The 72,089-nt window shown below is 37.6% G+C and overlaps 3 protein-coding genes and 1 long non-coding RNA gene across 5 annotated transcripts; 1 reads left to right on the plus strand and 3 right to left on the minus strand.

Moving 5' to 3' along the window:
- The first annotated feature begins 6,385 nt into the window (after positions 1–6,385).
- Positions 6,386–10,127, plus strand: LOC149829821 (uncharacterized). The gene is made up of 2 exons (XM_090016104.1): positions 6,386–7,348; positions 8,524–10,127. The coding sequence occupies exons 1-2, from the start codon at positions 6,608–6,610 to the stop codon at positions 9,883–9,885; spliced, it is 2,103 nt and encodes a 700-aa protein (XP_089872230.1). The 5' UTR covers positions 6,386–6,607; the 3' UTR covers positions 9,886–10,127.
- A 5,130-nt stretch (positions 10,128–15,257) lies between these two features.
- Positions 15,258–25,949, minus strand: LOC149829822 (uncharacterized). Its single transcript, XR_016433751.1, has 4 exons — positions 25,451–25,949; positions 17,645–17,917; positions 17,434–17,497; positions 15,258–15,395 (listed from the first exon to the last, which is right to left on the minus strand). It is a non-coding gene; the product is annotated as an uncharacterized LOC149829822 (long non-coding RNA).
- Positions 25,950–27,581: 1,632 nt separating this feature from the next.
- Positions 27,582–33,974, minus strand: LOC149829823 (cyclin-dependent kinase G-2-like). Of its 2 annotated transcripts, XR_016433750.1 has the most exons (8): positions 32,164–33,974; positions 31,925–32,053; positions 29,121–29,256; positions 28,901–28,989; positions 28,749–28,765; positions 28,540–28,660; positions 28,329–28,435; positions 27,582–28,172 (listed from the first exon to the last, which is right to left on the minus strand). XR_016433750.1 is itself a non-coding variant. In XM_090016103.1 (7 exons), the coding sequence occupies exons 1-7, from the start codon at positions 33,567–33,569 to the stop codon at positions 28,070–28,072; spliced, it is 2,091 nt and encodes a 696-aa protein (XP_089872229.1). In that variant the 5' UTR covers positions 33,570–33,974; the 3' UTR covers positions 27,582–28,069. The 2 variants fall into 2 exon arrangements, 1 of the variants encoding a protein (XP_089872229.1); XM_090016103.1 differs by lacking the exon at positions 28,749–28,765.
- Positions 33,975–65,414: 31,440 nt separating this feature from the next.
- On the minus strand, positions 65,415–68,346 carry LOC149829824 (lysine histidine transporter 1-like). The gene is made up of 7 exons (XM_090015641.1): positions 68,275–68,346; positions 67,219–67,601; positions 66,539–66,932; positions 66,310–66,415; positions 66,133–66,224; positions 65,985–66,053; positions 65,415–65,860 (listed from the first exon to the last, which is right to left on the minus strand). The coding sequence occupies exons 1-7, from the start codon at positions 68,329–68,331 to the stop codon at positions 65,750–65,752; spliced, it is 1,212 nt and encodes a 403-aa protein (XP_089871767.1). The 5' UTR covers positions 68,332–68,346; the 3' UTR covers positions 65,415–65,749.
- Positions 68,347–72,089: the final 3,743 nt, after the last annotated feature.

The following is a 72,089-nucleotide window of genomic DNA, read 5'->3' on the forward strand; positions in this document are numbered from 1 at the left end:
CCTCGCAGGCTTGACTGTCAGATCTGATACGGGCCCCATGCCAGATCCGATCTCACCTGTCGAGACTTAGGGCATTCAAACAAGCCCATATCTCATGCCATTATTTGTTCCGGGTTCAACCCATAGATGCTCTTAGCTTGTTAGGGAATGGCTTGTGCATATGTTTAGTTGAGCTTTCGGTAAGATTAGGGGTGTCAACGGATTGGGTTTATCCAGACCCGACCCAGACTAAACCCTATAGGGTCCGAGTATGGTGACAAATAATACAAGACCCGATTAAAACCTGGGTCTAGACCCGGAGGTCTGATTAATACATGGACCCGGGTATAGTTTTGTGAAATTTTATACCAGACCCGGGCCCAACCCGAGTTCCAATTAAGACCCACAAATTTTCAATGTAAAAATGATAAAAAATATTATTTTGCCGGGTATAGTCCGGGTCTGGTTCATGTAGTTTTTATCGGGTTCAGGTATGGTTTCTCTTATAGTAGACCTGGGTCTGGATCTGATACCATACCCAAAAATCTGGTCCAAGTCTCGTTTCACCTGGGTCCGAACCAAACCCAACCTTGTTGACACCCCTAGTTAAGAGTCATTTTTTATAGTGCCAAAGGTGATCCAGCAGGATTGTCAATTTGGTTTTGGGTGAGATCCAAATATATAATGATCTAAATCCAATTAGAATAACGGCCCCCATTTTTTAACCAAGCTAGTATGTGATAGTTTAGGTTATGCCAATCCGGAACTGATCCATTTATTGCTCTTTGTAAGTTGCCCCATTCCATTATTGGAAACTTTCACTATTTCTATATTATCCTTTTCACCAATAACTTTTTTTCCATCTTTTTAGCTTTTGAATATCATTTTTCAATCTATAAGGAAAAAGTTGTTCTAAAGTTTGGTCTTTTTTTTTTTTTACTTCTTTGCAACATGTCTCTTTCATATATTATTTCTCCCTTCATGATTATCCGTTCTATTCCAGGAATTTCCTACTTAAATTAATTTACTTTGGATCTGGGTATGAGGATTAGATCCAATCTTTTTCAATTTAGCCTTATTTCCAAACTTCAGTTGAAACCTTTGTTTCCAATCTTTTTCAGTGGATCCGATAATGCCACAAAAATCAGATCCATACTGGATTTAGCCTTGTCAGCATAGAATGGATCTAGATTCAACTTCCCAGTCCCATAGTGGACCTCCATGTTCCAGTGTTATCTAAGAAATTGCTGCTTGATCTGGATGAACTAAAATCCAGCACGCGTCTGGACCAAAAATCAGTTGCACCTACGGCTGTCAATGGTTCAGGTATGATCCGATCCTGACCCGTGCTAGGTCTGATATGACCTGGGTTTGGTAAAAGAGGTCTGGTTAAGAATTCAGGTCAGACATATAAGGTGTGATTAATATATGGACCGGGTGTGGTTTATGAAATTTCATAGAGGAGATCTGGATCCAGCATGAGTTCGGATTAAGATCTGCAGTTTTTCAATATAAAAAGATAAATATTGTTTTTACCAGGTATGGGCAGGGTCTGGTTTATCTAATCCTAATCGGACTCCTGGCATGGTTTTACCTATGGTAGGTCCAGTAGGGTGTGTGTCAATATCTAATACCAATACCTCTTAGTCAGGTCTGGGTCCTGATCCAACCCATTTCCCCTCGGGGTCAGAACCGTTGCCCCTACTTGCACCCCTAGCTAGCATGACCATGACTTAAGAGTTGGTTCATTTTTTAGCTCGGTGGTCCAAGGGTGGGGATGTCAAAATATTGAATTTAGATCCGATATCTGACCACATCCAAATCCAATTAGTCAGATTTGGTAAAGAAAATGGAATCTGATTAATAGCATTCGGATTTGGTATGCAGATTTGCGGAAAATCTGAATCCAAGTCCGAGTTTGACAGAATCTCCAACTCAATTACACATAAAATATATCCAAATAGCTAATTAGATTCATATTTGCTATCGCCTTTTTCTCATCGGACTCCAAACCTAAATCTGAATCCAATTAGGTTAGATCCGATAAGTCCAGATTCAGTAATGCCCAGATCCTACCCGTTTACATCCCAATCCAAAGCAAGCCTATACAGTTTACTTATTGAATGTTCCAACTGTTGCATTTAATCAAATTAGTAAATTAAATAAATTTAAGTCAACTAACTTGGGCACATGATCCCTGACAGAGTGGCACTCAACTATCAATTTATTATTTAATTGTAGTAGTTGATAATTAAGATTAATTAATACGCAATATACATATATCTAATGTTTAACCATGTATTATCATTCACGAATGAGGCATTGCTGGATTTTTATTAATTTAGTGATGGTACATATGAAGTAAATGGGTCGGATATGGGCCAGATCATGGTATATATATCTGAATTTTAGACACCTGGTCCGAATCAAAATCCAGAACCAAAATAGATCTGACCATGTAGAAGAGTTTAATCCAATTCCATATTTTATCTAGTAGCACCGGATCCGTGAAAAAAAAAAGTTGAAAACAAGAGTTTTTTTACATGTAAAAGTGTAAAATGGGTAGAATTTGATTTGAATCGGATTCGTGTATAGATCTTATGGAAAACATCGATCAAATTATACACAAACGACTGATCATATAAGTTTGTATCCCACTTGGATATTGTTTTAAGAGTCATATCGTAATGTGTCAGTGTTGGATCGGATATCCACAAAAAATGATTCATATGCACCCCTGATCACGTATTATGAATATAACAAATCTCATTGGCGTTTATACCAAAGTACCAAAAAAGACAAATCTATAATCTTATATAAGATAAGATAAGGTTAAAATCAAAACCCATGTGAGGATGGAGGCGGGGATGGACTTCTGCTTTGCCCCGCCCCATCCCCGCCCCGCTCCATCCTTAATCCTTCTTTAGAACTGGCAATGGACCGAGGGAAAATGGGGTCCTGCTCTACCTCATCCCGTTTGGACCGGGGATGGAGGGCATGAAACAGGAATGAAGGCGGGGATGGAGGTTAAAATCAAAACCCATGTGGGGATGGAGGGCAGGATTTTGAGACCGGGCGGGGGTGGAGACCTTGTCCACTACCGCCCCCGCCCCCGCCCCCGCCCCGGTCCACTGCCATCCCTAGGAATCAAATCCAATAAGAACCTGTGCATATCAGAACAATTGGATCCCAGACATCAGGTGTGATAATTGGACTTTGGTCTAGGAAACTCATGGAAACACAGCATGTCAAAAACTATATCCAATTTGGTCTGATATGGATCATACCCCTAGATCTGATCACAGACCCAGTTCTCTTATGAATTTCTTGACATATAGTGGCATACATCAATGTCACAAATCCCAATATCAGGATTTTCTACCTACGAAAATTTTTGCAACAGATTTAGAAAATTTGTTTGGGGAAAAGCCCTAGAAAATCTTATCACAGATATGTTAAAAATTCAAACAATGTAAAATTAAAAACATGATAACATAAGAAGAGCTTTAAAAACAATTTTATATCACAATAAGTTTGTAATATTTTTAAACACAGCAGCATGCTGAAATACTATGATTTCATTTTTTTCAAATATATCACAGTTATGTCACGAAAAATATCATTGATATTTGTGGTATAACTTAAATCAGGTCAGAAATTTATGGGACACTTAAACTTGGATCCAGATAGATTTTTTTTAGTTTATTTTTATCGTTGGTTCTGACTTTGATCCAGATTTATTTAATACACGGATCTGAGATCCAAGGTATTCAATTGTACAATATACCATTGCACCCAACAATGTCCCTCAAATTAGTTGAGCCATAACAAAGAAAAATGATTAGGTTGGTCACATAACTGTTACTTAAAGCATATAAAAAAAGTTGATGAAATCGTATGGTATTTTAGTTCCTAGAGCTAAATGAATTAACAGCAAACGTACTAATGAAGGCTAATCAAATGTAACCAGCAACCACTCGTCAAACATGGCTTAATCAAATTGTATTTTACACTAACAAAAAATTCATGACATAATTGGATGTGGATCTGGACCCAAAATCATATAGATAGAGCCCTTCTATGATTCGGATCCAATAGGTATTTACACATAAGATACAGGTTTATCCACAATTTGAGTTTGGATTTCTTTGAAGCGGATATGAAAGTGAAAACCAAAACGATATGGATCCTATCAGATATGTAGGTAGTGATCACCGATATAAAAAAAACGTATAAATAATCACACATAAAGAGAAGTTAAACATTGAAATTCAATGATTAAGTAATAAAATTAAAGCGTGTGGTAGTTTAAAACCCAGTTGTGACGTAAATGGGTCAAGGTTTCTCTTAAGCCCGTTGGTGTCTAATGGACGTTGGGTTGATAGTAGCAGACGTTCCTTGCTAAATCTGCTAAATGGGTTTTTCTGCTCTTTTGGTGTTTTTTTCATAGTTTTGACCCCATAAATGTGTCAGGTATGGTCGATTTACGAGAAATTTACACCTGGATCATGTGTTTTCGATAAAAAAATGATATTTAAAGCCTCAAAATTTTACAAAGATTTTAGACCATTGATCATAAAAACCCACCCATGTTTCAGAATTGAACTCTTTTAAGAGTTGATCCCAATAAAATGAAGTACATAGAGTTTACAAATAAAAATAAAAGAAACTGAAAAACCTATTTAACATGCTTATTTAGCACCTAACTTGTGAGCAGCTCTCTCTCTCTCTCTCTCTCTCTCTCTCTCTCTCTCTCTCTCTCTCTATATATATATATATATATATATATATATATATATAATGGGTCCGGGGTAAACTCTATTAGTGTTAAATTACATGCTAAATGGGTTTTTCAACTTCATTTTTGCTTTTTATGTGGTTTCCATAGTGACAAATATCACAAGATTTATGAAAATCTTGCAATAATATTGCGAGAAATTGCCTGAGAGTTTAAAACAGCAATTTCTTGTGAGATTTTCAAAATATCATGAGATTTATGACAAAAACATAAATGCTATGGTTTAAATGTGATATTTATGTTTCAAACGACTATTTATGGCAAAAAAATCATGTATTTTTATTTTTAATAATTTTTATTAATATTTTCTTATAAAAATTAATTTTTGTATTTTTTAATTTATTTTTTTATTGCCAAGATTTTGTCGGAAAAATGCAAGATTTATGGAATTTTTTTTCAATTTCAATTTCTTACAAGTTTTTGAAAAACAAAAAATTGTAGATAAAAACGTTTGTCACTATGGCCGTTTAGGCCTTATAAATGTGTTGGCATGATCTATTTACTAAGAATCTACATCTGGATCATTACTTTTGGATTAAAAAAATGATGTTTAGAGTCTCAAAAATCAAGTACATGAATCACATCCGTATGGTCAGAATTTTAAAATAAAATGAAAAAAGCCAGAAAAACTTATTTAGCATGTGGTTTAACACCAAATGAGTTTAGCACCGACCCATTACTCTCTCTCTCTCTATATATATATAGCTGATAATTTAGGTTTTTTCTTTTTTTTAAATATCACGATATTTATCAGCACAATATCGACTTTTCTATGAGAAGGACGTCCCACCCAATGTTGTCAGTATCGGTGCTTATTGGCCTGTATCGGCCAATACGCATCGTATTGTCAGAAAATAAAAAAGGGGATATGATACTGAAACCGGTTATTTTTTTAATAAATGTAAAAGTAGCTTAAAATTAAATTTTTAATATTATTTTAATAATTTTAACATGTGTTACGTTCTAATTGACATGTAATATTTTTTAATAATTTTTTTGGCCCCAGAATGATACACTTGAGTATCCGATACACCTGAATCGTTAGCCAAAATGCAGATCCGATTCCGATACTGACAACATTGGTTCCACCGGACCGGATCTCAACTGGAAGTCGGGAAGATCTTTTTACCCCGACCGTTCATTCAACAGAACAAAATATCACGAACCCCTTCTGACCTTGAAAAATATCACCAGCACCCCTCGTAAGGCCATCCAGATTCTCATGCGCGCGCTATCACACATCTGCCTTATTCGCACTTACTTCCCTCCTTTTTTCACATGTCAAGTTACCATTACTTTATTACCTTATATATGAGTTTCATCTCTCTCTCTCTCTCGTCCCATTCAAATTTTCTGGAACTAAGAAAAGAAATAAACAAAGAGACAATCCTTGTCTCGAAATCTGCTATAGAACATGGATCACGTAGAATCCAGAGTTACCCAAATAAAAATCTCCACATTTACCATCTTCTCTTGTGCATTTGAGTCTGTGTGAAAGTGTCCTTTTCCTTTCTGTTGTCTGTTTGGCCTCTCTCTCTGTCTCAGAGTGACAGGGAGAAAGAGAGAGAAAGAAAGGGTGGGTGGTGTGGTGGTACCCTCTAAAAAAGTGAGTCGTGGGTGGAGTGGAAGCCCTCTGAAAGAAAAAGGGTTCATCTTGCCTCTTTCATTTTCTGATAATAAGACCCTTTTTGCAGAGGGGAGGAGGATGGATGCCTTTAAAGAGAGGCTCCTCTTCCTCTCTCGTGAGAGAGAGAGAGGTACCCTTTAGAACAGAGACTCCTTCCTCCGTCATTTGTTATTTGTTCTGTAGCAACAGAAAGAGAGCGAGAGATGGGTACAGAAGCAGCAGCAGACTCAGCGGCACCACCGGAACCACCACCACCACCGTTGTACTTCCCCCTCCGGTGGGAGAGCACCGGAGACCAGTGGTGGTACGCAACCCCGGTGGACCTGGCGGCTGCCAACGGCCACTACGAGCTGGTTCGAGCCCTCCTGGTCGCTGACGGCAACCTCCTCATCAAGCTCACCTCCCTCCGCCGGATCCGGCGCCTGGAGACCCTCTGGGACGACCACCCCGACTTCCTCCACGCTCCCCGCGGCCGAGCCGCCGTTGCCCGGGGCCTCCTCCACGACTGCGAGGCCCGCAACGGCAACTCCCTCATCCGCGCCGGCTACGGCGGGTGGCTCCTCTACACGGCGGCGGCCGCCGGCGACGTCGAATTCATCCGGGAGCTCCTCAGGAGGGAGCCGTTGCTGGTGTTCGGAGAGGGGGAGTATGGTGTCACCGACATTCTCTATGCAGCGGCGAGGAGCAGGAGCTCTGAGGTGTTCAGGATGCTGCTTGATGCTGCATTGGTGGTGCCCGTGAGGAATGTTGGTGGTCATGGGCCTGGGGAAATTGAGGGTGTGTTCAGTGTGGAAGTGATGAGCAGGGCTCTACACGCAGCGGCTAGGGGAGGGAACTGGGGTTTTCTCAGGGAGCTGCTGCTTCAGGGTGGAGATGTGTTGGGGTATAAGGACATACAGGGCTGCACTGTTCTGCATGCTGCAGCAGCGAGGGGGCAGGTTGAGGTATGTGTTTTTCATTTTTCTTCCTTTGGGCAAGTGTAGTCTCTTTTTTTTTCTTTTTCTTTTTTCTTGATGGTGTTATGGCCTTCTCTCTCTTTCTGAAATTTGTAAGTTTCATGGCGGATTTCAGTGTGATTTTGTGATTTATGATGTGTTTGTTGGTTTTGGATTTGTGCTTAGTTTGATGCAGGTTTCTTGTAGATCTGGCTTCAAAATACCCTTCTCTCTCTCTCTCTCTCTCTCTCTCTCTCTCTCTCTCTCTCTCTCAATGGGCGAATTCGGTGTAGTGTTATCTTCTTTTTTTTCTTCTTTCAATGCTCCATCACTTTTCTTCTTCTTCTTTTACTGCGCTTTGGCTGTAACATTTGCTCCCTGGCAATTCTTCTGCAGTTTTATTTTTATCCGTCTGTTTTCAGTTCGTCCTTTTTACTTCTATCTTGTTAAGTATTGTAATAGATGTAGATGCCACATATTAGTGACTTTACCCCTCTGTGTTTTTCTGAAATACTTGGAACGTATTGTTTATTTTCCTGCTACAGACAATATAACTCCAAGAATGAGCTAACCTTCGGTGTTGCTATACTTCTCTTGGCTACTCCTCTTTTCTCTAGTCAGCAATTTTATTCTAAAAACTGCCTTTTTTTGTTGTTGTTCACAAGATAATGTCCAAAACCACATAATGTGTCGGTAGACCTCTATTAAGCATGCAGGAGATATAGGAGGCGTTAGGAAAATTCTAACCTTTACACAGGCGCGTGCAGAACAGTTTTTTTTTCAAGTATAAGAAGCTGGTTGCCCAACATTTGCCATCCTATTGATTCCAAAACAGGCATTCCTACTGCAGCTCATATTGCAAAACACACTGAACCTTATGTGTTGCCCTTGAGCATATAACAAAGACCAATGCTGCAATTGTCTTCTACTGACCGACTTTGTTTGCAAATGTGTGATCTAGCTTGAAAACCATTAACCTCTTATACAGCATCCAATCTATACACAAGTCTGATGTTTTATCTGTCGATTAAGAATGAGGATGTTTGTTTCCTTTGTATGGCTGCACGACCTTGTACATGTTCCATGTTTCTAACACCACACTGGTTATTTGTTAACATGATTTCTTGGTAGCATATTTGCTTGGGCTCATTGTATTAAACCAAGCCATTAATTTAATGATGCAGGTGGTAAAGAATCTAGTTGAATCTTTTGAAATTATCAATTCCAGAGATAACTATGGGAACACAGCATTGCATTTAGCAGCTTATCGTGGTCACTTGGAAATAGTCAAGGTGCTAGTGCTTGCATCTCCCTCCTCATCATCTGCAAGAAATAATGCAGGTGATACTTTTCTCCACATGACTGTTGGTGGTTTCCGGACCCCTGGTTTCCGAAGATTGGACCGACAAATGGAGCTGATGAAGGAGTTGGTTTGTGGGAAAGTGGTTAACTTGCTGGATATAATCAATTTCAAGAATAATGAGGGGAGAACAGCTCTTCATCTGGCAGTGATTGGAAACATCCACTGTGATTTGATTGAACTCCTGATGACCATCCCTTCGATTGATTTAAATGTTCGTGATGTTGATGGCATGACTCCCTTGGATCTATTTAATCTACGCCCGCGTTCTGCAACTTCCGAAATTTTGAAAAAGCAGTTGACTTCAGCTGGTGGTACTTCGAATTCACGGAACTTCTCAACTAGAGGCAAATTTATTTCACATTTGAAGATGCAGGGCATTGGGAGCTGCAGCCCAGGAACTTGCTTCAGGATATCAGACTCGGAGATATTTCTGTACACTGGAATAGAGAAAACAGATGAGGCGGCAGACAAGGTCTGCAGTGTGAGGTCAAGTTCATGCTCAAATAACAGCAAAAGTGACCTTGGAAATTTGGAGATGATGGACATGAATTATGGCCCTTCCGTGGTTCATAAATCCAGCAACTCAATCAACTCTGCAGCAAAGAGATTGAGGAGTCTCCTTGGATGGTCCCACAGGAAAGGGAGTTCTAGGAAGCCAGAAACAGAAACACAAACTGCCAATGAGTGGAGACACGGTGACGAAGAATCAGTGGACAAGAAACAGAACAATTTATTTGACCGTGAGGATACACCAACGCCACTGAGGCAACGATTCTCCAAGACATCGCTCCCGAACAGCAAGCGAGTACTTGCTGTTAGGAGCAATGTACCTAGCCCGTCAGCAAAGAAAAAATTTGCTGCAGGGCTGATGCATGGAGTCGTTCAAGGAATGCCACACTTGGTCTTGCCTTTTGAATCACCTTCCAAGCACAACTCAAGGGCATCAATGTCATCACCTTCATCATCAGATAAGCTGAAGGGAGTTCTATCTGATCATGAGATTAGACCTTCTTGTTCCAAAACATCCATCAATGCTGGAACATGTGATAAATTGTGCTCAAGTAACAAGCTGAGGAATCAGTACTTCTGTTTTGGTGCACATCATGGTCCGTTGACAGCGGACCAGATGACTAATCAGCAAGGAAATTGTTTCTACAGGCGTTCAGTTCTTTCAGAAGCATGAATCAGCTATGAAAGAGAAGTTTGTTCAACACTCGATGACATTGTTGGTAGGCTCTTGCATCAATTTCTTCCATTGTGTGTTAGTATGGTCTGTACAAGATGGCTTGTAAAATGTTTGTTGATTCCAAGTATGACACCCAGTTGGAACTAATCAGCAAACTTTTGTATTTCTTTCCGAGTGTTTGTTGTAATCTATCAACTGTTTGTGATTTTCCTGTTATTAGAGTCTCTTTCACATCCCAAGAATTGCAGGTGTTCATTGATGACTAGCTCTCTGCATGTCCTACAGATTATTTGTTCTACTTAGAGTTGATAGTATCTGTTTTCATGAAGTTGAGGGAACCAGCTGGTGCAGCAGGGTTTGTTAGGAAAAAATGTTACAGACAATACCCTTTCGGGTTCAACAAAGATGAACAGTTTCATGCGGGCAGAAGCAACTTACTCAGATAGCTCTGAAGTAGCACAATTAAGTAAATGCACACTAAAAAACATGAATATCTAGATAAGTACAACCAATGAACCATCTAGTTCAGTTCAATGTCATAAAGGCATTATTAAGTCTATCACTCTTTTAGGGCTTGCTTCAATCCAACAGGTGTTTTTTTTAAGCCTATATGCTTCACTATTTTCATTGATATGCTTTCTTCTTTCTTCTTTTAAATACGTAGATCTGCAAGTGATCTTAAAAACCAATCCCACTATGGGAAAGGATTATCCTATTCAGGTGCACTAATAGCATTATATCTATCTGATATTTCCTCTATGTAGCATCTTCCCATTTGAAGTGATTAAAAACTACCAATTAAGTCTAGTTACAAAACTTTATGTACACTGATGACATGTAGCGTTTAGTTAATAATTTAGTTCAAAGCCCTTAGCTTCTGACCGTTCAATGGGTCCATCAGACATCCATCACTCTAGCTTACTGCTCTTATTACGTATTAGCAATCTTTCTTACTACTTTTATGTATGGATGCATCATCAGGTGTCTATTTCCCTTCTTTTAGTGCCAGAATGGGCAATCATGACCAGCTTTTCTACAATTCTTCAAACCCTAATTCTCAGCAGCATCAAAGTGCTTAACAGTGTGTACTTTATTCATGACTAACAGTCATATGCTTTGAAGATATTCTTTCCTCAACTTTGGAATGTAAGCAGAAGGTAAAACCGACATTTATCCACTATGCACATTTTTCAAGTTTTTTTTAATGAAGTATTGAAACACACTAGATTGGAATTAATTTGTCCCCAAATTTGTACCACACCAGGGTACAACTCAAGTGGTAAAAAAGCAGGTCGAATTGGCTGAGGTTTACCAATTCAACCCTGTTTAAACAAATAGCTGGTCCAATATTTAAGCAAAAGCAGCAAAAAAAAACTTGTATTGTTTTTTACAGATTTTTTAATTTACCAGTATAAAAACTTAAAAAAGGAAAATAACCGGTTTTAACACCCTGGCATCTTAAGAATCCTAAAAGAAATCTACTAAGAGTATGAAAAAGGAAAGTAGTAGCATTTAAAAGACTATCAAAATGTAATACCACCCTTTTAACACTAGAAAATTCTAAACTTAAAATTGAAAATTTCTAAATGAAGTTTGCTCCAGTTCTAAGCGAAGCAATGATATGTAGAAAACTCAATACCTTCTTCAACCTTTAACATTGTCCAAACAGCTTCATGTGTATGTTCTAATCAATGTTGTCAGAATTGGTTTATGAACTGAATCATTTTTCAAAAAGATTCAGGAAATTGGCTTGCCGAACCAAACTGGTTCGAATCAATCTATTTAAACGTTTGATTTAAAAAATTTAAAATTTTATCTACAAGGAAAATCCAGAAATGAAGTACATGATGACTTGTAGGGTCCAATCAAAATCTAATATATGCATTTGATGCCAATATTGTGAACAAATATCATATTTTATCACAAAAAATAGCAAAAAAAAAAACCCTCTCTCAAGAGGAGCATTTGCTTCATGGCACAGGACAAGTTGTACCAGCACTTGACCATCATCTAGATGCTGGTGTTAGCGTGCTACTACTACAGTTGTCGGGCTCACTTGGCCTGGCTGACAAGGCAAGCATTAGCACAGTTGGTGCTCACCGAGCTCTGCCGCCGGGACAGTGTTTTGAGGCCTTGGTGCATGGAATCTGGGCCGGGCAGAAGAGGGTCAGCACCCAAAAGATGCTTGCTAATAGAATTTGGAACCTAAACATACTAAACCAAATTCAAACTTGACTCGTTTACAAGATAAACAATTGTTCCGAACTTGTATGCAATAGGATTTGAACTCTAAACTTATTACTTGCAAGACAAACACTTTACCACATAAAATATATGTAAATTATATTTAGCATTTTTTTTATGAAGCGGGTCATCTGCAGGTGGGGTCACCCATATCCAAGTCCTTACGGAGCCCAGACTATATGAGCCAAGTCGAACATTGGTTATTAGCCTATCACAAGTTCAAATAAGCTCTTTACGAGCCAAACATGAACCGAGCCACAAGCGGCTCATATTCTTTCCCAGCCCTAATTACATGTTGGATAAGTCCCAAATCTAAGCATACTCAAATTCAATCTAGAGTTGAATCCAACTATGAATCAAACCTTGCACATTTGGGTTTGATATTAAACTAATAAATATGCTTCCATCAATTCGATTGAATCGAGCTGCACCTTTTCATGAGCCCTATGATATGTTTCAAATTTAATCAAACTGCATAAATAAAAAGAGAAAACAATTTCTTCCAACTCTTTCCACATTCAATAAATGTTGGTTGTTCATATATTCCATTATTCTACACTCCAAATCATTCTCTTGAAGCTCAATACTTTTTGTATTAATGAAACACAGACCGTACATTCAACAAACTTCGAAGAAAAACCAAAACAAGAGAAGGTTTTGTTTATTAATAATTTTCTTCATCAAGAATTCTCAATCAGCATGTGCATTCTCCAAGAAAATTTATCCAAACCCACTCTAAAGGTAACATGCATTCAGTGAAGTCTTTGAGTATAACCATCTATGGAAAGAATGTTGTCTTAATATAACCAGTGAAAGTTTTTAGAGCCAAAAAGAGACCACAATGGCTGCAGTATCCGAAAAGCTGTTTCCCTTCTCACATCCAAATCAAAATCAAGGGCATTCCCAGAAACTAATGGACAGGGTAAACCTTACCAACTTTACATGTGAAAAAAGTAGCTATAGACCCCACAGCAATAGAACGCAGGCCCCACTCAGAATGCTGTCATGTGATTGGTAAGTGATCCCTGTATCATTCTCGTGGAACACCTTTCCAGAGCATTGAAACTAGGGGTATCAACAGGACGGGTTTGGTTCGGACCCAGGCAGAACCAGACTTGAAAATCCACAATGAAAAACAAGCTCGGTTCAGGAGCACCACGCATGGATTCAGTGAACTCTCACTTCATGAAGTTTGGTATGAAGATTCACCTCTTGCGTGACTGAACAAGTCACTGGAAAGTAGCGTTCACTAAGCAGATAAATGCCAACTACCACCTTCCTGGCCACCGAGGTGGTACCCCATGTGGTAAGCAGGGTCCTGTGCCAAGCTGAAGGCCCAGGTTCGAATCCCTCTGCCACATGGGGCTTAATAGGTATCTGGTAGGGATGTATCTAACCCCAGCTTGCCTTTCCAAAAAAAAAAACTATCACCTTCCTTGGAGTGGAAGTTGGTCTGAGAAACTGGCGTCAGCAACTGCTTCCCCTAGTGGGTTCCCCTTTTGCTCATGTTCTCCCACCTCCAAAACAAGGAAGCAAGCCTGCGAGATTGGTCTGGGAGAGTGGCACGTTTGCGTACTCAGGTAGCATTGCAAACGGGACGAAAATGGGTCCTACATCCGATTTTACAATAATAATGAACTCAGTTCGAAGCTCGAGTCCAATTAAGAGCTCACAGAGAGTTCTGAATTCAAGACTGGAACCAGCTTTCACGATACCATATCCATGGTCCCAAAACAAAATCACCACCATTTAGGAAAAAATATCTGGCAGTGACAATTTTTGTAATAAGCCCAGCTCAAAAGTCTGACTCCTTTACGCGAATCATGGAAGGTAGCATTTGCTTTGTGATAGGTCCTATCCAGATCCGATAGGACCCGTAACTTTAAATTTCCAGGTCCAATGGACTTTCAAAACAGAACAAATTCTTTCGTCCGCAACTGCTGCTTTCATCATATCGGTCAAGACCCAACCCATTTGCAACCCTACTCCCTGATACCCCAAAGAGAGCTTAAATGCTTCGCGCTTCTGGCACTTTATTCCCTGCAGATGCTCCACATGACTTCGACGGCTATAATAACAAAATGCTTCAACAATTTTTTCCTTCTCTTTACGTGACAAGGACAAACGAGCTAAAGATAACAAAGGTTCTTAAAAGAGATGAGGGTGGAAAGAATATTACTCACTAGATTTAAAAAAAAAACAGAGGACAGCCATTCACCCAAGTGCGCTGACCTTCATCCATACCGAATTTGTACTCTAGTAGGACCTCCATCTTTTCCTCGTTAGCAAATGAAAGGATGATGACAATCATACTGATGCAAAACATTTAGTCACGCATGGTCCGTTTGAAAGGGCTCAGTTATGGTGTTTAACCCCCATACCCATGAACCGTGCTTATGCGGAGCATGACCTTATTATCTGTGGCACTGGTCCTGGTTTTTGCCTCGGCACGATCCAGACAGGGCCTAGGCTCGAGTATCATGAAGCCCTGATATGGAAGGGCTCCACACACCTGGCTAGGTGGTTCGGCATAAGGAGATCAAGTTAAAAAACATCATGAGCTTAATATCTAGAGTGCGTGTCCTCTGCCGCAAGGATGAAGCCAACAGGAAACTATCCCTGGTCGGAGGAGGTAGAGAACAGTAAGGGAGGGAGTAATCATGGAGTTTATACTGATGCAAAACAGGGTCATGGTTAACATGACACCTCTCGGCCCAGCCTGTAAGTGACATCCAAGCAGGAACAGTGAGTGTACTCTTCGGTGGGTAGGGGAACCTCGAGGGTTTTACCAACCAAAGGCCAGCCAATGTGCGGTTAGTGATGGAAGGGGTTTCCCTTGGGTTATAAAAAAAAAAGGGGTTTTCAGGCATGGAATGAAGTCAGTACTCAGTAGACGCAGGATACAAATCCCATAAAGATGAGTCGTTCGCTGTTGGGAAGAAAAACAGACTGCCAACATCGCCACATTCATGTTAGCAAATCCTTGATCAACAGTTCAACACACAAAAAGCATGACAGTCGCCGGCACCTAAGTTCACAAGATTTTCAGAGCCCAAATACAAGCAAAATTTTCAAGACATTTTAACGCAGGCAAAACCTAACAAGAGAAACCTACGTAAGCATTGAAAAGGCAAGCAGGCAGACTCATGCCTTGTGGTTTGACGGCCAAATACATGCACCTCCAATGATATCGAGTGCAATCGCCAGCAACTTCGATCATGAGTCATGGTGGCACCGACAAGTCACAAGTGAATCGGCCCACCCTGGGGAGGATAATATCAAGATTCATTAAACACAAAACAAAGGCATGAACGCTTTTAATTAAAGAACATTTTTGGCACAGATCAATGCAACCACTATAAATGCAATCCACCTAAATGAACCTGTGAACCTGAACGAAGCATTCAGAAAAAATGATATACCCTAGTTCAAAAATATTAATCCAGACCTAGGGTACATGGCAATTGATGATAGCAGAGAACATTTCATGATCTTCGCATTATACACCAAGCAATGAAAATCATCTATATGAAGACTATCCAATCCATATCTACTATTTTCGCAAAAAAATCCATGAATAACACAATCATGCTTGCTCCTCTGTCCACTGTTCTCTAGCACCAGTCTGCCTTCAAGTTCGCCAAAAGCTGCTTGCAATTCTTGTGGATGGATGATCTTCCAAAGAATCTAAACTTTAAAATTGGAGAAATAAGCCAGAACTGGAACAACGCTCATTGAACATGGACATGAAATATTATCAGATGTAAGGGACAATTGATAGCATGTACCACAAGCATAGGACCACTAATAACCAAACCATGGTCGAAAACAAAACCAGCATAGAAACTATCGGATTTGAATAAGAGAGCAACCCTAGAAACCCTCCACGCTACTACTTGAATTGCAGACTCAAAGTCTTCAATGCAACCAAATTTTCATGGCTCAAAGTCGGATCCAGAATTTAGTAGCGGCAGAGAATTTATTATAGGTTGCAATGATTTGCTCCTGCCACTTTACCAAGAGCACCTTCAAAATCAGTTGAAGACAGCAGGCAGTAGAGTAGAGTTGGGACCGAAAGAAAGCCCAATTTTGAGAAAAATGGACATGAAAGCAGCAAGTCTGACTTGCACTAAAGAATACCAATTGCAGTTCTCATAAAGAATAAATCAGAACATGAGATCAAGGTGCCCAGAAAATCATACACTTATTAGAGAAGAGTAAAACAGATATGACAAAAAAGGGTTGAAGTGGTAAGCCTCAGCTTAAGCTGTATGATCTCCCACTATACATAACCTCCAAAGCATCTGTTCTGCACCCAATGTTCCAGCAATGACGCATTGCATAGATTCACCAGAATCATGTTCAAGAATAAACAATTCCAACACCATGCCAAGAACAAAAGTTTGTCCTGGACACAAATTAAGGAGATAGACAGGCATACATGGAGACAGAACACTAATGCGTAGATCAACCTGGTACCATCCACACAACTCAACCAAAATTCCAGTCATCCGTCAATAGGAAAGATTCACAAGATAAGCAGAAAGACCTGGAGCGTGTAGAAGATGGAATGATCCGATGACATTTCAAGAGAAAATTCTGACCAATCATTTTGCCACTAGAGGTACTTTTACAAATCATGAAAGGATACTACCTCAACCGCAGCTTATGATTAGGAGATAATGGCAGATCAATGAGAAATAAGCTGTCACAAGGCTAGAGATACCTTTTCCAAATCATGAAAGGATGTTGCCTTGATGCCAGCTTATAATTAGGGACGCAAGAAGAAGAAAAGAAATCTAGGTTTAGATAATGGTGATCAATGAGAAACAAGCTATGTCACATGGATGCTGGTATAGGCATGTATCGTACAAGTGCTTCCAGAAGAAAGGTTGCAGGGGTGAGTTTAGGGCTGCACATGGTACTTCCTACATAAAACTTCACCCATTGGTTTCAGGGAATGATAATTCTAACTTTAAATCTAAAATGGTGTTCTCAAGATTCAATGCAACAAAGAAAACATTGTTATTGGAAAACATTGTATGGTTTTTAAGTGACCTTAAACAAGATTCAGTAAACCAAGTTCAAAGCTTATTTAAATAGATGAGCCTAAGACCAGGCTTTGGCATATGGCTTTCTCGGTTAAATGAGAAAGCCCAACAAATCCATAGATAACCTCGTTGAAAAATGAAGATAATATAGAAAATCTCAAACACATATAAATGCATAAAACATACATGCACTATGTGTATATATAACAGCATCCAAAAGCACAATGAAGTGCTACCAAAACACAATTACCTCAGGCATATTGAGAATGATCCAAGAGAATACTTGCATGACTAGTTTGCCACAGGGCACTTATCTGATAGGAACAACATATATGTGGATAGTGTTCACCAACACGTTCAGATCAGGGAAGAGCGAAGAAAAAAACAGAGGAAGGTACCTGGGTTAGTAGCAAATATGAGTTACCATGGGGAACTAATTAAGAATAAAACATTACAATTACCTGCAAGGGTAAATCTCAGTGAAGGTGTCTGCTCCTTAAAGATTCTCAAAAGAGTGATAACCAAGAAGACAATGCCAGAGCTTGTGCAACATGAAAAGGTAATAGGCGTTGTTAATCTTATTGGATGGGTTCTTGTAGAATATTGGCTTAAAATGCATCTGCCTAGAGGCGAGGGGCAGGGCACACAATTCCCCTTTTGAAGTTGAACCCATCAGCTAGGAGATAAGCACCTATTTATAGTAACCAGTTCCTTCACTGTCAGCTTACCACCCGCTGCTCAAAATGAAAGGATCAAAGCCAATACTCATCGTGACAAAAGTACCATTCACGGTAACAGAATGATATCTAATAATATCTACTTTTCAATATTTTTTTTACTCAACTCATCACAATATTAACATTAAAAAAGATCTATAGAAACATGGACTGCAATCCAACACTATGGTGCAAATAAGTGCAATATATAACATTAGTCACTCATGTTATCCACCGCCTTCACATGTACTTACAACTATGTGATCATCTACAACATATAGAAGCAAACATGCAAAGAACCTCATATTTGACTTCTGCAATTAACCATGAGCTACAGGAAATCAAATATAACAAAGAAGACACGTTTAGAAACACATACAAAGAAACTAGAATGCTACAAGCAACAACCACTCGGTTACAACTGTTGTAAGAGACCCATCCAACTATTAAAGAACAGCTTCAAACATGGTGGCATCAACAAAGACTACATACTCAATATTGGTAGAACTAGTCACTGCTTGCTCAAACTTAACTTCAGAGCTCCAACAGCAACAAGAACAATACAAACAATTGCAAAATATAAAAGATTTCATACAACTAAACAAACAACGCTTGGCTCGTTTCAAGCACTAGAAGAAGCATGTCAAAGACTCAAAAACTACAACAATTTCTTCAATCATTCTATCATAATTCATTGAACAAATTCTAACCTGTCTACGAAAATTGCAACATACCATCTCCATTTCACGATCTCCATCCATGTGCATCACACGTGAATTCCCTGCATTCCTCAATGCAACCATCATGTCCCCAATGCAACAATCGCTCGCACATCCCACTGATTGTCAATGCAAAAACCATTACGATTCATGACCCATGATTCCTACCATGCGTGCATCCCACTGATTGCCAATGCAAACAACCATCACAATCCATGATTCTTACCAGGGTTACCGGAAGCACCTACAGATGTGGGGAAGCGCACTTCCCCGAAACACGCTTCGGAAGCACAAAACGCAGCGGTTCCAAAATGTATGGGGAAGCACAAGTTTTAAATGGGAAGCGTGATTCCCCTAAATGGGAATTGAGCTTCTCAATAATAGACATTTTTAGCCCTACCTTTTATAATTTTTACGAAAAATAAAAAAAAATACCCTTTTAAGGGTATAATGTCATTGTGCATTATAAAAGGGAAAGTCGAGAGTTTGACTTTCCCAAATCCAAACTCTCTTGTTCTCTCCGATGACCTCCATCAACTTTCTCCAGCCTCCGATAACCATGGGTGTCTTTAGGTACGCCCTCTCTCTCGCTCTATCTCTATCACTCTCTCTCCCCTCTCTATTATGGTGAGAAGGATGATTCTCTTCGCAATTTGGAGCATGAATATGCTAGTGGTGTTGAGAATGATAGAAATGATAAGGAGTCTGATTGTCTATATGAGTTTGAGGAAGCGGATGAAGCTTGTTTCGATGAGAAAGATGAAGAAGAATATGACATAGATGGGTACTATGAAGATGACCAAAACCACCTAGCATGCATAAAACAACAATATTATTGCGACATGTATGGAGACAAAAGAAAAGTGGGCAAGGCAAGCAAGGTGGAACTCATGTGTTTATGTGCAAGCACTGCAAAACTATTTATCATGCATCATATACTCGAGTTTTTGTACATTTGATAGGAGTTCCAAAGGAAAAGAGTGTTGAGGTTGCCTTTTGTTCTGCGGTTGAAAAAAGTAAAGAGTTGGCAAAAAAAATTAAGAAGCAGGTTCAACGAGTGGAAGCTTCATCGGGCGCATTTCAATTGAAAATATCAAGAACAGATAAACCGAAGCCTATGCCTATGACTCCATCTTTTGCATCTAGTCGATGCACTGTCGATATTTGTGATACCTTTAAAATGGTAGAAAGAGATGATGTAGATCATAAAGTTATTAGGTTTTTATGTGAAAATGGCACACCTTTCAATGTGTTTCGAACATCATATTGGGAAGAAATGATATCGGTAGTTAGTAAAGTGTGAGGATATCAACCTCCATTGTATGAAAAAGCCCGAACAATGTTGTTTGACAATGAAAAAGAGTGTGTTTACAAAGAGTTAAGCGAATTTCAAAAAAAAGTTTGAGTTTGGAGTTTTCATTGTCTCAAATGGTTAGACAAATATAAAGAACAAGCACCTGATAAATATACTTCAATCAAATTGTTTTGGGTCGATGTTTTTATATGCGAGGGACTTCTAATGTGGTGCAAGTGATAAACACAACTTCAATTTAATCGTCAAAGATTTGACACATGAGTTTCATTGGCTGAGAGAGACATATTTGCAAAGTAAAGAAATTGTGAAATATATCACAAATCATTCAAAAGCATTAGCAATCTTTAGAAGCAATGAAATATTGGAGCTAATAAAGATTGCAAAGACAATGTTGGATTCACATTACACTACTACGAAGCGCTTGCTTGATGTAAAGGAAAGCTTGATCATATCAAATAGATGGAGTGAGCGGAAACAATCATGCACTGAAGAGACTATGAAAATGAGGGTTATTACAACAAAAAATATTGTTTTTGATGAAGAATATTGAGATTTTGTTCATTTAGCATTATTGATCACAAAACCCATCTATAAGATGATCAAATTTGATGATAAAAAAGGCCCTATAATTAATGAAGTGTATGAAGGCATGGACAATATGTTGAGGGAGATAAAAAACAATTTAAAATGATAACTAGATTTGTATGAAAAGATTCATAAGATTTTCTCAAAAAGATGGAATAGCATGAATGTGTCCCTCCATAGTCTAGCCTACATGCTATGTCAAATGGGTGCGGGTGCGACACGGGTGCGGTGCAATTTTAAAATTTTGGACACGGGGACTCGGCTATATATATATATATATATATATATATATATATATATATATATATATATATATATATATATATATATATATATATATATATATATATATATATATATATATATATTTATTTTATTTTAAAAAGTGCACAAACACAGCACAGTCTGTGACTGTGTCTGTAACTATGCACAGTCACAGTCTGTGACTACAGCACAGCACAGTCCACTGTGCACTGTGCACAACACCATCTCTTTTATATATATATATATATATATATATATATATATATATATATTTTTTAAATATATAAAAAATCATTTTTTCAGTTTTTCACCCTAAAAATAGACATTTTTGGACTCAATCAAAGTTGACCGAGTCCAAAATGTGGACAGACTCGGCCTCGACTCGTTGACAGAGTCTGACTCGGTGTTGACTGAGTCCAGGCCAAGTCTGAAGCCGCACCCATGTTCGCACCCGTGTCGGGACGTGTCGACTCGGGTGCGGCACCTCCCTAGCCGAGTCTGTCACTTAGCCTACATGCTTACTCCGTAATATTATGAGCCAGAGTATATCAAGAACCCAGCACCAGAAGGGGTCAAACGAGTTTATCCAAGTAAGGATTTTATTCTATCTATTTGATAAAGTTTCAATTTTAAACTTTAATGATTTAATTATTTTATTCTTTCATTTGCATTTTTTTGTTATAGCTCAACAATCTTTTTCCTTTCTGTAGAAAAAAAACAATGATATTTTAGATGGTACAATGCTCACGCTTGATATCATATCTAGTGGAAATGAAGAAGACTTCACTTTACAGGTCACAACTTGTGGCTTTTGCATCAAAAAAGTAAAAAATTTAGCTAGAATGCAACAAGAATAGATGCTTTGAATTCTACAATGTCAGTCCTTAATTGGTGATAATATGCTTGAGTTGAGAGCATTAGTCATTAAGGTTTTATCTCAACCTATCAACACATCTTCGATCGAAAGAGTGTGGAGCACCTATAGCTACATTCATAACGTTAAAAGCAGTGTTATGAAAATCGTTGAGGTATAGCGAGGTGCTTCACCAAAAACCGAGGCGATGCGTAAAGCATAAGCCTCAAATTTTTTTTGAAAACTTTTAAAAAATATTAAAAAATATCTAAAAATACAAATAAATAAAGAAATGCTTTATTGATGAAGTAACAACCAATAAGAAATAGAAAATCTCAAATAAGCACTAAAAATATGAGAAGATTAACATATAAAAGTAACTAATAAACGGATTACATAATTGAAAAATATAATATCCTATAAAGCAACAACCAGTAAGCAATAGAAGATCTCAAATAAATACTTAAAAACATGAGATTAACCTATAAAAGTTAAAAAATATGAGATTAACCTATGAAAGTTAAAATATATGAGATTAACATATAAAAAGTAAAGAAACTAATAAAAAGTAAATAAATAAAGAAATTAATAAACATAACATATAAAAGTAACTAAGAAACTGAAATTGATTAATAAAAGTAAGAAACTGATTTCTTAAAATATATGAGATCTTTTTTTTTTGCGCCTCACGCCTCGGGCAGGCGCCTGGAGCAGCAAAGGGCCTCGCCTCAAGGCGAGGCACGCCTCAAGGCGCGATTTTGATAACACTAGTTAAAAGAAATAGGCCCAACGAAGATCATGTTTATACCTTGGTGCATATTGATTCGAATCTTCATTTGATTGACAAGAATAATTAAAGTTTTTTTTTTTACTTTTGATTTAATATCTTATAAAATATTTATGTATCATTGATTATTTGTTAGCATTCATATTTTAAATTCTTGTCATAAAAAGGTGAAACAATCACTACAAAAAAGGACCTAGTCAAAAAATGGGATATCAATCTAAAACTTTCAGATGTAGAAGAAAATACGTTGGGATTAGAGGACATGTGCTAGAGAGACTTGGATGATAGTGCACAACAATCAAGTACTATTTTCAAAACCAAAGATGCACAATCAAGAGCCCCATTGCCTCAGATAATCACACGTAAAAATGAGGTTCAAGAAGATTCATATCAATTAAATAGAGCTAGGGCTAGGACTAGTAATATACAAGAGCGATTGTCAGTTCCCTAGGGCCAGATTGATCGTTTCTTTAGCAGCAGACCTAGGCAAAGTATGAATTATGTATCATGTTTTTTTTTACTTTCTTCTATATATATGTATTGGTTATGATTTAAATTAAGATTTTTGAACATTTTAACATATTTATTACAGGAAATGAAGGAAGTTGAAGGAATGGAGGGCATGGAGAGGCAAGAGGAAGTTCCTCCATAACTATTGTTGACCTGAAGGGGAAGAGAAAGATAACAAATTATTGATTATTGACTATAAAATGAACTCTTGAATCTTTGATTACTTATTTTGATTATGTAGTTGGAGTGTTGGACTTTAGAAACTTATGTTGCTTTGACCATTTGGCATAGACTTTTTTGTTATGGAGTTGTAATATTTTGTTGGTTTGATTTGGGTAATTTGAAGTTTGAAATTTGAATGTTGAAGTGAAGTATTGAATTATGTTAAATTTTAAAATTTATAATTTAAACTTGGTAATGTTTGAAATTAAATTATGTTTTTTAGTGCTTAAAGCCTTAAATACATAATTTGTTTTGTGCATTTAAAAATTTAACCATATCTTCATGTAATCTTTTAGTTTATTGTTGTAGAGATCATAACCTCAAATAACAAGTCATTTGATTCATTTCTTAAAAAAGGTACGCTTCTTAATCAAATTTATTAGTTTTTTTAATATAGTATTTATTAAATGATTGTATCAGGTTGCATTTGTTAAATAGTTGCAATATGAATATGAATTATGATTTTTTCTTCATGTATTATTTATTAAATGCTTGCAACAGGATGCATTTGTTAAATGGTTGCAACTTGTAACTGTAATATGAACTCCTCTTGATGTATTATTTATTAAATGATTGCGACAGGATGCATTTGTTAAATGGTTGCAACATGAATATGTATTATTTATTAAATGCTTGCAACATGTTATCTACTCATGTTTTATTTTGTTAATGATAACATAAATCTTGCATTTTGGTAAATTAGGAAAATATAATTACATTTTCGCTTCTCACTCAAATCCTAGGTCGCTTCCTTCTTCATTCTCCCTTCGAATCCTGGTTTGGTTCCCTTCTCGCTTTCAAGACGATTCTCGATTCACTTCTAAGTCATCATGCGCTTCCCGCTTTCCAAAATTTTAGAAGTGTCTTGTTTCCCGCTTCCGCTTCCTCGACTAGCAACTCTGATTTTTACCATGCGTACATCCCACTGATTGCCAATGCAAACAACCATCACAAATGAAAATGCATACCTCCCTCTTTCCCCTAGGAATACCATCATGCAAGCCTCAGTGAAACCATCAATGCATGTATCCCCCCATGTGTGCATGCATCTCTCTCTCTCTCTCTCTCTCTCTCTCTCTCTCTCTCTCTCTCATGGCCACGAAACATTAAAATCATTGGGCCCAATAAGACACATGTTCATTGCCAAAAAGATGCCAAAAAAGGTGACCCACGCCGATGACCCTTCACCCTTAGTAGTATTGTTGGATTGCAATTAATGTGGTGAATTATTTGTAAGCCCTAATTAAGGTTAATTTGCAAATATAACCTATTTTTGCTACCCCTCACACAGGAGGTAATTAGGGGGCATGCCAATCTCTCTAACCATAGTCCTAGTATCCTTTTTCACTTTCTAATACAAGAAAGTTAATATGGCACACAAGCATCGATCATCATAATGTGAAAGACAACAAATTCCGCATGGTGCCTTGATTGAATTTGGATGGATGAGGAGTTTCACTACTATCAGCACAGCTCATGATAGCCGCAACAGTTTCTCTTGCTACCTACTACCTTTCTAACATTGCAAAGTCTCATAAGAGCAATGCAATAGTTTCTCTTTCTACCTACTACCTTTCTCACAATGCAGTCTCATAAGCAGCAAGTGCCTTCATGCAAAAGAATGTTTACATATATATGAAAATGATGAAACCTTTCACTGAAATAGAAATTTGCTATCTACTGCCTTCCTCACATCGCCAAGATTCAAAAAGGAAATTTCTGATTAAAAAATCTTCTATGGATTCATAAATGAAAGGTTGATTCCAAGCAAAATATAGCGATCAACATGTTCTTTTTTGAAATCTAACAAAGAATTAGTTGATTAATGGTGTTATTAATAGCTGAGTGCTGGAACACCTTAGGGTAATGTCATGGTCTTCCCAAGATACATTTTACTGCAAGCAGAACTGCCACTGCTACCAGTTACACTAATGTTCATTTGAATAATCTTTTATAAGCATGTGATGGAATGGCGACAAGGTAAACACACAACTCAAGGTCTTCTTTTGCCTTTGATGATGAAAAAAAAGATTAAACAATTAATTGCAGCCTCAGGAATGCACAGAGGTATCCAAGTCTCGAGAAACAAACATGATCGAGGATTTGCATAAGATATAAATTTTTTGATATGCATATCAAATAACCCAAGATGAGACAAAGGCTACCATGACAATGAATACTAAAACAAGTTCCTAAATACAATTACTGAGTTCAGCAAAGTGGAGTACCATTATAATTTGCATAGGTGAACACAATATATTCTTCATGAAATAAAAAACAAGGACAAGAAATGTACCTAAATGCAGACTCCTACCGGATATGAGCATGGTTAAACCATGGTTCTAAAAGTTCTGAATGATCTGAAAGACCTGCTTGCTTGGTACTGCAGTAACATTTGTGCAAGAGCGTCATGAAAATTCAATGCCTTCTTGATGACAGAACAGACAATAAGTAGATAATAGATGGGTGGCACAAACTCGACTCATGACACTGAACATCAGTTATTTAAAACCCACAAAAGATGAACAAAGAGGCAAAGGTGAGTTTGAAAGTGGACACCATAGACTTCATACAATTAAACAAATCAGAGGTCCTAAAAAAATTTCAACATGTTCCACTGATGTAGTGACCATCCAATAACATGAACATTTGACACAACACAGCAAACTTGGCAGCAGCAGCAGCATCTTCGTAAAAATAAAGGCATTGCAGCCTCACAGTATTGGCTGCATAATTGACTGCAGAGTGCAGATAATGCTGCTGATTAAGGGGTAACACTTTACACACTAGATTGAGCCATATCATACCAATCAGTTCAACAAATGAACCTTTTGCAAAACACAGGACGGAAAACTGCACAGCATGAAAAGAAAGATTTTGGGGAAAAGCTAGCAACCTGTCACATGGGTGCGGGTGTGCGGCAAAAATATAAAAATTTATATATATATATATATATATATATATATATATATATATATATATATATATATATATATATATATAAAGTCCAAAAGTTGGACATAAATGACCCTGGGTGTGTTGATTGCACCCAGGGTTAGGTTGACCGCATCGGGTGCGGGTGCGGGTGCGAGTGCGGGTGCGACACGGGTGCCTAGTTGGAGAATCCCTGTGACATATAGGGCAAAAAAAAATTCTTGACAATTTTTTTTAAGTCCAAAAATTGGATCAAAATGACCCTGGGTGCATTGACCGCACCCAGGGTCGGGTTGACCGCATCCGGTGCCGCACCCGCGTCGTGTCCCGTGCGGCACCCTGCTAGCCGAATCCCTGTGACATAGCTAGCAGCGAATTGAACAACACCGCATGTAAACTTAATTTAAATCAAGAAACAGAGTTCAATTTGACAATAGCATTTATTGATACTGAATTAATAATGAATCCACTGTAACAACCATTTCATAGCCACTTGTTTTAAATATTGATATTGAACCTCCATCAACACATTAACCAAAGAAGAGATAGCTGTGCCATTGGAGATACATTCAGAATGACACTTCCTCCTCCCAGCATTGTTACTCAAAAATAAAATTAAAGAAGAAACAAGCATTAACCAAAAAGCATTAAGGTCGCAGATAAGAACTAAAGCACCAACATCACTGACAGCTGATTCCATGATCTGGTTCCAAGACTAAATTTTATCATTATTTCACCATCCTCATTCACATGTGTGAGTGGCATCAGCACATTTGACAGATATAGAATAAAAGAACCATGAAGAATATCCTCACGTTGTATATGCAAGAAAATCATCCCATTATTAATCCATGTCATAAATCATTGACCAGAAAGCAGTAATAGAAATAAGTTTTTTGTAGGGCTTTGATATTGTTCCCAAGTTTTAATGAAAGAAGTATACATTGCCATATGAGACTCAATATGCACTCTATTCCGGGATAGACATGAACTGAACAGCCAAGATAAAAAGGACCTCAAGTCGCTCAAAGAACTGCTCTTAAATATTGTATACTTATGAAGCCAGACTTGAACACACACACAACCCAACCTTATCATTTTATGCATATGGGAACACCAAGTTGGCATGATGCAGGACAAACATTATAAAACCTTCAATCCTCTTCAGTACAATTACAGAAACTGCACCCCTCAGAAATGTGTACCGGCAAAATACAAAATGTTCATGAACATATAACGATAAAACTGGCACTATCACATTCACACCTTGCACGGGAATCTGTCCATACATGAAGGAAAGCAAAACTCCATCTTTGCTTTATATTCCAGAGTTATAGAATCAACAAATTACCTTTATAGTGAAAAATCTGCTTTCCAGTTCGTCTGGTATGAAAAGCAAAGAACTCGCCCTCCACCTCACACCACCCGTCTCTTGCAAACACAATGTGGAGATTAAAAGACCATGCTTTGGAAGAGAAAAGAGCAAGCAAGCATTGGAAATATAAGAATGTATCCATTAATTAGTGTACAAGGTTTCTGGAACAATGTTACAATGAGTCAGAAAGAAAATATGTTACATACAAAAGGCTGCTTTCCACACCTTATCATGCATGCTGCATAATGTATGCATTGTTTTAACGACCTCTGGAGCTGAAAGCCAGAAAAAGACCTGCAACATAGTTCACTAGAAGGAAGAAAAGAAAGAAGAATATCTCCTTTACACATGATTTCTCATCTTTGATGGTTGCAAAGGACTAGCATTAGCCATCTCAGAACATTGCACAGAAGTTTTTGCAATTTTGTATGCTATGCAGGTGTCTCCCTTTTCTTTTTCATTTTTTTGGTTTGTTCCTTCCAATTGACTAAGCAAGTAGATAAGGGCAAGGCCCTACCATTATGCATTGTCTCACCTCAATAAATTGATTTGGGTGCAATGTTCACCGCTTACTTCCTCACTAGCAATTTGACATTGATTAACCAGCTAGCCAAACAAACTGGCAGCGCCCAAAAACTCGCCCTGCTGCAGTTCTTTCTTCCTCAACTCTTCTAATGGATCTGGACTCTTCATAACTCTTCGTAAACGCCTGCGGTTTATGGAAAAAGAAAATTTAAAAGAAGTCATTTCAGAGAGAACGTGAATTAATATGACCAAGAGAGTTGATTAAAGAGAGCAGTCAAAGATAACTGCAAAAAAATGACATTAAAAGACTATAGAACTTGCCACATGCAAAGGCTAGTACCTATCATGAGCATTTTGAGCAGGAAATGTTGGCATAAATTCTTTGGACTTGGGAGGAGGAAACTCACGGAACCAGTCATGCTTCAGAGCATCCTCTGCTGTTATCCGCTGCAATTACACAAAAGCAAATAGCAAACCTTGAATGCCTATGGCCCACTCAAGAAAAGAAAGAATCAAACCTAATGGTTAAGAGATCTTGTTTGGTTAATTACCTTTTCAGGGTCATAAGTAAGAAGTTTGTTCAGCAGATCAAACCCAGCATCTGATAGAGTCGGCTTTCCAGAGAAAGAAGTGGCCGTGAATTTTGGGAACTTCTCTCGGAGCTTATTGTACCTGAAGAAAAACATTAGTAATTACAGTTAAAAAAATCAAACATATCACCAAATTGGAAGTACCACGATGGCAAGCTAGAAAGCCTGACCACAATCACCCATTTTCCTGGGAAAACAGTATATAGGAAAAAATCAGAATATAAGAAAGAATTGAACAAATAAAAATATGCCACATGATTGTGTTAGATACGCTCAGTCAACAGTGCTATATTTTATATTCGGAAAATGAATAGATACTTACGGTTGTTTGACAAAATTGCACTTGACGCCTGGCAATTTGGCATAACCTGGCCATATTTTTTCATTTGGTGTGCCCAATATCCTGAATATCTGCACTCAAGCAAAAAACAGGATTACATTAATTTGACAGAACCAAATGAGAGAAAGGAAGAAAAATGAAAAAAAAAAAGAAGAAGAAAAATAAAAAAATAAAAGAATTATTTATGCAGAATTGAGATTACTTTGTCAAGCTGGTCGATTTCAGTTTTCCCACAGAATAATGGTTCCTTGGCCAAAAGTTCAGCCATTATGCATCCCAAAGACCACATGTCAATAGCTGTTGAGTATAGCTTTGCTCCTAGAAGAAGTTCTGGGGCCCTAGTCATCAACAACAGGAGACATTATCAGAATGCTGGATAAGGAAGATGAGAATTCCAATGGACAACAAGACTAAATAGCTTAGAACAAACAAGCCCTAAGTTACCCAAATTTACCACAAAAAAACCAAATATAAAATCAAGACAACACAAGGATAATAGCATGCAAGAGGTAAGCAAGTCATGTAAAACCTATGACCAGATAAAGGGAAATATCTTTATTTTACATGAAATAGGTGTCATAGTCATGGGAAAGTGGACTAATTAGAATTGAGAATGGGCCTATATGTAAACAGGAATAGAGTTGCTTAATGTTTTGAAGTTTGAACTGACACACAAGGGGTCCAAGAGCGCCAACTAAATGAAGATGAACGAGATTCATTTGTTTTCTTCAGGAAACACATGAAGAGCATATATATACCAACTCTGACACTCTTCATATCATCATCATGGCACTAGCATTGCAAGCATCATGCAAACAAGACATGTTGCAAACAAGACATGTTGCACACAGTGTAAGATTATTTGAAGCACAAGAAATTCCAACAATGACCACAAATCAAGCACCACAGAACCATGCTACATAACAAAGGGATGCTCTGATTCTAAACCTTTTCCAGTTTCCACAAATGCCAATGACTTGAAAGATCAAGCAGAGATAAACTTAAAAACCAAACCCTTAAAAAGTGATCCTATCTAATTCAACTATCTCATTTAATGAGTTTTTCAAGCAAAGCTTATGAGGCTTCATGTCGCCCAGGCAGAATTATCTGCACAAGCCTAAGAACTGACCAGGTTTGGTCAAAGAAAGGAAAACCAAAGACTATTCAGACCACAAAAGGCATGTTTGCTTTGGTGAGAGGTGGGGATGCCATCCCCAGAGCTGAGAAAGTAGAAGCATGATTGTTAGTCACAAGGTCAATCTTGTGACTACATATCACACAATTCAACTTGAGAAAATCCAAGAATCGCAGAGTGTTGCATGTGTGCCAAAAATCTTTCCGTATCACCTGTAAATTGTAACATAAGAAAGAAACATCATAAATAGCATGACTTCCATCATTAGAGACATCGAGTTGTAAGGTAAACAAATTAATATAGATATCATATAAAAATTAAAGTAGAAGAATAAAAATAAGGAAAACCATGAATATCCAAACACAACTCCCACTAATGAAAAATAAAAAGTACCTAAAATCTTACTAGATTTTGAACTAATCAAGTACAAACATAAAGAAGTACTCTTGATTCTTGAGAAATAGATGAGGCAAGTCATCTATCACAATCCACAATTCTAGAAACTCATCAAAAAGAGAGAGTAAGAACAAGCTACTTCAAAGTATGAAAAGAAAAACCTTTACAAAGATTTGAGGGAGAGAGTACAATACCAACAGAAAACAAGATAAACTAGATCAAAAACATTTTAAAGCAATTGCTGGATGAAGAAAACAAATAGATTAAAACTGAACAAGCTGTGAGCCTGTGAGAATAAGGAAACGAATTCTAGCTCTTTTTCTTTTTTGCCAAGAGAACAAGTTGCACCATTGTTCCTTTTCTTCTACATTTTTTTCTAAAAGACATGGATAGGAGCCATTACGTCTACAATGTATCTTACCATCAAATGAGTTGAAAATAAATTGATGTCTTTCTAAGAAAAACATTTACTTGCATTTTTTCCCTGGCCGTAACTAAACAAGTAGGCAACTATGTCCCAGGGACATGCCCATTTGGGATAGTGTTCCATAAGCAAGATCAGATGCCATGTACAACATGAGATACACTTTAATGTGTTGTCAGACGTAATTAAAAAAAAACAGTGAAAGCTGCAAAATTTCATTATAGTACCTGCATGCTGTCATTTGTCAAATCCCATTATTTGGCTATCCAAGTGCTGTTATTTGTCAAATCTCCCTCCCTCCCTCCCACAGTCACACCCTCCTTTTCTATTATGTTTGAAGAACATCACAAAATTTATTCCTAATTTATCTAAATGAATATGTTTTGATAATTTAAATTAAAGCATATAATTTCAACTATCAATCTCACAATGTGCATACATGTTAATTTACATACACAAGTACATCGCCACTTATCCAATCTTTTATGAGTAATTTGTTCCCTAAAGCATGTATTTGCATTGGCCAAAATGTCATGCATGCTGGAGTAGAGGTGGAACAATTCCTTGGAGATGCTCACATCAAATTTATGAGGTACTTGATGGATATAAATTTCATCTTTCTGAGTCAATCATATGTACTAGCCTTCACCATAGTCCTCTACTGATCTTTATCGGTCATAAACATACCCATGACCGAAAGAAGATACATATAGGTTAATCATTGCAAGGTATTTTCACGTTTCTAACATTCAAGGATTCACAAACGCCACTCCATCATCCGCATCTGACAGTTGGCAACAAATAATGAAACTGATTGAAAAATAAAGTACGGAGTTCTTCCATTGAGTGTGTAATTTATTCAAATTCACCTTGCTAGTGGTTTTGTGTCATGCGTGCGTGTTCTGCACATGTCTATGTAATTTTGTGAGCATGACAATGGATTCTCGAAAAGAAACATGATGGAATAAAAACTAACAAATATAAAAGTAAAAATTATTGCAAACAAGAACAATAATAAGAAACCCAATCAGATGGCTGAAGTAAAGCATACCTGTACCACAGTGTGACCACCAACTGGGTGTAAGCTCTCAGAGGGCTACCATACTGGCGAGCCAACCCGAAATCACATATCTTCAGCTCCCCACGATTATTCAGTAGAAGATTAGATGTCTTCAAATCCCTGCAAAATTAAAAAGGTGAGTTCATTAAATACAAAAATTCAAACATCATGCACTAAGAATAACAACTGCCAGTGTGTCAAATTTAGATACATGAAAGACTATGGAATACCTGTGGAGCACCCAATTGTCATGAAGATACTTAATGCCCTCCAAAAGCTGCAGCATGAGGCACTTGACTTCACTCTGACTAAAAGGTTGCTTCATTGTCTCCATCAACGCCTTAAGATCATGGTCCATGTATTCCATTACCATGAAAATGCTATCAAGGTTACTACCCACAACAACTTCCTTGACATCAATTATGGAAGGATAGTGAAACGACAGAAGGATATTTATTTCCCTCAAAGAAGTTAGTGGAAATCCTTCTCTTTCTTTCTCCATCTTCACCTTCTTCAAAGCCACAATCTCCCCCGTCTTCTTATCCCTGGCTCTGTACACCACGCCGTAAGTGCCCTCATTTATCCTGTTTAATCTCTCGAACTCATCCACGCTCCTACAGCCCTGTAACATGTTGATATTCCGAGGTAGTGACACCTCGGCAGCAGCAACAGGCGCATCCTTCTTATCATCACCACCACCATTATCATCAACATCAACTTCTACATCGGAGTTAGTCCCTGATACAGAACTCCGGACTTCATCCTTCTCGTCCACTGCATGATCCTCCCCATCAATTTCCATCAGATCATTTGCATCTGATATATCTCCCCGTACATCCTCACCATCCTCTTCTTTCTTTTCATTACCACTAAGGCGCACGTTATGATTTTCTTCCTCATCGGAACCAGATAACGACCTTGCTCGGACACCATCTGTGCCATCTTCCCTGAGCTCACCAAGTTCGGGACTCACATCTGCTTCTTTTCCTGTGGTTTCTTCGCTCTTCTTCCTCTTCACCGCATGCTCTTCGTCATACACATCTTCACCATCCAAATTGTTGTCATATGCCCATCTCGATGCTGACAGGCCCCTAGTTGGTGCATAATCATCGTCCTCATATTCATCATTCCGTGAGGGCGACAATTTTTCCGCCGAACGCTGCTCAAATTTGTCCACCGAGCCATTCTCAACCACCGGCACGCTTGCCAAATCCACTGCATAAGATTTTGACAGGACCTTCTCCTCCATATCCCAAACAATCGGGGAATACTTCCTCTTCTTCACTTGTACAGGCGAGGGCTTCGGCGACACTGAAACCCTTGCCTCCGTCATCTGAACCTCATGGACAGGCCCGTTACCCTCACTCCCGCTCGAGAGCTCACCGGGCTCCCGATCAGGCTTCCTATCCGAACCACGGCTGCTCCGCGACGAAGACGAAGAGGAAGAATGGTTCCGCGAGGAGACATGATTTTGCTCTCTGTGGCGAACTTTACCGTTCTCCGCCTCACGGGACACCCGATCCTGACTCTTCCCCCCTCTATCTGACGTCCCGTGATGGTGGCGGTGGTCGATATCTCGGTGCCGGAACCGATCCCTTCCGTACTCTCGCTGGCTCCCAGGTCTGCTCCCATCCATCGTACACCTTAGTCCGAGAAAAAGCACGAGATCGAAGGCCGAGAACTGCGATGACAACCCTAATTCACAGGAACCCTAACTAGAACCAGTAAATACCAGGAGAGAAAAAAAAAACAAAAGCCCTAAATAGAAGTAACCCTAGAGGAAAGCCAACGAGAATAGCAAGCAAAAAAGCCCTAAATCTACGAAACCTAGGGCAAGTCAACAAAGATAAGGACATGAGAGGGAAAACCCCAAATCTCAGAGAGAGAGAGAGAGAGAGAGGACGCTCTAGATCAGAGAAACGCTAGGGCGCGGAGAAATTGGGGAAAGGAGACGAAGGGAAGCAAACCCTAGAATCTCCTCTCCCACCGAAACAAGGGATGGGCGAGAAAGCCTCATCAAAAGATCACGAAATTTCTCGATGCGAGTCGCGACAGACGAGTCCTGTCGGCGTTAAACTATTTTTTTAGGGAAAAATTTCAAGTTGGCCCTCCATTTTTATACTTAATTTCAGTAACCCGCCTAAATTTTACGAATTTTCTAAATTTGAATTAGGCTCAAATTTGATCTTATTTCTTAGGGTTGGGCATCCGGCCGGAACGACCTCGTTTGGAGCTCGGCTCACGGGGATTTAAGTGTCACCTGACCTGAAGATAGCCCAGCCCGTTTATTAAGGGGGTTAGGTTTTGGTCTGATTAGTAACGGGCTCGGGCTCGGGCTCAGGCTCGGGCTCGGGCTCGGGTTTGAAGAGCAGCCCATGACCCAGACCATTAACCTAATGAGCCATTGTGAAGCGGTTCTATGCACCCAATTAATTATCTTTTTATCACTGAAGTGGTATCCCATGCGGTAAGGGGTACCCTGTCAAGCTTAAGGCTCGGGATCAAATCCCTCCGCCACATGGGACGGCTGTTTTTTTCGATAGTAGTTTGCCTAACCCCACCTTGCCTTTAAAAAAAAATAATTAATCTTTTTAATTTTCACAAGATTAATGTAACTAATTAGGTAAATAGTAATAGTTATTAAGTTACTACCTAATAATTAAATGTTTAAAAATATATATTATTAAAAAAATAATAAATAATTCAAGCCCACCCGTGTGATGCTCAAATTTTTTTTTCTTTGTTAAAATCATTTTAATATTTCTTTTTTGAAACGAAAACACAACCAAAGACACTTATTGTAAAACCCTTCTTCAAAACACAGGTTTCAAACCAATACCTCAAATATTTAAATACTTTGCACATCTTTGCAAAATCATCATTTTTTTTATGTATTACACCGACTATAAGTCAACATTACTATGTTCACATGTACCATTTTAGCACCGTCCTTAAGTCAATCTTAACATACTATTTCAACACCGAGTCACTACTCAAAACATTTCTATTTCATAGACAATGTTTGTCACAAAAATACTTTTCATTCATTTCAATACGTATGAGTTTAAAAACCACAACATCTCTGCACAACAGAGTATAAAAACCAAAACTAACTCCTAGAAGCAGTCTCAAGTCCAGTGCCGCATAAACCATCGAGTTCCTCATGTTGTACCATTTGCCTACCTACAACACCTGAAAACATAAAAAAAAAAAAAGTTGGATGAAACTATAACATGTCTCAATATAATTCAACACTCAACACGAATCACAAGACTAGCATAACAAGCATCTATGGTTGAAAAGCCTACCAAGGCTAAAAAAAATCCTAACACTAGAAGAGTCAATCCTTCACTCACAAGAGTCGACCTTCAACAAAGTGAACAAAACTCTAACCAAGTAAAGAGGAGTCGATCATGCAAACCTAGGGGTCAAGCTTGATGCCAAACTAGAAACTGAAACACAGAGGAGTCAACCCTCACAACACATGGATTGACTCACAGGCTACACAACAAAAGTTGGGAGTCGATTCTCGCACACTGGTGTCGACTCCAAATCCAACAAATCTCAAATCAAAGGCTAAACTCCAGGATAATGCGAACATAGACTTTCAACTCAAACCATATATAGGCGAGTATAACTCATCCAAATCTAGGAAAAGATGAACCAAAAGTGTCATTGGTATCTAATGGAGCAATCCAATCATCAGAAGCTCACAAATATAACATAAAATATATTCATGCATCATATCCTCGTGGATAAGGCAACTCGAGCTAGTGTTTCACGTATCGTAACATTATGGTATCAGTATCTTACCCACCCCAATACGCAACTACTGTCATGAAAAATGACATACATCTAACAAAATAATGTACCCTCTAGGTACTGATACCCAAGGTCATAGCTCACAATACCCCTCTAGTATGAGCTACAAGAATAAAACATACAACATTCGTGTACATTCAAGTACGAACAACAAAATACAACAAAGTATTATTCTTGTACTTGAGTCTCGGCCAAGACATGACATACACAATGATAGTCAACATAAAGGTCAACTCAAGATACCTGCTCGGTACCATGGGTCAACATCCAATAAGAAAGGGTCTCATAGATCATACCACATTAATATCAGGTTGGATCTCTTAGATACTGGGCTCAATATCATCAACCCACACTCAAAACTCTAAAAGAAACTCATTCGCACACACTAGAGTCAGCTCAAGCTACTAAGGAGTGACTCAGGTACTACAAGAGTCAACCTTAACCTAATAGGAGTCAACTCACCCATTACAGGGGTTGACTCTTGCAAACACAAAAGTTGACTCCTCCCTACAAGAGTCGACCCTAGCAACCACAAGGGTCAACTCTGGCTGTGCAGAAGTCAAATCCTGAATCTTAGGGGTCAACCCTCGAGGCCAATCAAATAGAACCAACAACAAGGGTCGACTTATGAACTGACAAAACAAAGTTCAATTTTTTCTACCTTCGTGTTAAAAACCAAAATATCAAAGCATGAATCCATCTAGTATATGTTATCTCTCGAACCAACGAAATTCTAAACATAGAACAATAATAAGCCTGTTGCACTCAAATATCCCAACGTCAACTCATTTGAAATAGATCATATATTCGAAGATCAAAATCATCTAAACATGGTTTCACATGCTAAAATCTCAAACTACGTTGGAATTCACAGGTTTTCATAGTCATGCTAGAATCACATAATTAAGGCATTATTTTCTATTCCAAACACCCACTTTCCTACGTACATGTTGCACACTAGCAAGCAAAATGAGTACAGGATCATACCTCATATCTATGTCCATCAACCACGAACAATCCACACCACACTTCAAACCCACTAAAATGTGCCTCTAAGCAACACCAGAACTCTACACTCGTCGAAGGATGCTCCACCACATCAAAATATGCTCCACTACAACAACTCCACTAGTCCAACTCCACCAACGAAAGAAGAGGGAGCTCATGGGTGAGGGAGGAGAATGGGTATGCGGGTGAGGCCAAGAGAGAAGATCATATGAGCGAGAGGGTTCGATTGAGCGAGAAAATAGAGATTATGGGGGAAAATCTCATTAAAACCCAAGATTAAGGAGGGGTGAGGTGGCATGAAAAGAAGGGGGGTATGGGGCCACTTGTCCCAACCCAACAATAGTTGTTCAAGATAAATGACAGCAATACCCTCAGAAACAAAAAGGAATTCCCATCATATCCTCTTTATACCAAATTTTCCCTTAATTATATTCTAATTTATAATTATGTCATTATTATAAAAATCAACCTCTTTTTGATACATTTTATACATATCTCCATGCCAAAAATGCCTATGGTATTTTTCTAAAATACCAGGCATATCCTTTGCCCAAAAAGCCATGATCTTTCTAAAAAATGCCAACTATGTTCCCAAATCCAAATGGATCCGATCCAAACCCATATTCGACCATTTTATGATATGATTTCAATGATGAACCCTTATTCAACAATATTAAACACAAATCTCAATGTAAAGGCTCATAATTATTAAATAAATCTGCTTTATAAAGGTCTACAATTATGGGGTGTTACACATCTGGCTGACCCAACTCCGCCTGTGTAGTTATACACTGCCGGTCCCAAGCCCGGATAAAGGAGGAGGGTTGCGGTAGGCCTGTGACAGCCAGCATAAAAACTTTGTCATATCCTATGAAAATGAACCAATATGAGAATTTCGTTGGGGCGTTCCCTACTGAGCGACGCGCTGTACTCTCTAGGCCCGGAGGCAGTGATAAATGTGCAAGGGTTGCTAGGTCGTCGCCCAGAAGCGACGCGTCACACCGGCGCCCGGGTGTGGTGTCAAATAGGCAAGGGTTCCCTCACTTTGTTGGACGGGTGGGGGTAAAGAAGTTAGTCCAAGACCATAAAATTAGGTTAGCCACTTGGAACATAGGGTCTTTAACTGGTAAGTTGGTAGAGTTAGTAGATGTTATGTGTAGGAGAAAGATTGATATTTTATGTCTTCAAGAGACCAAATGGGTAGATGAGAAAGCTAAAGTGATAGAACCTTGGGGATATAAGATTTGGTATACAGGAATAAATAGGAATAGGAATGGAGTAGGGATTGTTATGAGTCGTCAGTTTATAGATAATGTAGTTGAGGTCCGTAGGAAGGGTGATAGAATTTTACTTATTAAATTAGTATTAGGTACGGATATTATTAATATTATTAGTGTTTATGCACCTCAAGTAGGTTTAGATGATTCCATTAAGCATCAATTTTGGGAAGATTTAGATGGAGTAGTACAAGAGACATCTTATGGAGAAAAGCTTTTCATCGGCGGTGACCTTAATGGACATGTAGGCATTAGTAGGGATGGATTTGAGAATATCCATGGAGGCTATGGTATAGGAGAAAGAAATGAAAGTGGAGAAAGGATTTTAGATTTTTGTTTGTCCTATGATATGATCTTAGCAAACACTTGGTTTAGGAAGAGGGAGTCTCACCTAGTAACATTTAAAAGTGGGGTTAATATGAGTCAGATAGATTTTTTCCTACTTAGAAAGAGAGATAGGGGTTGTTGCATCGATTGTAAGGTTATACCAGGAGAAAGTGTAGCTACACAACATAGAGTCTTAATTTTAGATCTTAGAATTAGACAATGCCGCAAAAGGGATAGACATAGGATAGATCCTAGAATTAAGTGGTGGGCACTGAAAGGAGCTAAACAAGGAATGTTTGTAGAGCAGGTAGTTAAGAAAGTTGATTGGTGTCTCGAGGAGGATTCAGAATCAATGTGGAATAAGATAGCGGGTGGTATGAGAAAAATAGCTAAGGAGGTATTGGGTGAGTCTAAAGGCGGTGCACCACTAGGTAAGGATACATCATGGTGGAACGAGGATGTCAAATTAGCTATTAAGGTTAAAAGAGAGTGTTATAGAAATCTAAGTAAGAGTCGTGATAATGAGAATTTGGAGAAGTATATGATAGCAAAGAAGGAAGCTAAAAAAATTGTTCGAAACGCGAGGGCTAAGGTATATAAGGAGGTTTATGACAAGTTGGATACCAAAGAAGGCGAGAAGGATATTTATAGGCTTGCAAAGATGAGAGATAGGAAATCGAAGGATTTGGGTATGGTTAGATGTATCAAAGATGAAACGCAAAGGGTTTTAGTCAAAGATGAGGAGATTAAGGAGAGATGGAAAGATTATTTTGATAAGCTATTTAATGATAGTCATGCTCAAGATCTTGGAGACTTCTCCATTCCTTTTCATGAGATAAATCGTGACTTCATGCGCAAGATTCAAAAGAAAGAAATTGCAGAGGCTTTGAAGAAAATGAAATCAAGAAGGGCAGTAGTAACCAATGTCCGCACTTGTGGAGGGGTGACAACCAATTTTCCGATAACGGTTGGGTTACATCAAGGATTTGCTTTAAGCCCTTTCCTATTTGCGATAGTGATGGATGAGCTTACGAGATCAATTCAAGAAAATGTACCGTGGTGTATGTTGTTTGCTGATGATATTGTTTTGATTGATGAGTCTAGAGCTGGGGTTAATGCTAAGTTAGAATTATGGAGACAGACATTGGAAGCTAGAGGTTTTAAGTTGAGTAAGAGTAAGACTGAATATATGGAATGTCGGTTTAGTAAGCAACGAAGTAGTGATGGGAGTGTAGTGAAGCTTGGTGAGCAAGATATACCGGTGAATGATTATTTCAAATATTTGGGATCCATCATTCAAAAGTATGGAGAAATTGATGGAGATGTAAATCATAGGATAAGGGTTGGGTGGATGAAATGGAAAAGTGCTACTGGAGTGCTGTGCGATCGTAGAATGCCATTGCGGTTGAAGGGAAAGTTTTATAGGACGACTATTAGACCCGCTTTACTATATGGTACGGAATGTTGGGCTGCCAAGAGACATCATATTCAAAAAATGAGTGTAGCTGAGATGCGGATGCTTAGATGGATGTGTGGAAATACAATAAAAGATAAGATTCGGAATGAAAAGATACGTAAGAAGGTAGGTGTTGCACCCATTGAAAATAAGATGCGAGAGAATCGTTTACGGTGGTTTGGACATATTCGGCGAAGGCCTAATGATGCTCCAGTTAGAAAGTTGGAGAAATGGGAAAATATATTAGTTAAAAGAGGTCGGGGTAGGCCTAGGAAGACTTGGATGGAGATGATAGGAAAGGATATAAATGCTTTGAACCTCACCGAGGACATGACGTTGGATAGAAATGATTGGAGGAAAAGGATTCATGTGGAAGACCCAAAATGAATTTCTTTTTTGGTTCATATCGCTGACCCCAATTGTTTTGGGATGAAGGCGTAGTTGTTGTTGTTGTACACATCTGGCTGACCCGATAGCCTGCGGACTGGGTTTCAGCCCGAGCCTAAAATATTGTCCCAAACTCGACCCATGGCAGGCCGGGTCGGCTTGGCCCATCAGGCCGCCCGACCTATTGCCCACTCCTTGGAAAATGACCATCATGGATCGCCCGTCTGCGTGGCCCAAAAGGTGGTTGTGGGAGTGCTGAGATGAAGTTACCAGATCAAATCTTGTTGGTGCACGAGTGTTTTCGTAGCTTTCAAAGGTGGACCACGTATAGTAATTAAGGTGCTGAAGTTTTTTTCGACGATGGTGAGATAAACCTCAAGTTTTTTTTAAGGCAAGCTACGGTTAGACCTACCCCTAGCAGATCTCATTGAGAATCAAGAATCATTACAAGACTTATAATCCCTCTATGTTGGGGAACCAAACTTGGGGATGATCCTTCCATAATTTTTGGATTTCTCCTTTTGCTAAATTATGAGCTATATGATTTGAAATATAGTTTGATTTTTGTACATCAAATCTTTCAAAACCATACAAAAAATTCCTTACCTAGAGGAATGTCAAGGCTCTCGCTTCTTCCTTCCAAAAATTTAGCAATTTTTTTTCTTGAGATCCAGCCTATTTGTGTCTAGGATGACTTTGGCACACTGATCTATTAATGTGAGGATGTCTTACCATCCACTCCATTCCTTCACCCCCATCTCTTCTTCCTTTTAGAAACAACCTCCATGTTTGAAACTACCATTGTGGGTATGTATGGTGAATCCAATAAACTAATGTACTTGATATAGTCCACTGGTATTCACTTTGAGCCAGTCCATTTTAGGAGGGGTCCAAATGTTCAATTGTCTCCACTCAACTGCTATCTTATCTTCTCATTTTACTAAGGACTTGAAGAATCTCTTTATTTGATTAAAGTTCTCCCATTCTTGCTCGAAGACTTGTTGGTTCTGTAGTTTTCATACGATCCATATAATCACTTGGAAGGTTCTTTCCCAACCTTGTCTCACTGCCTTATCTTTGAATTTCTTCTTAAACCAAAACTTAATGTCATTCAACATATTCTTGGTTAGTCTCCATCTAACTCTGAACAGTGAGGTTGATATCCTCCAAAGTTCTGCAGATGATGGACATTGAAAAAATAGATGATATGCACTTTCGCTCATAGCCTTGCATAATTCGCAGTGGCTTGAAAACTGGAGGCCTTTGCTTTAGAGTCATTCTTGGGTGAGCAATCGGTCTTTGATAGCCCATTCAATGTGATTACAGCCCGAGAAAGGACATTCTTCACCATGACTTCGAGTGACTTCCTAGGCTGACCTTACTGATAATTCTTCATTTTGAGAGCCATTCCAAACAATTTGTGGTTTCAGGGGATCATTTTTTTGTGCACCATTTGCTTAATAGTATTTGGAATCTAGAGAGTGGAGTCCTTATAGTGACAAATTGAGGTTCAGTTACAATCAAGTTGATCAACTACTTCAATGAATCTTAGATTGTGATACATTACTTTCCTGGTATTATCATAAAGAAAATTGATTAGAGGGCTTTGAGAGCACCATGGGTCAAACTTGAATTCTAGTCTTTTGCCCCCCTCTATTTTCCCATCTCACCTAGTCATTGATCATTGCTGCTTCTTGTTTAATGCCTTTATAATCAAATGATCCTTTTGATTTGTGAAGTGGAACCCAAATAGATTCCAAGATATTTGGACTGGACAAGCTGGACCCATGGGGAGTTGATGTTGAGCTAGCTTTGCTAAACAAGCAATGTTCATCTCCTTTTTGTTGTAAATTCCCAAACCTCCTTCTTCGTGAGCCTTGCAAACTTTTTTCCCAACTCATGAGACGAGAATGTTTTCGATCTGTTGAGCTTTGCTAGAGAAAGTTGCAAATAATATTTTTCATGGATTTTGTGATATTTGCTGACAATAGGAAGGACCTCATCAAATATAGTGGAAAAGTTTGAAGAATGGATCTTATGAGCACCACTCAGGCTGCCATTGAAATATGTCGCCCATTTTAACTTTCTAAAATTTCCCTTAGTTTGTTTAGAAGGGGTTCACACATTGCTCTTCTTAGTCTCCCTTTGAACATAAGAAGTCATAAATAGTTGAAAGGCACTCTCTCGGTTTGCCACCCACTTCTTTATGAATCATTTTTGCTATTTGTCGAGGAGTTTTGTATACTACAAAATTTGTTTTTTTTGTTGCTAATTTGCATCCTTGACATTGATTTAAATAGATCCATACTCTTTAGAAACTATTGAACTGATTGCTTGTGATCCTGAATGAAGAAAAGAGCATCATCAGCGTAGAAGGAGTAATGCCAACTGAAATCACCAACGAAGACTAGTTTGACACTGCAAGTGTCTCATGAGTAGTTTCATGACTAGAAGAAACATGTAAGGTGATAGAGGATCTCCTTGTCACATTCCCTTGGAGCCTCAGAACTACTTGTTGGCTTCTCCATTAATTATCACAACATACAAGGGGGTTCTAACTCAAGTCATGATCTTGTCTACCCATACTTCCAACTGCCTAATGCCACCAATGATTATTTTATGTTGATCTTGACATCCATTCCATAGGAAATCATGAATAATCTTGTTCATCACCTTAACCACTTTTTGAGGCATGTAAACAGTAGACATGAGAAAGAGAGGGATCAATGCGAGTGTAGACTTGATTTTTGTTAAATGATCAGCCATAGATAAATACCTACCTTTCCATGTCTATAGGGAAGCATGGAATTGTTCCATGACTGGTTGCCAAACACTTGTAGCCCAAGTGGATTGGTAGGCCGAGGTACAATGAGCATATGTCTCCAATAGATCAGCCAAAGATGACAAATGCATCGTTCAACATTAAAAACAGTGACTGTGCACTTAGCTTTGTTGATATGCAGGCCTGACAACTTCAGGAAACAAAGCAAGATGAGATCTACTCGTGCCATCTAAGTCGTGTTTGCCTCACCAAATACTAATAGATCATCGACGTATTAAAGAATTTGGAGGTTGTGGCCATGTATATTCACCAGGTTGATGAATCCCACTTCTGAAGATCTCTTAAATAAAACAGCTAGCCCTTCTGTGATAATATTAAAAAGCAACGGAGACAAGGGGCATCCTTGGCGAAGTCCACGGGAAACCTGAAAGAAATCACCAAAATCATCGTTCATTGAGAGTGTTGTCATACTGGTCTCCATTAGCTCCTTAATCCATCCTATCCCTCTCTTGTCGAAACCCATCTAAATAAGATTATTTTATTAAAAAAATTATGTGAGATGGAATCGAATGCCTTCGAGAAGGCCTGAAATCCTTAATTTGAAAAACTCCCTGCTGCTTCTTCAGTAGTAGAATGAAAATTGCCTTGTTAAGGGGAGTGGGCAGTTTGTTGTTTCTATGAAACTCCTTAAAATATCTGAATAAATCATCTTTAACTTTATCCGTCACTCTCTTATGGAATTGACTAACACCTCAGAACATGCCCTCAAATTCCTTATTGCGATGTCATCCTGGACAATTATTTGTTGTGAGAAAATTTCTGATAATTCATCTTTCCAATGTTGGATCACTGCAAACTTTGATGCTTTGTTTTGCCTACACCAATCAAAAATCACTTTCTTTAATGATCTCATTTTTTTTATGAGAGAAATAGCTGCACAATCGCTTAGAGCTTGCAGCTCATTCCATGTGCATCGTATCAGGTCGCAGAGCACAAGCCCCATGTTACCATAATCAAACTGTGATCGACTCGAGCACTTCCAACTTCCCCCAGTCATGTACTCTCAAGCAGTTCCTCCATCTGTACCCATCTCATCTTGTTATTCTTCTCTCTTCTCCTTCGTGGAAGCCCCTGCCACAACCTCCAACCCAGCTTCCTCACTCTTGTTTACGCTTCCTCCGAATATGCAGACAACTTTACCGGGGAGCACAAGTTCTCACCTTTCTCTCCCACGGATGAGAAGGTGGGAGAGGAGGGTCAGAACCCATTCTTTCTGAAACTGTTCACAAGAATGCTCAAACTTGTAGTGTCTCTAAACATCCGACTGCAATGTTGAAGCTTCTTTTGCTGAACATTGGAAATATTGGATTAAAGCCTATGTCAAAGTTGGGATGCACCACAATGTCAAGTGTCTATCTAAGTGGGTTTATGTTGATGAAAAGTGACATTGTGCAACTAATTTCAAGATGATCATTCTCTTTGGTTTTGACACATGATTCTCAGCAAAGCAATTTTCTTATGCTCTTGGAAGCATAAGAAAATTATAGCATGGGAAAATCTCTTGTTTGAGAGAATAGAAGTTCATCTTCTTGACAAAGGGAATCACAATGTCCATGTATTTAGTTGTTCCTGATCTAAACCTTTTGCATCCCTACGGGGGAACCCTTAGATCTTCTTGCCCACACAGCTTCGGCCTCACAGTAAGGGATGCTCATTTAGTGTTTTGAATCATTGTTGTCCCATATTAAGGGCCTGTTTGGAACCTGTAGTTGGGATGGGTGTTTATGGACTTTATGCATTTGAAGAAGTGACAACTGCCAACTGGTGTGAGTTTTATAAAGCGAATTTTAAAAATATTTTTAATTGAAAACAACGTGAAAGCCAGGCACCAAAAATAAAAACCGGCTCGCACGAGTGGTGGAGTCTGGGTTGATCTCAGGAAATGGGAAATACTTCGTATTCAAACACAATCTAAACTACTCTTTATTGCTAAAATAAATAGAATTAATTAAATAATTAACTAACTAAAGGAGTATGGCCCTACGCAGAGGGCTTAAACAAAATAATTAAATGGTTTTATTACAGACCCAATTAATAAAATAAGAGAATTAAGAATCCTAAGCTAAAACTAAAAGAAAAGGCTTCAGTGCTTCAAGTCTTCTTGTCCCTTCTTGAGGTAATGCATGTTTTCTTGAACATTTGTTTTTCTGAGGGCTCCCTGAGGGCACTTCTGAGAGTCCGAGGGGACCTCAGAGGGTACTTTAAAGGCATGAAAAGGGCTCTACTGCATGTTCCAATGCTTCCCTGCAAAAAAAAAAAAAGAAACAGAGCGGTACGACGAAAACAAAACAAGAATTTACTAACTAGTAATTAAAAAAATTCAACTAAAAACAAGATTGAATTAACTAAACAAAACAAAACATAAACAAACTATTTCAAGAAATCAACTTGTAACAACCTACACTCAAAGACAAAATAGCAAAACAAATTCCTAGCCACTAGTAATAAGACAAAATATACTAACCGTGAATCAATAATTCAAATTAATGATTTAACTCACAAACAACTACTAATTCAAGGATTTTAATAAAATAATTAACAACCTAATAAACTAACTAGACTACTGTATGAAAGCTAAAACAACTAATGACAATCACAGTTGAATAATAAAACTAACCCATGCAATTTCATCTACTTAATGTATTTAATCAAATTGACTAAGAATATGATTCGACTAAAAAAAATGAGACTACTATGCATGATAGAATCAAGAAATACTCATACCAACAGGCATTAACCAAGAACTAACTAATTAATATAATTCACTATTCATGAATAAACATAAGAAAAACATAACTCGGCTCCTTAATCTATTCAGAGAACACAATAAGAACTTAATGTTAATTAAATTAAATTACTTGCTGAAAAACAATTGACTCTAATGGTATAAAATGTTAGTTGTATGCTTTACTTAATGTAGCAAATAACCCAATGTTTACATGCTGCATCTAAACATCAAAACACGCTGACAAAACAAAAGACACTGAACTATGCTAATGGAACAAACATTGAACTATTTTAATGGAAAAAGATGTTGAATTATGAATAACAACTAAACACAGTAGATAGCAAACAAAAAAATCAAAACATTGTATGCAAGGAATGACTTTACTTTCCTAATAAAATGACAAATCCATTGCTGTATTTACAGGAAACATTAAATCTATGAACTGAAAACTAAAAAAACTAGAAAATTAATATTAATACGCTATCCGGCTAATACAAAGAGATTTTCTAATTGATTCATTAATGAAAACGGAAAACACTGAGTTTAATCTAAACCTAAATCTAGAATTTAAACTAATGTAGAACTTGTAAACATATCAGAACTCTACGCTATAGCTACCGATTCAATTAAACTCTTTTTATCTTACACGTAAATCACAAAAATGGCAAATCTAGATTAAAACAAACTCTCTATTTTTTTTTTCTTTTCAATTTCAAATGTTGAATCTAAAACTAAATATGTAGATCTAAATTAAATATGCAGATTATGTAAACTAAAACCAAACGATGCATGCGATGCTATGCAAAAAAAAATAAAACTACGACGAAAAAGAGGGAGAAAGTAGCAAACCGTGATTCGCCTTTGATGGAGGGGTTGGGAAGAAGAAGGTGGTTGATCCAAGCTGCACGCATGCTACTCCGATAAAGAGGAAGAAGTTGCTGATGACGAAAGGGTTCGAAGCTCGAAGAAAAATGAGAAGAAGAAGAAGAAGAAGAAGAGAGTAAGAGAGAAAGAAATTGATAAAAGAGAGGGGAGAAGTGATCATGCATAATATTTGCATTTTAGTAATCATTATTTATGCATGATCCATGTTAAAATTACTATAAAAACCCATTTTTATCGCTAGTTTGGAGAAACCGCATTGAATTGAATTTTATTAGAAAAGCGGATTTTTCAAAGCTTTTCCTGCAGTTTTAGTGTTTTTATTAAATTTAGATTTTCTTAATTGTAGTTCAATTAGTTTAGGCTTGTATTAGCTAAATTTTAATTAGTTTAGTAAGTTTTGATTTTTAGAAAAACATGTTTTTCATAAGAGACCTTGTTTTGGAAATTAGCAAAAATCTTCAGACTCTTTTTGAAAAACCTGTTTTAACCTAATTAGATCATTATAAACTCATCTTTTCCAGCCATGGAGGCTGTTTTTCCAGCAGCCTTCACACCCCCTCCATCTTGCCTCTCTCTTCTCTCTCTCCCTCTATTGCTGATTTCTCCTCCTCTCTTCTTCTCCCCTTCTTCTTTTTCCTCCTCTGTTTCATCAAGCCTCGAACCCCTTCTTCATCGGCAACTTCTTCTTCGTCGTCGGGGCAGCGTGGATGCAACTGGATCAACCATCTTCTCCTCTCAACCCTTCCATCGGAAGCAGATGGTCTGGTTCGTTTCTTTCTCTCCCATCTCCGTAGCTTAAAATCATATCATCGCATGCATTGTCTTTGATTTTTGCATCTTTATTGCATCTAGTGTAATCTGGATTTTATTTACTGCGTTCTTGCATTCTAGAATAGCTTATATAAATCGTAAGCAGTAGTTTGTGTGTTTTTAGTTCAAGTTTAATCAATAGAGAATAATATTTTTCAGCAGCCTGCTATGGGCGTGCAACGAACCTGCGTGAATGAAATATTCATGTAGGGTTGTTTGATCAGATCGAATGCCGAATATTTTAGAGGAACGCATGTAGCCTGAAGGAACAGATTTAAGATCATAAAAATTTACCCTGTTTCGCTTGATTGTTAAAATTTGATTCGGGTGATCAGCAAGCTGCGTTGTTCATCTTCGGCTAAATCGTAACAAGGAATTTCAACTCATGCGGTAATATCTGGCATCTTCCATCAACAACATAAAACACAGTTCAGCATAATAGATGTTGAAACGTGGTTGAACCTGCAACGTCTAAGTGTTATGATTTCTATAGTTTAGGTTAGCATGTTAGTCAAATTAAATAGATAGTCATTTGAATTTTTATTTACTAGTTAATTAATGCATGGTGTCTCACGTGATGTAGTGATAGTTAATAGATTTAGGTACTCAACAAATGATAAGGTCTAGTCGGATCAGCATATAGGTAAGTAACAGAGGTATCTAATAGTTAACGTTTAGAATTTTTGTGTGATATATTAGTTAGCAGTATGATTTATTAGTTAGAATAGCTGTAGGTTAATATTTCGGTTAATGGATTTTAATAGGTTAGTAAATAACATTATCATATAGGTTAGCATCAACATTTTCTATTTAACATAGTCATTGTTTGTTTTATTTTTCTTATTTATTTCATTTGCAGTAGATATTTGTTGCATTGCTTATATAGTTTATTTGTACTAGACGTTAGGTTATTTCAATTCTGTGGTGACATTAAACGTTAATTTCAGCATTCATAATTATTTGTTTTAGTTAATCTTTGTTAGTTATTTGATTTATTTATTTGATCCAACAATAGACATTAATTGTTTTAGTTATTGTAATAGCCATGGTTTCATTAGAATGTCATTTGTCTTAGTTATAACATTAGACATTGAATTTATTAGCCATATTTGATTTCATTAGTTATAGGTTTTAATAATTAATTTCGGTTGCCGTGATTCAGAAGTAGTCGTAGTCTAATTAGCGGTATTAATTTTTCTTAGTGTTTCACTTCAGTTGTTCTTGATTTAGTTGTTTTAAATTAGTTAAGTTGTCAATAGTTGTCATACTTTAGTTTCTAAATTTGTTTCATGTTTGTAAGTAGTTACACTATTTCATCGTTTAATGCATAGTGGTCTGTTAGAATAGTAGGTTGATTCTTGTTTTTGCTGATTTTTAAGTTTAGAATTAGTTTAGTTTTCTTTGTTTTGCTGCATTTTGTGTTTTTGATTCTTGCAAGGAAGCGTTGGAAAGTGTGGTAGAGCCTTTTTCATGCTCTAAAAGAGCCCTCTGAGGTCTCTAAAAGGTCCTCTCAAGGGACCCTCAGACCCTCAGAAAGACCCCTCAGGGAGCCCTCAGAGGGCAAAAGAAAACATGCATTACCTGTTTCATTGAGGAAACAAAAAGAGGGAAGGACAAAGGGAAGCAAATCAATTCAAAGGGAACAAGGACTCAAGCACTGAAGACACTTTTGCTTTTCTTTTTAGATTAGGGTTTTATTTCATTTTATTAATTGGGTCTGTAATAAAACCATTTGTTTTGTTTAAGTCCTCTGCGTAGGGTCGTACTCCCTTAGTTAGTTAATTATTTAAATAATTCTTTTTATTTTGGCAATAAAGAGTAGTTTAGATTGTGTGTTTGAATACGAAGTATTTCCCGTTCCCTGAGATCAACCTGGACTCCACCACTTGTGCGAGCCGGTTTTTATATTTTTGGTGTCTGGCTTTCACTAGATTTTTATTAAAAAATATTGTTTTAAAAAGGGTTTTCATAAAACTCACACCAAATTTTTGGCGCCGTTGCCGGGGAACGGCGAAATACAAGTATTCACTTTATTGCCTAGTGTTTGTTTTGCATTTAGGTTTTAGAACCATGTATGTGCATACCGTAGAGACAAGCTTACTTTTCTGCACAGCCCACCCACTAGGGTCCCCTTAGAGGTGACTGTGTACGATTGGTACCGTACATATAGATTTTATTTTCTTTGCATAATCCCTACTGTGTGCAACTGCATGGTGTTTGTTTAGTTCTTGTTTTTTTTTTTTAGTTTACTCGCTTTGTGGTTTGCGTGGTTTGACCACTAGCTCGTTAGTTAGGTAGAAAACCTCAAGTTAGGACATGTGCTACACCGGTCTACTCCAAAGTGTACGCAATGACTGACGATCATCATTTGATCCGTCCTTTGAGGGAGTACTTCATGCCAAATACGTATACTCCTGCCTCCTGCATCACGAGACCTGATATAGGAGCAAGCCATTTTGAGATTACGGCCAACGTTATCCAAATGCTACCTTCATTTTATGGCCTTAGCAACGAAGACCCCTACCATCATCTCGATGAATTCCTCGAGATTTGCTCGAATGTGCGAATCAATAACTTTGGAGATGATGCGTTAAGGTTAACGTTGTTTCCGTTCTCCCTCAAAGATAAAGCCAAACATTGGCTAAAGGCTCTTGAGACAGTTCAGATTACCACTTGGGAAGGAATGCAACATGAATTCCTTAAAAAGTACTTCCCAATTGGTAAGACGAATCAGTTTCGCAAAGCCATCACCAGTTTTTCACAGATTGAGGGAGAACAATTTCACGAAACTTGGGAGAGGATGAAAAATCTTCTTCGCAAGTGTCCCCACCACCAAGTGCCTTGCTGGCAACTGGTGCAATATTTTTATGACGATCTTACTGAGAAGAACCGTCAAATGGTTGATTCATTGTGTGGGGGCACTTTTATGCTCAAGAGTGAGCACGAGGCTTGGTCTTTATTTGAGACCTTGAGTGAGAACATGATGCATCATGCCTTGTCTTTACGGGTCGATAGGACCACATCTGTGCCTAGTGGTCCTAGGAAAGTTGGGATTTCCGAAGTAGAGTTCGAGCGAGATTTGAAAACCAAGGTCGACCTGTTGACTAGGAAATTAGATCAATTCCTAGCAAATTCTTTGCGAAGTCCAGTAGGAAAAGTGTGCGAGCTATACGCTAGCCCTGCACACTGTGTTTCTGATTGTCCAGCAGCGTCGCTATATCCTGAATTCGTTCAGGAGAAAGTGAATGCTGCCCAAGGTTTCGCTGGGCCCGAGCCTGATTCATTTGCACCCTCATATAACCCAGGATGGCGAAACCACCACATCAATCCACCCCATCAGCCCTCCCAAACACAGCATAGACTGAGTAACTTTTCACAAAGTTACTCGTATCCCATAGATTCACAGGTCCATACCCAGTACAATTTTCATTCTCCTCAGGAGCCCACATCGCGCATATCATTTCAGGAGAAGATGTTAGAGGCCTTTTTTGATATTAAGGCCACTCTTTATTCCCATACACAGTCAATAGCCAAGCTAGAGACTCAAATGAGACAGTTGACTCAGGTCTTTAGTAGGCAAAGAGAGGGGGGCCTATCTAGTCAGTTTGTTGTCAACCCAAAGGGAAAGGATCCCATGTCATTTGACCTGCACCTCACAGATTCACATCCTGCGCAGGTCAAATCTGTTACATCCCTTAGGAATGGAAAGGCGTGTCACCTCATTTAGGAATCGATTAATGAACCCAATGTCATACGCACTGATGAGTCGATCTCCTCCATTAGGCCACAGAAGAAGGGGCAAGGCCCACAACTTCTACAGTCATCATATATTCACCGTGCCCCAGTCTCCCACACTTTCGGATCGCTGATTGATTTAAGCAAGCAAGAGGTGCAGATGCAAAAGATGCTTGACCTAGTCAAGCAAGATCATGACCACCACTTGTTTGAGGTTGCATATATCAATAGTCGTTCGGTCCTAGACTCTCTTTTTGAGAGTAATCTCCCAGAGGAGACTAACCTCCGTTCTTCTGGTAGTGGGAGTCATGATATTACCTTTAGGAGTCGAGTGGGCGGAAACACAATGCGTAGTGTCACAGATGACACTCTTTTTCATAGAGAACCTGATTGAGCGAGACTTCATATCCATTGATCTCATGGACGATGAAGGTTTTTCCAGGAATCCGTCTGGCTGGGGACGTAAAACTTAGCACTTTATGGGAGGCAACCCATATTTGTGATGTATCATTAGTAGCTTTAAAACTTTTCTATTTTTTAGGTAGTTTTTCTTCATGAGCGTCAAGCCTAGAACATGGATGCATTGTATTCTTTTATATATTTCTATGAATTGCGAACTATGAGACAAGTGGAACCTATGGAGAATCATTCACATGTTGTATCAAGTAAGATTCCACAAAGTGACTCAGGTGACTTCTACTCCTTTTTCTCTCATTTATTTTCGTTTTCATATGCATTCCCTTAATTTCATACAAGCATGGGGGAGTGCCACTGAGGACAGTGTCATTCAAGCATGGGGGAGGATGTAGTTGGCACACCCAAATTTTTCTGTCTTAGTATTTGCACTTTTGATGACATCTCATAAAAATTGGGGTTTCAAGGAGCAAGTTTAAACTTATATAACTGTGTTGCAACATCAAATGATTTTTAGAGAATTTTTAGGCCCCACGAAAAACTTATTCTGACACGGATCTAGAAAACCATGGTTGTTTATGTGGATTTCAAAGAAATGGTGGTAGATGCATGTTAGAGTTTATTTTGAATCACAAGTATGGATATGCACAGTTTTATTTTTTTGAAAAACTAAGCAAATGAACAATATTGCATTTATGAGGTCAAAAAGTGAAAAAGAGCATACATTTAGTTGTTTGATATCTTCGTACTCCCTAGTAGTTGGGCTTAGACACAAGTTGAAGTGTTTGAGTTTCATGTTGAAAAGGATAACAAAGGAAGTCAATTCTTTGTCTACGTTGATATCTGTGGCCTATTTTGTTCGAGCAAGTAGAACCTGAGGGGTGTTTACACCTGATGCCCTAAAGCCATTTGGTTTGGGAGTCATCGGCCCGAAAAATTGTTACATGGACTTTATAGAAAGCCTAATATATATTGACATTGCACATGACAGAGAAGTAGACTATACACAAACTATAAAAAATTGAAGGTCTAGTGACTTGAGCAATTAAGTCCGAGGGATACTTTGTATCTGATGCCCTAAGGTCGTCTGGTCTGGGAGTCACTGACCCAAAGCTCGTTATATGGGTCACGAAAACTAGAAATTTGATATAGTGCTCAATAAAAGAAAGAAAGAAAAAAATGTGTGAAAAAATAAAAAAAAAAAGAGTGCAAAAGAGAAAAGTTCACTGCTTAGAAGCAAATATTGAGAAAACCTGTGTAGAACACATATGAGTGAGGATAAGTAAATAATAACATATATGTATTTGAATTTCTGAGACTGAACCATAAATGATTATGCTATTTAGAAAAGTAAAATAAAATAGTTTATTCTGTGGTGGTAGGTAGAAGACTCTAATCATGTTTTGATAATGTAATGACATGAAATATTTGTGAAAACAAACTCCTTAACTGCCTAATGCTTTGTGTTTTAAAAATTTTATGCATACATGACAGAGATGTTTGTGGGTAGCATCACTGCAAACCCTCACGAGACCTTACTCGTCCACTGGGGCAACCCGGGGGTTTAAAGGGCTTGTTGCATGTGCTAAATACAATCATGATTCCTACGAAAGTGAGTTAGGTTTTTGTTTTGATTAGTTATCATTTTTGTTTTTTCTTCAGTTTGCTCAAGGACTAGCAAACTGATGTTCCAAATGATGTAACAGATGAGAGAGAATCGTTTACGGTGGTTTGGACATATTCGACGAAGGCCAAATGATGTTCCAGTTAGAAGGATGGAGAAATGAGAAAATATATTAGTTAAAAGAGGTCGGGGTAGGCCTAAGAAGACATGGATGGAGGTGATAGGAAAGGATATGAATGCTTTGAACCTCACCGAGGACATGGCATTGGATAGAAATGAATGGAGGAGAAGGATTCATGTGGAAGACCCAGAATGATTTTCTTTGTTGGTTCATATCGCCGACCCCAATTGTTTTGGGATGAAGGCGTAGTTGTTGTTGTTGTTGTTTGTTGTTGTTGCTCAAGGACTAGCAAACGATAAGCATGGGGGTATTTGATCATGCATAATATTTGCATTTTAGTAATCATTATTTATGCATGATCCATGTTAAAATTACAATAAAAACCCATTTTTATTGTTAGTTTGGAGAAACCACATTGAATTGAATTTTATCAGAAAAGCAGTTTTTTCAAAGCTTTTTCTGCAGTTTTAGTGTTTTTATTGAATTTAGATTTTCTTAATTGTAGTTCAATTAGTTTAGGCTTGTATTAGCTAAATTTTAATTAGTTTAGTAAGTTTTGATTTTTAGAAAAACATGTTTTTCATAAGAGACCTTGTTTTGGAAATTAACAAAAATCTTCAGACTCTTTTTGAAAAACCTGTTTTAACCTAATTAGATCATTATAAACTCATCTTTTCCAGCCATGGAGGTTGTTTTTCCAGCAGCCTTCACACCCCCTCCATCTTGCCTCTCTCTTCTCTCTCTCTCCCTCTATTGCTGATTTCTCCTCCTCTCTTCTTCTCTCCTTCTTCTTTTTCCTTTTTCGTTTCATCAAGCCTCGAACCCCTTCTTCATTGGCAACTTCTTCTTCGTCGTCGGGGCAGCGTGGATGCAACTGGATCAACCATCTTCTCCTCTCAACCCTTTCATCGAAAGTGAATCGTCTGGTTCGTTTCTTTCTCTCCCATCTCCGTAGCTTAGAATCATATCATCGCATACATTGTCTTTGATTTTTGCATCTTCATTGCATCTAGTGTAATCTGGATTTTATTTACTGCGTTCTTGCATTTTAGAATAGCTTATATAAATCGTAAGCAGTAGTTTGTGTGTTTTTAGTTCAAGTTTAATCAATAGAGAATAATATTTTTCAGCAGCCTGCTGTGGGCGTGCAACGAACCTGCGTGAATGAAATATTCATGCAGGGTTGTTTGATCTGATAGAATGCCCAATATTTTAGAGGAACGCATGTAGCTTGAAGGAGCAGATTTAAGATCATAAAAATTTACCCTGCTTCGCTTGATTGTTAAAATTTGATTCGGGTGATCAACAAGCTGCGTTGTTCATCTTCGGCTAAATCGTAACAAGGAATTTCAACTCATGCGGTAATACCTGGCATCTTCCATCAGCAACATAAAACACGGTTCAGCGTAATAGATGTTGAAACGTGGTTGAACATGCAATGTCTAAGTGTTATGATTTCTATAGTTTAGGTTAGCATGTTAGTCAAATTAAATAGATAGTCATTTGAATTTTTATTTACTAGTTAATTAATGCATGGTGTCTCACGTGATGTAGTGATAGTTAATAGATTTAGGTACTCAGCAAATGATAATGTCTAGTCGGTTCAGCATATAGGTAAGTAACAAAGGTATCTATTAGTTAACGTTTAGATTTTTTTTGTGATATATTAGTTAGCAGTATGATTTATTAGTTAGAATAGCTGTAGGTTAATATTTCGGTTAATGGATTTTAATAGGTTAGTAAATAACATTATCATATAGGTTAGCATCAACATTTTCTATTTAACATAGTCATTGTTTGTTTTATTTTTCTTATTTATTTCATTTGCAGTAGATATTTGTTGCATTGCTTATATAGTTTATTTGTACTAGACGTTAGGTTATTTCGATTCTGTGGTGACAGTAAACGTTAATTTCAGCATTCATAATTATTTGTTTTAGTTAATCTTTGTTAGTTATTTGATTTATTTATTTGATCCAACAATAGACATTAATTGTTTTAGTTATTGTAATAGCCATGGTTTCATTAGAATGTCATTTGTCTTAGTTATAGCATTAGACATTGAATTTATTAGCCATATTTGATTTCATTAGTTATAGGTTTTAATAATTAATTTTGGTTGCCGTGATTCAGAAGTAGTCGTAGTCTAATTAGCGGTATTAATTTTCCTTAGTGTTTCACTTCAGTTGTTCTTGATTTAGTTGTTTTAAATTAGTTAAGTTGTCAATAGTTGTCATACTTTAGTTTCTATATTTGTTTCATGTTTGTAAGTAGTTACACTATTTCATCGTTTAATGCATAGTGGTTTGTTAGAATAGTAGTTTGATTCTTGTTTTTGCTGATTTTTAAGCTTAGAATTAGTTTAGTTTTCTTTGTTTTGCTGCGTTTTGTGTTTTTGATTCTTGCAGGGAAGCGTTTAAAAGTGTGGTAGAGCCTTTTTCATGCCCTAAAAGAGCCCTCTGAGGTCTCTAAAAGGTCCTCTCAAGGGACCCTCAGACCCTCAGAAAGGCCCCTCACGGAGCCCTCAGAGGGCAAAAGAAAACATGTATTACCTGTTTCATTGAGGAAACAAAAAGAGGGAAGGACAAAGGGAAGCAATTCAATTCAAAGGGAACAAGGACTCAAGCACGGAAGACACTTTTGCTTTTCTTTTTAGATTAGGGTTTTATTTCATTTTATTAATTGGGTCTGTAATAAAACCATTTATTTTGTTTAAGCCCTCTGCGTAGGGTCGTACTCCCTTAGTTAGTTAATTATTTAAATAATTCTTTTTATTTTGGCAATAAAGAGTAGTTTATATTGTGTGTTTGAATACGAAGTATTTCCCGTTCCCTGAGATCGACCCGGACTCCACCACTTGTGTGAGCCGGTTTTATATTTTTGGTGTCTGGCTTTCACTGGATTTTCATTAAAAATTATTGTTTTAAAAAGGGTTTTCATAAAACTCACACCAAGAAGCAAGGGGGAGAGAGAAGAGGGAGGCAAGAAAGCTGCTGGAAAAACAACCTCCTTGGCTAAAAAATATGTATTTATAAAGATCTAATTAGGTTAAAACATTTTTTTCAAAAAGTGTCTGAAGATTTTTGCTAATTTCCAAAATAAGGTCTCTTATGAAAAACATGTTTTTCTAAAAATCAAAACTTACTAAACTAATTAAAATTTAGCTAATACAAGCCTAAACTAATTGAACTACAATTAAGAAAATCTAAATCTAATAAAAATACTAAAATTGCAGGGAAAGCTTTGAAAAAACTGATTTTATGATAAAATTCAATTCAATGTAGTTTCTCAAAACTAACGATAAAAATGGGTTTTTAGAATGATTTTAACATGGATCATGCATAAATAATGATTAATAAAATACAAATATTATGCATGATCAAATACCCCCATGCTTGAATGACACTGTCCTCAGTGACACTCCCCCATGCTTGTATGAAACTAAGTGAATGCATATGAAAACAAAAATAAATGGGAGAAAATGAGTAGAAGTCACCTGATCCACACTGTGAAACCTTACCGGATATGACATGTGAATGACTTTGCAAAAGTTCCACCTGTCTCACAGTTTGCAACTCAAAAAAATATACAAAAAATGCAATGCATACATGCTCTAGCATCAAACTCATGAAACAAGAAAACTACCTAAAACCAGAAAACTCCTAAGACTACTGACGATACATCACAAATATGGGCTGCCTTCTATAAAGTGCTAAGTTTAACGTCCTCGGCCAGATGGATCTCTAGAAAACCCTTCACCGTCCATGAGATCAATGGACATAAAGTCATGCTTAATCGGGTTCTCTGAGAAAAAGAGTGTCATCTGTAACACTGCGCACTATGTTTCCGCCCAGTCTACCCCTAAAAGTGATATCATGACTCTCGACACGGGATGGTAAGAGGTTAGTCTTCTCATGGAAACTATGGTCAAAAGGAGAGTCAAGAACCAATCGACTATCACTGTATGCAACATCAAGCAAGGGAGAGATGTGATCATGCTTGACTAGGTCAAGCATCTCGTGAATGTACGCCTCTTGCTTGTTAAAAGCAATCAGTTGTTCTAAGGTCTGGACAACTGAGGCTCGAAAAATATATGATGAAAACTCAAGTTGCAAGTCGTTCCCCTTCTTCTAGGGCCTGGTGGAGGAGATCAACTAGTCAGTAGGTATGCCAATGGGCTCATCAGTCGAATCCTGAATGGGATGACATGCCTTCCCACTCTGAAGGGATATAACAAATTTGACCTGCTCATGGTGAGAAACTGAGGGATACAGACCAAATGACATGGGATCCTTTCCCTTTGGGTTGACAACAGTCGGACTAGGTAGGCTCCCCTCATTGTACCTACTGAAGGCCTCAGCCAACTGTCCCATTTGAGTCTCTAGCTTGGCTATTGACTGCGTGTGGGAATAAAGAGTGACCTTAATATTAGAAAAGACCTCTAACATCTTCTCCTGAAACGATGTGCTCGATGTGGGCTCCTAAGGAGAAGGCAAACTAAACTTGGGGTAGACCTGTGGAAATATGAGACACGAGTAACCTTGTGAAAAGTTACTTTGTCTATGTTGTGTCTGGGATGGTTGATGGGGTGGTTCAAAATTGGGGTGGTTTCACCATCCTAGGTTATATGTGGGTGCATAAGGGTCGTGTATCGGTCTGGCGAAACCTTGGGCAGCATTCACTTGCTCCTGAACGAATTCAGAATAGAGTGGTGCTGCCGGATACTTAGAAACAAAGTGTGTAGGGCTAGCGCATAGCTCGTACACTTTTTCTACTTGATTTATCGAAGCTGGGTTTGCCAATATTTGATCTACTTTCCTGGTCTACTGGTCCACTTTGATTTACAAATCATGCTCGGACCCAACTTCGTAAATCCCTCCCTTCTTAGGACCACTAGGAACATGTGTGGTTCTATCAATACGCGAGGACAGGGCATGATGCATGGCATTCTCGCTCAATGTATCGAATAAGGTCCATGCCTTATCCTCACTCTTGAGCATGAACGTGCCCCCACATGATGAATCAACCATTTGCCTATCCTTCTCGGTCAGGCCATCATAAAAATATTGCACAAGTTGCCAATGGGGTACCTGGTGGTGGGGGCACTTGCAAAGAAGATCTTTCATTTTCTCCCAAGTCTCGTAGAATTGTTCTCCCTCAATCTGAGAAAAACTGGTTATGACTTTATGAAACTGGTTCATCTTACCAATTAGAAAATACTTCTTAAGAGACTCATGCTGCATGTGTTCCCAAGCGATAATCTGAACTGTATTGAGGGCTTTCAGCCATTGCTTGACTTTGTCCTTGAGGAAGAACATAAACAATGTTAGCCTCAACGCGTCATCCCTAAAATTGTTGATCCGCACAGTAGAGTAGATCTTGAAGAATTCATCGAGATGATGGTAGGGGTCTTCGTTGTTCAGGCCATATAAGGATGGTAACATTTGTATAATGTTGACCTTTATCTCAAACTGCGGTGCTTCCACAACAGGTCTCGTAATGCAGAAGGCCGGAGTGTCGGCATTGGGAGTGAAGTACTCCATGAGAAGATGGGTCAAATGTTGATCTTGGGCCATGGGGCCAGATCGACGAACTCTCCTAATAAAGGACTCGGGGTCTTCAACTAACACAACAAGCTCAGGGTCAAGCGAGCGTTGCCCTTGCGTGTACCTCAGGGTAGACCAGTGCAACAACCGTCCTAAGACACTGGTTTTCTACCTACCTAACGTGCAAAGTAGCCAAACCACAATAAACCATAAAGCAGGTAAAAGAAAAATAAAATAAGACTAAAAAACAATAAATAAACAAGCACCACACACTTGCACCCAAAATATATTTTGCGAGAATTTAAACTATGGGCACGGTACCAATCGTGCGAGTCACCTATAAGGATAACGTAATAGGTGGGTCGTGCAAGAAAGGTAAGCTGGTATCTAGGGTTTGCAAGCAACATGGTTCTAAACCTAAATGCAAAAAGCAAACTAAGCAATCCTAAGTAATTAACTAGGAAAGTAAACTAAACAGTCCTAATTAAAGAACAGAAAGTAAACTAACAATCTAAATAACGTGAATAAACACTAGCAATAAAGTGAATACTTGTATTAATCACCGTTCTCCGACAACAATGCCAAAAATTTGGTGTGAGTTTTATAAAGCGTTTTTTTAAAACATTTTTAATTGAAAACAATGTGAAAGCCAGGCACCAAAAATAAAAATCAGCTCACACGAGTGGTGGAGTCCGAGTCAATCTCAGGGAATGGGAAATACTTCGTATTCAAACACACAATCTAAACTACTCTTTATTGCCAAAATAAAAAGAATTAATTAAATAATTAACTAACTAAAGGAGTACAGCCCTACGCAGAGGGCTTAAATAAAATAATTAAATAGTTTTATTACATACCCAATTAATAAAATAAAAGAATTAAGAATCCTAAGCTAAAACTAAAAGAAAAGGCTTCAGTGCTTCGAGTCTTCTTGTCCCTTCTTGAGGTAATGCATGTTTTCTTGAACTTTTGTTTTTCTGAGAGCTCTCTGAAGGCACTTCTGAGAGTCTGAGGGGACCTCAGAGGGTACTTTTAGGTCACGAAAAGGGCTCTACCACACGTTTCGATGCTTCTCTGCAAAACACAAAAAAAAAACAAGAAACAGAGTCGTACGACGAAAACAAAACAAGAATTTACTAACTAGTGATTAAAAAAATTCAACTAAAAACAAGATTGAATTAACTAAACAAAACAAAACAAAACAAAACAAAACATGAACTAACTATTTCAAGAAATCAACTTTTAACAACCTACACTCAAAGACAAAAAAGCAAAACAAATTCCTAACCACTAGTAATAAGACAAAATATACTAACCGTGAATCATTAATTCAAATTAATGATTTAACTCACAAACAACTACTAATTCAAGGATTTTAATAAAATAATTAGCAACCTAATAAACTAACTAGACTACTATATGAAAGCTAAAACAACTAATGACAATCTCAGCTGAATAATAAAACTAACCTATGCTATTTCATCTACTTAATGTATTTAATCAAATTGACTAAGAATATGATTCGACTAAAAAACAATGAGACTACTATGCATGATAGAATCAAGAAATACTCATACCAACATGCATTAACCAAGAACTAACTAATTAATATAATTCACTATTCATGAATAAACATAAGAAAAACATAACTCGACTCCTTAATCTATTCAGAGAACACAATAAGAACTTAATGTTAATTAAATTAAATTACTTGCTGAAAAACAATTGACTCTAATGGTATAAAATGTTAGCCGTATGCTTTACTTAATGTAGCAAATAACCCAATGTTTACATGCTGCATCTAAACATCAAAACACGCTGACAAAACAAAAGACAGTGAACTATGCTAATGGAACAAACGTTGAACTATTTTAATGGAAAAAGATGTTGAATTATGAATAACAACTAAACACAATAGATAGCAAACAAAAAAATCAAATCATTGTATGCAAGGAACGACTTTACTTTCCTAATAAAATGACAAATCCGTTGCTGTATTTATAGGAAACATTAAATCTATGAACCGAAAACTAAAAAAACTAGAAAATTAATATTAATACCCTATCCGGCTAATACAAAGAGATTTTCTAATTGATTCATTAATGAAAACGGAAAACACTGAGTTTAATCTAAACCTAAATCTAGAATTTAAACTAACGTAGAACTTGTAAACATATCAGAACTCTACGCTACAACTACCGATTCAATTAAACTCTTTTTATCTTACACGTAAATCACAAAAATGGCTAATCTAGATTAATGCAAACTCTCTATTTTTTTTCTTTTTCTTTTCGATTTCAAATGTTGAATCTAAAACTAAATATGCAGATCTAAATTAAATATGCAGATTATGTAAACTAAAACCAAACGATGAATGTGATGGTATGCAAAAAAAATTAAAACTACGACGAAAAAGAGAGAGAAAGTAGCAAACCGTGATTCACCTTTGATGGAGGGGTTGGGAAGAAGAAGGTGGTTGATCCAAGCTGCACGCATGCTACTCCGATGAAGAGGAAGAAGTTGCCGATGACGAAAGGGTTCAAAGCTCAAAGAAAAATGGGAAGAAGAAGAAGAAAAAGAGGAGAGTAAGAGAGAAAGAAATCGACAAAAGAGAGGGGAGAAGCAAGGAAGAGAGAGAAGAGGGAGGCAAGGAGGGGAGGCAAGAAGGCTGCTGGAAAAACAACCTCCTTGGCTGGAAAATATGTATTTATAAAGATCTAATTAGGTTAAAACAAGTTTTTTCAAAAAGAGTCGGAAGATTTTTGCTAATTTTCAAAACAAGGTCTCTTATGAAAAACATATTTTTCTAAAAATCAAAACTTACTAAACTAATTAAAATTTAGCTAATACAAGCCTAAACTAATTGAACTACAATTAAGAAAATCTAAATCTAATAAAAACACTAAAACTGCAGGGAAAACTTTGAAAAAACTGATTTTCTGATAAAATTCAATTCAATGTGGTTTCTCAAAACTAATGATAAAAATGGGTTTTTAGAGCGATTTTAACATAGATCATGCATAAATAATGATTAATAAAATGTGAATATTATGCATGATCACCAACCAGGGCCTCACCTCCCATCACAAATGCATAAACGCCCATCTCAACACCGAGATTCCAAACAAGACCTAAATGATAGTTGCCTAGGAAGGTGGATCCCTTGTGAGTTTGTTTCTTTTTTTTTTCAAATAGCGTTTGGTACTAATAGTTTTCCTTTGATCTTACATAATTTTGCAATAGAACTCCTTAGGCGTTAGCACATGTATATCTTTTACTACATGAAATAACTAAAGCATAAATATGACTAGCATAGAGGGATCTAGTGAGACATGGGCTGGATTAACCAACAATACCATTCCCATATCCATACATGCCTTGTTGAAGTGAATGTAGATGTATTATCATAAATGTCATTCTCAGCTTCTATGGAGCTATGAAAATAAATAGATAAAAAAGCAAATATTAGAAAATTTTAAAGATATTTTAATTAAAATAAATAAAAAGTGAAGATACATAATACAAAACCATTAAAAATATGATAACATTGTGATATATTATGAATAAGTGAGATTTTAAAATTTTGATAGACTATCAAAATTTTTGTAGGCTATGAAATCTCAAAAAAAAAAAATGAAATCTCATCGATATTTGTAAGCCCTAACACAAACTAGAGACTTAAAGTAGTTTTCTCAATTTCCTTGTCTTTGATTTCCTCAAAAATTCTTAAAAACACACCGAAACTTTTGGTAATAATAAAAAATACACCCAAGTTTTTATACGAAAAATGACTATGTTGCCTTTGCTTACACTAGGCACAATGTTGTATAAGAGATTCGGGCATTGATCCCCTCTACACTTGGCAATCCATCAAAGAAGCCCTTGTGGAAGGGTGTGATCTTTGCATACATCATAGTCACACTCTGTTACTTTCCTATTACATTGATTGGCTACTAAACATTTAGAAATGGAGTAGCTGATAATATTTTAATTTCTTTGGAGAAACCATGTTACTTCATCACATTAGTTAGCATGTTTATGGTTATTCATGTCATTGAAAGTTATCAAGTGATCATTTCTATCACTCCCTTATGAAGGTGGTTATGGTATTAGTAATTATACTCTTCATGTTTTCATGGATAATTTATTTCAAAAATTTATTATTATTTTGCAAGTAGATGTATGCAATACTAGTATTTGATGTGATAGAGTTAGTGCTGAACAAGAAGCTTCACTTCAAGCCCATATTTACACTTTGTTTAGTTGGATACAATTTGTATGTTGGTAAGAGTGCTTCCATCACATGGTTGCTGGATTAAGGAGTCTTGATATTTTTGTTTCCTCGATCGCTTATTATCGTTTGGAGGGTTGCTTGGTTTCTTTAGAGGATTTGCACTTGCTCCAACCATGAAAGTTATCCTGCAAGTTCGACTATTAAAAGGAAGAAAAAGAATCTATACCCAAACCTCCAACAAGAGTTGAAAAATCCTACTAAGCATGACTCCACCCTGGGTCAAGTCAAGGTTGCCTAGCTGGAAAGAAAAAGTGGAAATGGATGCAGGAATTGAAGCATAAGGGAGAAATGTAGTAAAGGAGAAGCAAGAAATTTGTTTGGAACCAAAATGAGAAGTAAGAAGTGAAAAGGGAATCAAATGAGAAACATCACAAATAAACAAGAAAGAAACTGGAAGTACAAATGAATCAAATGAGAAACAAATATATATTATTTTTCATTAACTAATTAAAACATATAATTGGTGTTATTTTTGTGAGTTCATAAGTTAATTTTAGATGTTAAGGCTTAAATCCAAATAGTAAATACATTTATATTGCTATGTAACATTTGGTTTCAAATACATCTTTTGACTTTTAAATTATAAAAAAAGTTACTTATGGTATGTTTGGTTGTGTTTTTGAAAAGTGAAAATACTATTCAAAAGATATTCACTTTCAAAATCTCATGAGTGAGATTCACTTTCTAAATATCATTTTTGGGGTTTGTGCTAATTCACTTTTCATAAAACTTGCTTTTGAGGTTCTATACCAAAAAAGTTGTATGTTTGGTTGCTTTTGGGGTACAATTTAAATGAGTTTTGCTTTCTAATCTCATGTGATTTCAAATCCCATGACATGTTCTTTAAACTGTTCAAAAGAGATCCACTTTCAAAAGCTCATGAGATTTCAAATCTTATGAGAAAGTGAATCTCGCACAAATTAGATTCACTTTTAGGTTTTGTGCTAACTTACTTTTTATGAGGCTTGTATTTAGGGTTCTGTGCCAAAATATTTTATGTTTGATTTCTTTTGAGGTATTGTTCAAATGAGATTCACTTTAAAAAGTGTACAAGGAAGTGAATCTCATGGGATTGAACCAAACATTTATGTTTCATTTTTTCCTTGATAAGTGCATTTTCAACCTTAAAATAATTAGTCTCTATACCAACTAAGCTGAAGTTATTTTCTACTTGGCCTGCCTTCTTCTCATCCTTTGGTCGATGCAAGTGAACATCTAGTCTACTAACCTAGGTGGACTTCACCTGAGAGTTGAACCTGGAACATGCTCAAGAGTGACGTCAATTAAAAAAAATAATAATAATAAGTCAACTATCACCCTTAGGTTTGGTGGTTGTACGAGTTATCACCTGGTCATAGGATCTAGTGGCAGTGGCAAAAGCATGAAAAGGAGAATAAAAACTAAAAATTAAAAATAATTTAAAAATAAATGAGAGAGAATATAAAGAAATGGCCAAAACAAAATCAGATCAAGTGATTTATCATTTGCCAAATCACTAGCAATTGGTGTTTGGGCATCTCGCCATCCATTATAGTGATCAATGGCCACCATCGTGGCGATGATGTCATAAGTGCTTCTATGGTGGAGCCCACCACTTGCACAAGGGATGGTGGTGAATGGACAGTGAGGATAGTAAATCAGAACAAAGTGCAACCTAACCATCCAATCACATTCAACCCCTTAGGTATGGATCTTATTGAAGTTATTCAAGATAGAACAGATAGCTGGACCGGTTAGTGTTGTTGCACTGTCCTCACTTGGGGCTCTTGGTTCATCATGTGAGGGAAGATCCCCTAGCTTGACTATGGAAAACAAAATGAAAAGATGGATATGATTTGAGAAGACAAAAACTAGAGTAGAGGGTAGTTGCTTCGTTTCTTTCCTACCACAGCCTACCACGAGTGAATAGAGGGTTTTTGGATTTCAGCAAATCAGATCCCACAGAGGGCGGGAGTGGTGGATTTGCCAGGATACAATACTTGGATTGTGTTTTTTTTACTAAAAAATGTGACTTGGATATTTATGATATTTATAAGAATTTTACATCGTTGATATTCAAACCTCATAAAAACCTATCGGATCGGAGTGCACAAATTGGATGATGTAAGAGTCGATTCCTATAATCAAGCACGTACAGTCAGATGGGGAAAACACTAAGAAAAACCCTTTAAAACCTCTGTATGCACACACACACACACAAAGAGAGAGAGAGAGAGAGATGCAGATTTATATTACTCACTATACCAAGGTGACACTCCAAATGAAAGCAAAGAATACAGCAAAACTGCTTTAATTACTTAAGAACAAATGAGAGAGACGATTAAATTCAGTATTGGATGACATGGGTGAGCTGTTTTCTAGAAACTTAGTGGTAGCATTGTTTTCTCTCAACAACTACCAGCTGAGATTGGCTTGAGATCAAACACACTCTAAATTACCTCTGACAAACAATAAGCATTGTTCTGCTGATTGTTTTTTTCAATGGGCATCTTCGGAAGTATGAAAACCATAGCATCTTTTGAACTCCTATTCAACATGAACTATAAGACCGACCATGAGTAGAACTTATAGTTTTTAGCATCGATGATGATCGTTCTTAGGCCACCAATCGGTGATAGGATCATGAGCAAGACACCGAAAATAATGCATATCTGTAGTGAATAAGAAAAATTCAGTTAGCCACCATACTCATACTATTATGCCAAACGATGAAAATCAGCAAAATTTAGATTTGAGTCCTGTCATCACATTCTCAAATGAACAGACTAAACTTACCCAGTTTATAATCCAAGATAAGCTGAATCTTTTGGGCTTGTAAATGGCCAGCCACATGATGCAGGGGAGCTGCAAATGAGCATGACTTAGAACAACCAGGCTTTTGATGGATTGATTAAAATCAATAACAAAATTTTATTGTACTCACGAAATATGTGGTCGGAGCAAACGCGAATCCTCCAAAGAAGCCAAGCAGCCCTCCAAAGAAAGGGAAAGTTATAGCAACAAAGCATGTGAATGCTGCACATGAAAAGAACACCAAGTGAGGAAATAGAGAAATTATTACCCTTTGATCAAACAACCCTAGCAGGAAAAGAAGACTTACCAACATATAGACTCCGTGCTACTAATCGAAGGAGAAAGCTAGGCCTGAAGTGAAGTTTCTTCACCCGTACTGTCTCAATCATATCGAATACCGGCATTGTGTAAATCTATTTTCAAATTTAGTCATACCAAAACATATGTTTAGGCTATATAATCATGTCATGACAAAAAAAACCCACTAATACAATTACTATTGTAATATTTTCATGAGTAAATAAAAGAATGTGCACCTGATAACTTCCAATGACATGTACGACCACAAACATGTTAGCCATTGCAATCAACCACCGTGGTTTTTCCAAAGAAATCAAGATGTTGTCTTTCACAGAGTTCCCAAATGCCCAGTAGCCGATCAATGCAACAGGGAAGTAGCAGAGTGCAACTATAATGTAAGTAAAGATCACACCCTTCCACATGGGCTTCTTAGATGGCTTCTCTGGTGTTGAAGGGATAGACGCTTGAATCTCTAACACCACATTATGCCCAGCATATGCAAAAGCAACATCTCCAAGTGCACTGAATATGTTGAAAATTGTTCCTGCCTTTGTTGAAGCCTTTAGGCCATATTCTATTCCTGGTTGTTGCCCTTTGTGAACAGAAGCTCCCCAAGCAATTGCTGAGTAACTAGACAAAGAAGCAAACAAGAAAAGAATTATTTCAGAATATTCAGAAAGCCATGAATGTTCAACTAAAAGCATGAAGTACGACCTTTTGTACACTTCAATCATTCAATGTACAATAAAACACAACCAACTTCATGAATCAGAATATTTCTGCTACTAACGAACCCAATCTAGTAAGAAGAAACACTCAAAACTTATGAAGTTTAGCCTATTTTTTCTCTGATGCCCAAGCATGACTAAATTTGAACATATATTAGAAAGAAGCACTTAAAAATATGTATGTATACCTTAGAGACATGACAGCAGCAGCCAATGAGACTCCAGAAATTGAATTGAAATCTGGCAATTGGGCCAGGACGAAGTGGCAAGAAGCAAAGATCATGATGAAATATGTGAGGTTGATAGATTTGCAATCCGGACACACAGTGTTGTGGAACTTCTGCAATGATTTTCCTCCAGTGACCATGTACACGATGTCGACGCCGACCTCAACGATGAGTTGCTGTGGGACGACGATGTACAAGCCAATCTTCTCTCCAAAAGCATACTGGCCCAATTCATGGTATCTATTAAACCTTCTTCCAGGCACCGTCTCATGCATCTCAACCATTTGCCATAGAGTATACAGAGTGATGATCCATGATAAGACTAAAACCACAATACCAAGACCCTGCAAATAAAAAACCATGTCATGTTTCAATAACAAAAATTTCACCATTTTCTTTGCATACTCAACTAAAAAAAATAAAGAATACTAGCAGGAATCACCAGCCTTCTCCTATATTCTCTAAACAAATCTTCCTAGATGAAGTTGGTTGTATCAATATTCCCAAAAAGAAACAAAAAGGCAGTAAGACATAATAGGAGTACCAACGGTTGAATTCCAAGGTTTTGTTTCTAACACATTAGAATCAGGAATCGGTATACAATAAATTTGATGGTACAGTAATCTAGAAAAAAAAAACTGTATAAAAAGATTTGTTTATAAAAATATGTTTATGAACGCCATGTGGAAACAAGAATAAAATACAACCCGGTTTGTCTCATTGGAGATAGGTCTTTTTGATAAAAAAAACGTTTGGTGGCAAACTCCCAAGTTTTGTTAAGTCCACAGTTATTTAAAAAAAAGCAAATAGGAAACCGTATTATCAACAAAAAATAATAAAAATATGGTTACGAAATGTTTACTGTAATACATGAAAAAACAATACTGATATCATGACCACCATCAATCTCAGAATTCAAATAATAACTATTCTTAAGAAGGTTACCAATTTCCATATCTGTTATAGATATTCTTAATTATGCATCTATATGAAAAGATTGGGAATTAGATAGAGAACATACCATCCAAGCTCAGACATGGCATAAGGCAAACTGAGCACCCCAGCACCAACCATGGCTGTGACATTGTGAAATGTGGAGTACCACCACTTGGCATTCCGGTTCGCGGTGATGGGGAGCCACTTGTCAATATCCTTGCCATCCCCACCCCCCTTTTCAACATTGAAGCTGTTGGCCTGAGAGGAAGTCGCCATTATCAGATCTCAAAAAAACAAAAAACACAAGACTTCCCTCTCGAGGCATGGTCCTATGATCTGGCCGAACACTTTTATAAGTGTTCTGCCTTTTAGAGGAGGGCAGATACACTAGATCCCTCTCTCTAATAAAGGGTTCTCCTTTTTTATAGGGAGGCAACCACTACGTGGCTCCCTTTGGTTGGGTATGCAGAGAACCCTAGAACTGCTTCTCTCTCTCTCTCTAAAATAATTCAGAAAGCAGCTAGCTATTCACAGAAAGCAGGTAACATTTCAATTATACAACAAATCGATGATGAGTGTTTTTTTTAAGAATGCCAACCGTATCCTCTGAGACTCACTGGAGAGAAGAGAGAACGTCGGCATCCTCCCTGGACTCACCGGAATCCTGGTGAATCCAGTTCCTCTTTTTACTTTTAAAGAGGAGTTCAAACAGGTATTTTGAAGGAGTTGGAGTTGGAGTTGGCTGATTCTCATCCTAAAATCTCTCCTCGCCTAAAATCTCTCCTCCCCTTCTTCCAAACGACAGCCAAATCCTTTGGCTTAATCTCCTAAAATTTAGGCTTTTTTTTAGTGGTAAAATTCTTTATCCTGAAAAAGGATGTGCACCTTGCATGTTTTTTTATAAAACATATTTTTTTATAAGAAAATATTAATAAAAAATATTTAAAAATAAAAATACATGTTTTTTTCATGACAAATAGCAGTTTAAAACGTAAATATCAAGTTTAAATCACGGTATTTATGTTTTTTCATAAAATCTCGTGATATTTTGAAAATCTCGCGAGAAATTACTGTTTTAAAATTTCAAGCAATTTCTTGCGATATTATCACCAGATTTTTCCATAAATCTAACTATGTTTGTCACTTTGATGTGAATATAGACAGATGAGATGGGCCGTCTACCATCTGACAGGTGTCAGAATCCGGCAAGTGAGAGCTGGATCTCCGGCTGCCCCGTAGATTCCTAGGCCAGGGACCACATGGCCTCACCGCTAACTGGCCCGGTTTATCATGCGCACATGATGGTGCAATTTTCTTTTCCTCGGAGTTTGACCGTTAAAGGGAATGGAAACTGTCATTAATTTGTGGGCTTCACTGTTTGGTAAGTTGCCAACTGTATCCCTTGGATCACATCACAACCATTTTACAAGTATAGAATACCGACACGATACGAGACACGCGATTGTGATTTTCATGAAAACTGAGGCATGAGGGGCGTACTTTACAAATATTCGATTTACAAGAGCACATTATTTAGTATCATGGTATAATAATATGTGATATTACACACGTACATACAAACTAAAGATTGAATTCAAATTAATAAGAAAACACAAAACAATAACTATACAAATGATGCGGAAAATGTCATTTTCTAAAAGAAAAAATGACTGAAAATGTTAAAAAAACATACTATATATTGTCACAGTGTCGTGCTGGATCCTTCTAGACACGTTAATTTTTGGATGCGCCCTGCAGAATGACCATTCTAGACCTGGTGCTAAATGCTATCTTATTGTGGCTTCAAGGGTGAAGTGGTAACAAAAAATTGTGTTTGGAGATGAGTAGCTGACCATGTCAGGTGTTTTCTCGACCCAAACAGAGATATGACCGAGTTCATGAAATGCATGGTTTTCAATTGGAGTTCGTGAACTTGGTCTTGTTTCATGGGCATGCATAATGTCTCTACTCCATCAAAAAGCCAGAACGTGCTGTGTTTTGGTTTTCTTTCTACTAGCCGTGGTAAATCCATAAAAAATAATGCTTTCTGGTATTGGGATACTGCCCGAATTATCCAAAAAATTGTTGCACCCATGTAGTAGGAAATGGAAAAATTCCAGGAAATCCTCAATTTTTTTTTCTGTGGGGGTCCAAACACGTATGAGGGGAGGTGGATATGATGGTCAATAGACCAATTCCCACATAAATGGTAAAGAATTATCCCTGGAATTCTTGAAATCTCAAATAGGAAAAAACTTGGTTGGACCCAGAAAATGGAAAAATAAGATGCACCAAGCGGCAATTTCGGTCAAAGGTGCACTTCCAAAATAGCCACCGAGCCAGACCAAGATGGTGATCCAGACCGACTCGTGTCGAGCCTAGCTGGAGCTGTTGAGAACTCCCAGTCTAAGCCAGCTCTGATCTGGTTCTTGGTTCGAGAAATCGGGCCAGGTCCAGTTGATTAAGTAATAATCCCATGCTGAGCTTTATCATGCTGGAACCAGTATACTTTGATGTCCACAAATCCGGGCATTCCAACACCATGGCAGCGTTTGGATTCAGCAGAGTTCGAAATTCATGGCGTTTTAACACCAACATAGAGGTTTAATTACCACGGAAATCCTTGATGGAAATATGATCGTCAAACATCATGGTAAACCATCATAGTAAGGTTACCAATTTCACGAAAGTATGGGGGATTAGCAAATACCTAATGGATTTCCTCTTGATCTGAAACAAACAAGGGAAGGCGGTGCAGTCGGAATTGCTTTCCCAACTTCCAAGCAGCGGTCTCCTCCATTCCTTTCCCATTTGCAACACTCATGAGCCACTTTCTCACCAGGGAAAGTAGTTTGCCAATCATTTCCTTGGGAGGAACCGTGGGGAGAAATGATTCATAGCAAAGACTTTTTCAACATACTAAAACGTGTCGTCTAAAATCATTCACAATTGTTTGCAGAAGCTGTAAGATGCTTTCTCACTTGAGAAAATAGTGGAGCCAATTTTCTCCTTCCAAGGTGAGAGAGCATTTCAGAGGTTCGCAAACATCCTTAATGGGAAATCGAAAAACACAAAGAAACCAAGAAATTAAATCCTAAAATGAAGAGACATACCTGAGGATAGTTGGTGTAGTCTGGACCCTGAGTGCCCATCTAGAGAGAGAGAGAGAGAGAGAGAGAGAGAGAGGTAGGTGTGGGACAGTTAAAGGCTCCAATGAGAGTTTTAAATTCTGGGCCCCGTGTAGGTCCGTCTCTAACCTCAACAGAGTCCTCAAGTTAGGAAGTAGCCAGATAGTTTTCTCCTCCCATTCTTTATCATCCTTAATAATCTTGTCCATCAAATCCTGGTCGATGTATATGCGATTCTAAGTATGCATCTTAGAGACCTCTCCTTCCGTCTGAATCACTCATCAGTGGTTTCTTCTAATCCAGCAGGTTGAGCTTGGCTTTGTTGTTTGTTGGTCGCTGTCTGTAGTTTTTTTTTCCCTTTAGCTTTTGTTTGTCTATATTTTAAGTTTTGTTTTCTATATTGTTTGGTTCATGAGTTCAACATTTTGTTGATCTTCATGAATGATAATGTTGATCTTCTTTGGGCTCTCTCATATATATATATATATATATATATATATATATATATATATATATATATAAAAGAGAGAGAAAAGGTTACATTTGGTAATGGCAACATTATGTACAAACACATCTGGATCTATGTGGCACGGGTTGTTTTGATCCAATCTGACCTTATATGGATAGATTCAATATATTCAAAATAGTGGAAAATGGCTTTTGGATCATGTTTTTTTTTTTGACGAAGAAAACATATTTTTACGAGTAAAAAAAAAAAATCAATGCCTTCATAGTCGTTGATTTTTTTATTACCTGAAAACCTATAAA

The sequence above is a fragment of the Nuphar pumila genome, chromosome 8, assembly GCF_984573655.1.
Source record: "Nuphar pumila chromosome 8, dmNupPumi1.hap1.1, whole genome shotgun sequence".
Lineage (NCBI taxonomy): Eukaryota > Viridiplantae > Streptophyta > Magnoliopsida > Nymphaeales > Nymphaeaceae > Nuphar > Nuphar pumila.

What these genes read in the sequence shown, in the direction of transcription:
- LOC149829821 (XM_090016104.1), top strand. Translation starts at nt 6,608, where the DNA reads ATGGGTACAGAAGCAGCAGCAGACTCAGCGGCACCACCGGAACCACCA. An exon ending in CAGCGAGGGGGCAGGTTGAG is followed by an intron (nt 7,349 to 8,523) that starts GTATGTGTTTTT and finishes TTAATGATGCAG; the next exon opens with GTGGTAAAGAATCTAGTTGA.
- LOC149829823 (XM_090016103.1), bottom strand. Translation starts at nt 33,569, where the DNA reads ATGGATGGGAGCAGACCTGGGAGCCAGCGAGAGTACGGAAGGGATCGG. An exon ending in GACAATTGGGTGCTCCACAG is followed by an intron (nt 32,054 to 32,163) that starts GTATTCCATAGT and finishes TTAATTTTGCAG; the next exon opens with GGATTTGAAGACATCTAATC. An exon ending in GCTCAAAATGCTCATGATAG is followed by an intron (nt 28,173 to 28,328) that starts GTACTAGCCTTT and finishes CATAAACCGCAG; the next exon opens with GCGTTTACGAAGAGTTATGA.
- LOC149829824 (XM_090015641.1), bottom strand. Translation starts at nt 68,331, where the DNA reads ATGGTTGGTGCTGGGGTGCTCAGTTTGCCTTATGCCATGTCTGAGCTT. An exon ending in TTGCTCCGACCACATATTTC is followed by an intron (nt 66,054 to 66,132) that starts GTGAGTACAATA and finishes GCTCATTTGCAG; the next exon opens with CTCCCCTGCATCATGTGGCT. An exon ending in TATCTTGGATTATAAACTGG is followed by an intron (nt 65,861 to 65,984) that starts GTAAGTTTAGTC and finishes TATTCACTACAG; the next exon opens with ATATGCATTATTTTCGGTGT.